The sequence below is a fragment of the Eleutherodactylus coqui genome, chromosome 7, assembly GCF_035609145.1.
Source record: "Eleutherodactylus coqui strain aEleCoq1 chromosome 7, aEleCoq1.hap1, whole genome shotgun sequence".
In the NCBI taxonomy this organism is placed as follows: domain Eukaryota; kingdom Metazoa; phylum Chordata; class Amphibia; order Anura; family Eleutherodactylidae; genus Eleutherodactylus; species Eleutherodactylus coqui.
Window position 1 is genome coordinate 142,228,680 of NC_089843.1, and position 62,155 is coordinate 142,290,834.

General features: G+C 45.9%; 2 protein-coding genes across 6 annotated transcripts; one reads left to right on the forward strand and one right to left on the reverse strand.

The window, feature by feature from the left end:
• The first annotated feature begins 3,474 nt into the window (after window positions 1-3,474).
• PGRMC2 (progesterone receptor membrane component 2) lies at window positions 3,475-14,579 on the forward strand. The gene is made up of 3 exons (XM_066573754.1): window positions 3,475-3,965; window positions 12,171-12,326; window positions 13,244-14,579. The coding sequence occupies exons 1-3, from the start codon at window positions 3,677-3,679 to the stop codon at window positions 13,339-13,341; spliced, it is 543 nt and encodes a 180-aa protein (XP_066429851.1). The 5' UTR covers window positions 3,475-3,676; the 3' UTR covers window positions 13,342-14,579.
• A 9,773-nt stretch (window positions 14,580-24,352) lies between these two features.
• Window positions 24,353-60,490, reverse strand: LARP1B (La ribonucleoprotein 1B). Of its 5 annotated transcripts, none has more exons than XM_066573759.1 (19): window positions 59,936-60,490; window positions 55,984-56,036; window positions 55,055-55,114; window positions 54,745-54,883; window positions 50,796-50,924; window positions 49,874-49,987; window positions 48,672-48,831; window positions 48,441-48,585; window positions 45,945-46,116; window positions 44,214-44,386; window positions 40,890-41,246; window positions 38,640-38,766; window positions 37,445-37,575; window positions 37,147-37,253; window positions 33,304-33,464; window positions 31,532-31,676; window positions 29,443-29,552; window positions 29,135-29,262; window positions 24,353-27,823 (listed from the first exon to the last, which is right to left on the reverse strand). In XM_066573759.1, the coding sequence occupies exons 1-19, from the start codon at window positions 60,225-60,227 to the stop codon at window positions 27,638-27,640; spliced, it is 2,889 nt and encodes a 962-aa protein (XP_066429856.1). In that variant the 5' UTR covers window positions 60,228-60,490; the 3' UTR covers window positions 24,353-27,637. The 5 variants fall into 5 exon arrangements, with proteins under 5 accessions (XP_066429856.1, XP_066429853.1, XP_066429854.1 ...); XM_066573756.1 differs by having other exon boundaries at window positions 37,445-37,581; XM_066573757.1 differs by having other exon boundaries at window positions 37,445-37,581; window positions 38,640-38,763; window positions 50,796-50,927.
• Between the last annotated feature and the right edge of the window lie 1,665 nt (window positions 60,491-62,155).

The following is a 62,155-nucleotide window of genomic DNA, read 5'->3' on the forward strand; positions in this document are numbered from 1 at the left end:
ATCCGACAGCTGTTAAAGGTGTATGGGTTTTAATTTTTTCAAACTTTAAAAGCCTGTGGTGGCAAACGATGACTATTAGCATATAACTCTCAAAAACTATTTTCATTTTGTTAAATTGTAAAAAAAAAAAAAAACGCTGCACCTAACGAGTTGTTGTTTTAGCCTGAAGCATGAAATCTGAAAATAAAATACATACCATTAGACATGAGAACTGTGAATTGACGATGCAAACAATATTTAAACCAATTTTAAATAATAAACCGAATTTAGAGCATCAATAGTATCCAGCACTTATCCATCCTCTGACATTATTTAAACTTTGCACGACCCAGTAACCTTGCTGACAGAAATTCTTGTATTCAAGCTTGCATTAACCCTTTCCTAATGGATAGGCTTATTTTCTTTATTATGTTTTACAACTTATAAACTCCTATTATTTGTTGTTATTTGCTGTATATGGCAAAAATGAAATGATATCGGGTGTGGGAGGTTTTTATATGACCAAAAGAAAATAACACTGGAAAACTAACATATAGGCAAAAGTTCATGAAAGCATCAGGAAAATTAATATTTTGAAAAAAGTTAAAAAGTCATAACCCTAAGCACCTTTAGGTCAGCAGTCCATCATCTCAAACTGAGGAGACATTTGGTAATGCAACAAGACAATGACCCAAAGCACACAAGTAAATCATCTAAAGAATGCTTGAGAAAGATGAAGATTTGTGTTTTGGCATGGCCAAGTCAGTCTCCTCTCCCACTCTTCTCACGCTGCCCCTTTGAATGACCGCCCCTCTGTTGCATGTAGTAACAGTATCTCCCATCCTTTTTTTTTTTTAAAGTCTTGATTGCATAAAAAAAATACAAATTCGGATTTGCTATAATCGTATTAACCCACAGAATAAAGTTAACATGTCAGCTATGCTGCACAATAAATACCATCAGGAGATTTGGCCTCCAATACCACCTGTATGCTGACGACACCCAGCTATACACCTCTTCCCGTGACATCTCTGCACCTTTCCTCCAAAACATCACCGACTGTCTGTCCGCTGTCTCTAACACTATGTCCTCTCTCTACCGAAAACTAATCCTCTCAAAAACTGACCTACTGGTATTTCCACCCTCCACTAAACAACATCATCCTGACATCTCCATCTCAGTGTGTGGCGCCACCATAACTCCTAGACAACATGCCCGCTGCCTTGGAGTCATATTGGACTCTGATCTATCATTTACCCCCTACATCCAATCTCTCGCCTGAACATGTCAGCTGCACCTCAAGAACATCGCCAGAATCCGCTCTTTTCTCAATGTGGACACGCTAAAAACGCTTACTGTTGCCCTCATCCACTTTGGGATCGATTATTGCAACTCGTTGCTGATCGGCCTCCCCTGCACCAGACTCTACCCTCTCCAATCCATCCTGAATGCGGCAGCCAGACTCATCTTCCTGTCCAGCCGCTACTCGGACACCTCTGCCCTGTGCCGGTCACTGCACTGGCTGCCCGTTAAATACAGAATTCAATTTAAACTCACTCCCTTCATCCACAAAGCCCTCCACAGCGCAGCGCCCCCCCTATATTGCTTCCCTCATCTCAATCCATCATCCAGCCCGGGCTCTCCGCTCTGCTAACAAAACCAGACTGCGTGCCCCTTTAATTCGAACTTCTCAATTCCACCTCCAAGACTTCTCCAGAGCAGCATCGGTCCTCTGGAACGCACTACCAGAGGCTACCCGAGCAATCCAGGACTCACAGAACTTCAGGCGTGCTCTAAAAACGCACCTCTTTAGGGAGGCATACCGCATACTCTAAACAAACCCATCTGTACGCCGCCTGATAACATGCTCCATGACCTACTGACTGCAATCCCTGCTAGCCATCATAAACCGCTCCGGCTAAATGTCTGACCATTGTCTGTGTATATCACCCCTCACTCTCCACCTCGCCATACTGTGCACATCCCCAGCCCTTTACCTTCTGAATCACCCCATTACTTGTAGAATGTAAGCTCGTTAGAGCAGGACCCTCACCCCTATTGTTTCCATCGATTGATTACTATGTAACCGTGGTTCTGTAATGTTTGTATTTTGTCTTTCTGTATTCCCCCTGTCTATGTAAGCGCTGCGGAATATGTTGGCGCTATACAAATAAAGATTATTATTATTACCATGTGAAAAAAAAAGAATAATTGCAGAATTGTTGCCGTCTGTTCATCTTGCCTCGCAAAAAATTGAACAAAAGTATTTAAATTATTGTATTACCCTGAACTAGTACCGCTGAAATCTGCGGCTCTCCGTGCAAAAAACAGGCCTCGGGAAGAGATCACAAAGTTGTTTTTTGTTTGCCATAACATGCTTTTTAAGGCTTTATTTCTGCATCCAAATATTATACCATGTTGACATTAGTACCTAAGGCTCCGCTGGAGGCCTCCGGCGCAAATATGGTATTACAACTGGCCGACATGGCAGACGGATCTCATTATAGTCATGGGGTCTGTATGGCACGTCAGATCGAGCACTTCCAGGATTTCTGTTGTTGGGCTCCAGACATAGAGCTACACTATGGAACAACTAGGCACTGGTCTGCACCCGGCTGGAACTGTGGCGCAAAAAGGAATTATGAAACGCGCTACATTCTGTTTTTTATTGTTTTTTTCTAACTTTTGTTTCTTTTTTGGGGGGTCCATTGAGATTTTTCAAAGTTGCAAATGCTCTAGCGTGGAGTTTTTTTTCCTGGCGTTTTCCCATAACCTTCTCTATGGAGGAAAAAAAAACACCCCTAAAAAAGCCTCCGTGACCAAAAAACGACGCCAAAAAAAAATCTGTAAAAAACACAAGTTGAGTGTTTTGGTTTTTTTTCAAACGGGAAAACGTTAAAAAAACAAACTACGGCTTGTTGGCATAGGCTTTACATACATCAGAGCCGCAGCATTATTTTTCAGATTTTTCCTACAGTTGTGTCCTTTAAAAACTGCTGACCTATTTTAGACCTGGGGATGCAACAAGTTTTGGGGGATTTTCAGGAACCCTTATTTTTTCCCCCCACTTTTCAATCTACATAAGGGCTTGCTCGTTACGTAGCGGGGTTCATTGGTACTTTTCTGTATTGTACAACTTTTATTCATTTTTGTGGGCAGCCGGGTGAGAAAAACATATCCGTTCTGTTATTGTTACACAGAATTGCTGCTTTTCCATTCCCTTCCAAAAAAAAAAACACTTCTTGAATGCATTATAAGTGCCTCAAAATGGTCCTTCTTAAAAATGCAATATTAAAAGTGCCCATATTGTGACAAATCTGCCTCTATAAAGAAAATGTGTTCCCTACAGAGGCGCTGGTGCTGTAAGCACAAATCACCTCACACTTGTCTCATTGTCAATTTGGTAGACAAATAAAGTTCTTGAAAAAAAAAAGTCTCTCAGCGTCCTCTCCTTGAATTCCAGCAAGCGTCCCGGGTGACGTCACTAGAGTGCGCGCTGCGTCGCCTTATTGTAAGCGTCACCTGGTGAGCGGCGAGGCGACGCTCCGCTGTCCGTCCTGTCCCGCCCCCTTCCCACAACACCGGGACCCGCGGCTCGGTTATCTCTCCCGTGGGAACACGGTCTCGGTGTGCTTCGCGTCCCCTCCTCCCGGCGGGTGTCGTCCAGTGGTGACCCGGGAGGAACCCGACACGGGTGATGTCGGAGGGGCAGCAAGACGCCTCCTCCGGGTGGGGCTGGGACTCTGTGTGGCTCGTTCTGCTGAACGCAGGGCTGGTGGCGGCGCTGCTGTACGGGGCTTGGCGGGTGTACGGGCGCTGGAGGGGCAGCGGGAGCCGGGCGGCCAGCACGTTACCCCGCATGAAGAGGAGGGACTTCAGCCTGCAGCAGCTGCGGGACTACGACGGCGCCGGCAACCCGCGCATCCTGCTGGCGGTCAACGGGAAGGTGTTCGACGTGACGGAGGGCAGCAAGTTCTACGGGCCTGGTGAGAGGGGGCGGGGCGGGAGAAGACGCCATCACTGTGTAGATGTCTAACCACGTGACCCTGCTTAAAGGGCTTGTCCACCAAATCAGCTGTCCATGGAACAGAGGTATCTGGTTGGGGGTCTGACTGCTGGGACCCCCACTGACTGAGAACAGGGGTCCTGTGCCCCCCTATGACGTGGCAGTGATGCCATGTGGGACTGCTAGGGATAGGAAGCGCCTGTACTCTGCTGACGTTGGCAGCGCCCTAAAAAAGATTGGTGTGGTGGGGAGCGAATGTCATGACTGCGGTGTGGGAGAAGCAGGGGGACGACTCGGGACCCCGGGTCTAGTGATTGCACAGTAAGGTGACCCTCCGGCTTCAGGACAGCATTCTGGGAGTTGTTGTTCGCAGCTGTCACCACTGCTGGGTCCTGTTCTTGACCGTCCAGCAATCTTCTAACTACTTAAAGGGATCTTCCAGATGAATACTACTGATGATCTAACCTCAGGATTGGTCATCAATAGCTGATCGACTGGGGTCTGTTGCTCAGGGCCTCAGCAGGGCATCTGATTGGGTGCTGGCTGTCTGCGGCAGCACACACGGAAGTCAGAGTGTAAGCCGCTGCTCCGATGCCTCTGTAGTGGCCGGCACTTGTAACTGCAGGCTGGGGTCTCATTAAAGTCAATGGGAGCTGCAGTTACGAGCACCGGCCCATACATGGGTGACGGTAGTGGCTTCCACTCTGCACCCCTCTGTATCCTGGGACAGACCACCAGCGCCTGATAAGTTTATTAGTCGGGGTCTGGAGTGGTGGGCTCAGCGCATCAACTATTCATGTCATCAGGATAGAAAAACATTCAAAGACAACATCCTGGGTGCAGTTCTAGAAGCAGCAGTGTCCATGTACCGGATCAATGTTGCCAGCCTGTCTCAGGGGTATATAATATAGTAGGCATGGGAGAAGGCGTACCTCCCTGGAAGGAAGGTATGTATGTATGTGTGTGTGTGTGTGTGTGTGTGTGTGTGTGTGTGTGTATATATATATATATATATATATATATATATATATATATAATATATAATATATAAAATCTGTAGCGTGCCTCTCTGGAAGGAAGGAATGTGTGTGTGTCTGTCTGTATATATATATCTGTAGCGTGCCTCTCTGGAAGCAGTTGTCAGAATAGAAGTATTCATTCTGTGTGATTGTAACTCTGATATAAGTGATTACAATATCAGAGCAAAAGGATAATTTATGGTCGAGAACTGACCCCCTGTAGGGAGGCGCTAGCACCCTGTTGTACCGCCTCTTGCTTGGATACAGGATGTGATATGGACAGGCATGGAGGCTCTAGTACTCTGTTGTACCGCCTCTAGCTTGGATACAGGATGTGATACGGGCGGGCATGGAGGCTCTAGTACCCTGTTGTACCGCCTCTAGCTTGGATACAAGATGTGATACAGGCAGGCATGGAGGCTCTAGCACCCTGTTGTACCGCCTCTTGCTTGGATACAGGATGTGATATGGACAGGCATGGAGGCTCTAGTACTCTGTTGTACCGCCTCTAGCTAGGATACAAGATGTGATACAGGAGGGCATGGAGGTATGAAGGTTCTGTATGGTTTCCTGCGGCATAGCGCTTCATGTTTGATGGAACTGAGCCTCCTGATCATGCAAAGTCATAGGCTATCAAAGTTGGTGTCCCAGATGGTTCCTTTCACATTTTATTGGTGATAAATCTGGCGACCGGGCAGCCAGGGAAGTGTGGCAATGTTGTGGGGACATTCCTGTGACCCCCCCCCCGTCTTGCTGTGCGAGGCCGGCCAAGCATTATCCTGCGGGAAAATGCCTCTTGCATCGGCCTGCCATGGCCAATGATCCCTATTGGGAGTGATGAGTACTGCAATGCATTATCAGAGTCATCAGAGCTTTTATGGTTAAGTCCCCTCTAGGGGCATAAACAATGTAAAAAAAATCTTTCTGTTCACTTTTCCCAATTTGTGTAAAGAAAATTTTTAAATTTTAAAAATTCCTACATTTGGTATCATCGTATCTGTAACAACCTGTACAAGAAGGTAAACGCACTTTTATCCTCACTGGCAAAAAACGTTTAAAAAAAAAAAGGAGGCCAAATGGTTATTTGTTTATTTGGCCTCCCTAAAAAAGCAAAGTGATTCAGCAAAAAAACAAAAACTGTATCGACCACAAAATGTCACCAAAACTACCGTGTAGATCTCTGTCCATGGAAAATAAAGTTAAGGGACTTTGAATGCAGCAATGTAAAAAAAATAATTTCCAAAAAAGGGTTTTTATTGTGCAAAAGTGTAAAAATCTAGGAGAAAAATAAATTGATGCTACATGATTAATGCTGTAAAAAAACTGCAGAATGTGTTTTCTTTCCCTGCTGTCCAAAAAGGGGTTAAAACATTCAGGATTTCGGACACACCTGACAACATACAGAGAGAGCCTGGGAGAGGTGAAGGAGTTGGCATCTTCTGACACTATCTAGGCATGCCCAGAATCATGCCAACAGCTCTTCTTTTGTTCCTTGTTGCACAAATCATGTGACTGCAGCTAAGTAACAGTGACTATCCACATAGAGGAGAAGAGGGAAATATTGACATTCCCTGGCTGCTGCTATATTACATAAAGGAGACACCCCAGGGTGTTCAGTCCTAGAGGTGCTGCTATACTGACTCCGGGAGACCTCCGGGGGCATTCAGTCCTAGAGCTGCTGCTATACTGACTCCAGGAGACCTCCGGGGGCATTCAGTCCTAGAGCTGCTGCTATACTGACTCCAGGAGACCTCCGGGGGCATTCAGTCCTAGAGCTGCTGCTATACTGACTCCAGGAGACCTCCGGGGGCATTCAGTCCTAGAGCTGCTGCTATACTGACTCCAGGAGACCTCCGGGGGCATTCAGTCCTAGAGCTGCTGCTATACTGACTCCAGGAGACCTCCGGGGGCATTCAGTCCTAGAGCTGCTGCTATACTGACTCCAGGAGACCTCTGGGGGGCATTCAGTCCTATGGCTGCTGCTATACTGACTCCAGGAGACCTCTGGGGGCATTCAGTCCTAGAGCTGCTGCTATACTGACTCCAGGAGACCTCTGGGGGGCATTCAGTCCTATGGCTGCTATACTGACTCCAGGAGACCTCTGGGGGCATTCAGTCCTATGGCTGCTGCTATACTGACTCCAGGAGACCTCCGGGGGCATTCAGTCCTAGAGCTGCTGCTATACTGACTCCAGGAGACCTCCGGGGGCATTCAGTCCTAGAGCTGCTGCTATACTGACTCCAGGAGACCTCTGGGGGCATTCAGTCCTATGGCTGCTGCTATACTGACTCCAGGAGACCTTTGGGGGCATTCAGTCCTAGAGCTGCTGCTATACTGACTCCGGGAGACCTCCCAGAGCATTCAGTCCTAGAGCTGCTGCTATACTGACTCCGGGGGCATTCAGTCCTAGAGCTGCTGCTATACTGACTCCGGGAGACCTCCCAGAGCATTCAGTCCTAGAGCTGCTGCTATACTGACTCCGGGGGCATTCAGTCCTAGAGCTGCTGCTATACTGACTCCGGGAGACCTCTGGGGGCATTCAGTCCTAGAGCTGCTGCTATACTGACTCTGGGACACCTCCGGGGGCATTCAGTCCTAGAGCTGCTGCTATACTGACTCTGGGACACCTCCGGGGGCATTCAGTCCTCAGGGACCACCAACAGGTCATGTTTTCAGGATATCCTATAGAGAGAACACCTGTGGCAATGTCTGAGGCACTGACAGTAATTACATCACCTGTGCAACACTGAGGAAATCCTGAAAACATGACCAGTTGGCAGACCCTGAGGACTGGAGTAGGGGAACACTGCTCTAGGAGACCTCCTGGGGCATTCAATACTAGAGGTGCTACTATACTGACTCCAGGAGACCTCTGGGGGCATTCAGTCCTATAGCTGCTGCTATACTGACTCCAGGAGACATCCCGGGGGCATTCAGTCCTATAGCTGCTGCTGTACTGACTCCAGGAGACCTCTCGGGGGCATTCAGTCCTATGGCTGCTATACTGACTCCAGGAGACCTCCTTGAGCATTCAGTCCTATAGCATACTGACTCCAGGAGACCTCTGGGGGCATTCAGTCCTATGGCTGCTATACTGACTCCAGGAGACCTCTGGGGGCATTTAGTCCTATGGCTGCTATACTGACTCCAGGAGACCTCTGGGGGCATTTAGTCCTATGGCTGCTATACTGACTCCAGGAGACCTCTGGGGGCATTTAGTCCTATGGCTGCTATACTGACTCCAGGAGACCTCTGGGGGCATTTAGTCCTATGGCTGCTATACTGACTCCAGGAGACCTCTGGGGGCATTCAGTCCTATAGCTGCTGCTATACTGACTCCAGGAGACCTCCGGGGGCATTCAGTCCTATGGCTGCTATACTGACTCCAGGAGACCTCTGGGGGCATTCAGTCCTATGGCTGCTATACTGACTCCAGGAGACCTCTGGGGGCATTCAGTCCTATGGCTGCTATACTGACTCCAGGAGACCTCTGGGGGCATTCAGTCCTATGGCTGCTATACTGACTCCAGGAGACCTCTGGGGGCATTCAGTCCTATGGCTGCTATACTGACTCCAGGAGACCTCTGGGGGCATTCAGTCCTATGGCTGCTATACTGACTCCAGGAGACCTCTGGGGGCATTCAGTCCTATGGCTGCTATACTGACTCCAGGAGACCTCTGGGGGCATTCAGTCCTATGGCTGCTATACTGACTCCAGGAGACCTCTGGGGGCATTCAGTCCTATGGCTGCCATACTGACTCCAGGAGACCTCCCTGAGCATTCAGTCCTATAGCATACTGACTCCAGGAGACCTCTGGGGGCATTTAGTCCTAGAGCTGCTGCTATACTGACTCCGGGAGACCTCCGGGGGCAATTCAGTCCTAGAGCTGCTGCTATACTGACTCCGGGAGACCTCCGGGGGCATTCAGTATGTGTGTTGGCCACACGCGTGTATCATGTGTACGGCACTGGTATGCTTGTGCCTGGTGATGGGTCTTTAGGCTCCTCCTTGCTGTTCTCCTATCAGCATGTACATGTGGATTTCCCGGTCCGGTGTGGGTATAGATGGACCTTCACGCTGGTCTCACTAGCCCTCCTCTGCCATGCCTTTAAAATACTGTTTGCTCTTGTGGCTTACTTGGTACGTGGCATTTTTCATATTGTGCCCTTCCCTTTTAATAGTTTCCTGGCTAAGTCGGAAGGACATACTTGGCAGAGCAGACTTTGCAGAATCCACAGCACATTCCAGACGTGTAAGAAAGGAGTCCTTATCACGCCGCGCAGATCTCTCCTTGTGAGCAGGTAGAGAGCGACAGCGGAGTTGGAATACTGTTAATAGAGCGCACGGACAACCTACATGGCCCTCATCCTGGAGGGGAGCTGTCAGCATGGAGGGTCACACGGCTCTGACCTTGCTGATGAACTTGACTTGTTTCAGGCCTTCTGTACTACACTACCATATAGCACCTACTACTGTAATGCTGGGTGCACAGGCTGGTGCTGCGGTCAGAGACTGAAGGCCCTTTTACACGGAATCCTTCACAAAATAGTTTAAACAAGCAAAAACTAGCGACAATCGTTTAGTGTAAACACGGCCAACGGTCGAACTGCGGGCGATAAATCTTTCGCTTTTCGTTCAACGCTCATTTTATGCAGGTATAAAAATCATCGTTGACTTGTTCACTAGTCGTTCGGTCGTTCTCCTATGCAGTATAAGTGTATGAGAACGACTGAATGACTTCTCGCTTGAGCGTGCCAATGATGTATCTGCCTGTATCTACTCCGATATCGTTCGCTTGTTCACAACGAGAAATTGGCAGGTCTAAATGGACCCTTTATACCCCATGTACATAACCTTATCCCACACTTGTCTGCCCTGGTTGTCGTGTAGTGACTATCAGTGTTAAGGGACAATTATTGCACAAAATGTGTAATAATCGTTTCCTTTTTGCTGTGAACGTTCAACCAGCATATGAACCACTGCCGACTTCTCGCTGCGTCTAAACGCATAGAAGGGGAAGCGCTGACTGAGAAGTCAGCAGTGATCTGTCCGTCTAAACGCTCTGCACAAGTGCGAACAACTAGCGGTGACGCGACTCGCTCGTTCAGCCGTTGAGCTGACTGTCGTCCGGTATAAATGTAGCATTAAAGAAGGTTGAGCTGTAGAGAACCACCCGGTATACCATAGCAGCCATTTCTAGGCTCGAGCCTGTAAAGTCACTCACTTGTCACTCGTCTACATTCTCTACCTCCTAACCGGAGCAGACCGATCACCGGAGGTGAACGGAGCCGCGTTTTGAGCGTTTCTTTATAGTCTGATCGCAGGAATTTCCATAGACAATAAAGTAGTAATCCGAAAACCTTTCTAGATATTCACTCGTTGGATTGAGAAGTTTTCCCAGCCCTGATTTAGGGTACTGACTCTTGGGGCTCGTTCACACAGGTGTATGCAGTTTTGGTCCATGAAAAATTAAAAAGTTACGGCTCTGGAAATGCGACGATGGGGGAAAAAAAGCTGAGAAATTAGTTCGTCATTAAGGCGCAAACAGGCTTCGTCACTAAAGGGTTAATTTAGTAGGCCCGTACCTCCCGTCAGTCAGTAGAAAATCTGCCTATGTGAATGGGCTCTTGCTGCAGTGTGCTTAGCAGCACTTACAGTGGCTGTTGGTATCTGCTGCTTGTGTCCCTCCTGCCCCGCTCTAGCAGTTAATGGATGTAGGAGACCTTGTGGGCCGTGGGCAACAGAATGTGTCAGTGTCTGCCTACCAGTCACATGTGGAAAGATCTCATGATCAGTGACTCCCATGTGTCTTGGTTGTAGTAACGATAGTAGTAGTAACACTTTTTGGGGGGAAATCAGTTGTAAGGCGAGTTCACACGGTGGAATTGCAGAGCTGCTCCTTCGTACTTTCCTCTGCTAAGGTCTATTTGGATAGGACGACTGTCGGGCAAACGATGCCTGACACTTGTCCCCCGCATCTACTCACTCTCGTGCTGCTGTAGGGGAGCTAGTATCACTGGCTTGCAGTGGGAAAGCTGCAGGAGATTTTCACTCCTCGTGCTCTCCTGCCCCTCTCCATTGACTTAACATAGCGGCCATTCAGTACTGAACAGTTGCTATTTACACTGAACGATCAGCTCATCGCCCAGGATGTTATGCTGCATAAACAATGGATGATGAGCTAAACGATGATCGTTCAATGTAAAGCGCGGCCACTATGTTAACTCAACGGAGAGGAACGGGTAAGCGCAAGAAGCGAAATCTCCTGCAGCCTCCCCGCTCCCCTGTGAGCTAGCCAGCATTATTAGCTCCCATTCAACAGCACAGGAGCGAGGGCATGTGGGGACGAGGGTCGGGCGCCACCTAAATGGACCTATGGACCTTTAAGATCCACTGCTGTTTTTTTTTTCCTTCCCTGAAAAAGTAAAAAAAATGCATAAAAACCTGCCCCGCTGGAAAGAGGCGATCAGCTGACCTCATTCCTGACGAGAACTTCAGTGGACTTGAATAATAGAGAGCAGAGTATTTCTTTTCCAGCTTTCCTCATAAATCGACTATTTTATTTTTTTGTATTTTTACATTGCATGAAAACCCACGTTGTTTGCAGAACGACTCTTGTTATGGGCCTCAATGTCCCCCATCTGTCTGTCTTGTTTTTGTTTTTGTTTTTTTGTACATTTTCTCAAGTGACATCAGTAGGAAAACTCGCAACATTAAAATTGTCACTCGTGGCTCCATTCACTATACAAAGCTGGACCCCTCACAGTCGCCATGTAGCTATAATAAGGGGGGGGCTATACATAGACACTTTCGAGAGTTCTTTAACATGCATTGATTTGAATGAGAAGCCACTAGAGATGAGCGAGCATACTCGCTAAGGACAATTGCTCGATCGAGCATCGTCCTTAGCCAGTGTCTTCCCGCTCGGCAGAGAAGGTTCGGCTGCCGGCACGGGTGACAGGTGAGTTGCGGCAGTCAGCAGGGGGGGGGGAGAGAGAGATCTCCCCTCTGTTCCTCCCCACTCTCCCCCGCCACTCCCCGCCCACCGCCGGCAGCCGAATCTTTGCTCCCAAGCAGGCAGGTACTCGCTAAGGGCAATGCTCGCTCGAGCCGCCCATTGAAATGTTCCACTTTCCACAAAGTGTTCTCTTTCTCCTTTGCAGATGGACCCTATGGGATATTTGCTGGTAGAGATGCCTCTAGGGGACTTGCCACTTTTTGTCTTGATAAAGAAGCACTAAGAGATGAATATGACGACTTGTCAGACCTCAACGCTGTACAAATGGAAAGTGTTCGGGAGTGGGAGATGCAATTTAAAGGTACGATATGGCAATAAGCTCCATTCTGAAAGATGTTGCCAAAGATCCTGTTGAATTTTGTGAAGATCCCTTAAATTTGTCTTTTTTTTTTTTTTAATAATTGAATTTTTTATTAAAGATTTTTTTTTTTCATACAAAGAAAAATTTGTCTTTTTTTAAGATCAAGTATATTTAAGAAATCCAGCAAACTCTACTTCACCATGACGGTGCTGCTCCACCCATTGCCAGTTCTCTGGGTAGTGAGATCACATGACAATGGTAACCAATAATAGCAGAGCATTGTGAAGCTGCAAAATCACTCATTTTTGCAATAATTGTGTCCTGCATGAGGGATGAGACAGTTAAGGCAGTAAAAATGCAGTCCTAAACTCTTGCTCACAACCTGAAGGTTGTGGGTTCAATTCCCACGTGGTTTAAGTAGCCAGCTCAAGGTTGACTCAGCCTTCCATCAATGCAATGAGTACGCAGCTGCACGGGGGTAAAAAGATGACTGGGGAAGGCAATGACAAACCACCCCACAAAAACAGTCTGCCGGGAAAACGTCACCCGGGGAGTCAGTCATGACTTGGTGCTTGCACCAGGGGACTTAACCTTTTACATAAGGGAACCCAATGCAAAAAAAAGCCTGCTCGGTAAATATGCCACTGTCTCTTCGGAGGGTGGTATATCTACAAACTTGTGATTTCTGGTAGAAGGATACATAATCTATAATTCGATGAATTTTGTAACCATGACCTGAAATGGTCCGTATGAGGCTGGCACGGTCCTCCCCAGAAGCTCAGTGAGATAGTACTGTTTGCTCTGCTCAGTAGAGCGTCTCTACTTCCTGGCACTAATGAGCCAGAAGCAATGATTTCTTGCTTATGATGTGGCACCTGCACGTTCTCTCACTAACAGGGACTTTTTCCTTTTAACAGAAAAGTATGAATACGTCGGGCGACTGTTGAAGCCGGGAGAAGAGCCATCTGAGTATACGGATGAAGAAGATGTGCGAGACCACTCAAAGCAGGAATGAACTTTCACAACCAAAGTCAGGGGCCTTTCCGAAACTGCGACCTGCAACCTCCCAAAAAAAAGAGAGCAAGCGTGGACATTTCGGGTGGATAATGATGTGTTCAACACTAGTGTCCAGATTTTGTACAAAGATGACTGCAAAGCAGATTTTTAATAATATGCATTCTCTGATCCTTACTGCCAACTCTTTCCTCCACCCTCCTGGCCACGGAGCAGTTTCTGGGCCAGGCCTACAGTTTTGTGAGAGACCTATATGTATAGATCTACATGTTTTGTCAGTAATTTCAGACTTGTATTTGAAATCTGTCAACACTAGATGATAACTCCCTGTAAGTCCAGCCGGGCAGTGGCATGCCATAGTGCTAGCAGGTACAACTAGATCCGCCTGGGAAGAAGCTATCCTGGGTTCTGTGTGATAAAGTAGAACGTTCACGTTTCTTCTCCCTCAGTCCCCTTCTTCTGGACGTCTGCACTACTTAAACCAATGTTTCGATGTTAAGTCCACAGTAATTTTGTATGTATGTTTTCACTAGCAATGCCAGGTATTAGCATCTCATTATTTTCTGGGAAAACTTCAGGTGAAAGTCACAAAAGATCAAGCAGGTTTTCTTTTCTTTTTTTTTTCCCCCCACTGTCTAGACGTCCAGCACTGCGATGGTGGGTGTTGGGGGTTTATTAAATCCACTTGTATTAAAGGCAAATAGTAGGATAGCGTTCGTCCGCACTAATGATGAAATAAAACACGAACAGCTCCGCTGCTGCAGAGGCCATTGGTACAAGGCAGTGCAGCCGTCTCCAGCAGCCCCGCTGTTCTCCATGTGCCTTACTTCTTGTAAAGACTTGAATCGCTTTAAGGGAATAAAACATAAAACCCACCATGTATTAGTTCAGAGTCACTGCAAGCAGCTTTGATACTGAAGTTGATGTTTTGTAATGACTGGAAAACTTTGATGTCATTCTGTGTCCATAGAATGGGGAAAAAGGAATCTTCAGTATTACTGCCATATATGTTGTTCTAGATAACATGGTATGGCCAAGTGCAGCCCCCCCGGCCCCCAGCACTGCTTTATTTTTGCTCAGAAGAAAAAAAAAAACAAAAAAAAAAATCAGTCTACATGTTTCTGTGGAGTAGTCGGCGTGATTGGGAGAGTGTGTGGGTGTCGTAAGAGATGCGAGTTGTGTTTTCTGAGGAAAATGTAAATATGGGTACCATTTTAATAAAGCATGTACAATAAACCAGATGTGGTCTCTTCTGTGGGGCGCGGGGGGGAAAACCACGTATCACCGGAGCTAGGCAAGCTAAACGCTGATGTTACAATAGGAAACGCACCTGTGTAAAGGAGCTCTAATTCTCCAACTCGTTAGTTCCACGCAGCCTCACCGAAGGGGCATGTAAACCGTGGCTGCGACAATACAGTACAAGCAGAAATGTGGCAGCAGCACTCGTGCACATGTAATATCTGCAGAAGGGCTCTTTCACACGAGCGTAGGCGTTTTTATGTTTTCACGTCCACTGCGTTTATTGGCATGAATGGACATTTTTCCACAATTCCGGCTAACGGTTTCTCGCCTATTCACACAACCGTGAGCGTAGTTTTTAGCAAAAAAAATACGTTGCATCCCGGAAAACCCTGGCTCTGCAAAAACCCTCGGGATGCCTTCCAAGGCCTATATAGAGGCACCTGTAAGCTTTCGCAGTTAGACACTGCAAAAATGCCTCCCCCTCACGTTTTGTCCAGCTCCCATAGGAATCTATGGTAGCCGCCGACATATATCGGGCAAAAGATAGTCCCAGAACTATCTTTTTGCCCAGCATGTATGCATCGGCACATATTTCGGCCGCGTATGTTCTATTTTTCATGGTTCAATGGTTTTACATGCCCTATAAGCGCTGCGGAATAAGTTGGCGCTATACAAATATTATTATATTCGCCCGCGTGAACAGATGCATTGGAAACCAATAGCTCAGATACTTGTGTATATCGGTCAGCTGTAAAAACATCACCGTTAATGTGCTCGTGTGAAAGAAGCCTAAAGTGGTATAACTTGCGTTTTTATGTGGTTAGTGTATACAAGGTCCTTAGTGCATATTTTGACTTTAAAAAAAAAGTACGTCCATCCACCACATCCAGGTGATCACGCACTACTGTTTTTGGCTTGAGCCTCCAATTGAGTCAGCTTAGGATACCAGGCTGTATGGTCTGAGTACAATGACTCGGGAAAGATGGGATTCCTAATAGAGATGAGCAAGCATACTCGCTAAGGGCAATTGCTCGAGCGAGCATTGCCCTTAGCGAGTACCTGCCCGCTCGAGAGAAAAGGTTCGGGTACTGGCGCGGGGGAGCAGTGAGTAGCGGCAGTCAGCAGGAGGGAGCGGGAGGAAGATAGGGAGAGAGAGATCTCCCCTCCGTTCCTCCCCGCAGCTCCCTGCCCGCTGCCGGCACCCGAACCTTTTCTCTCGAGCGGGCAGGTACTCGCTAAGGGCAATGCTCACGCGAGCAATTGCCCTTAGCGAGTATGCTCGCTCATCACTAATTCCTAACTTTTAGGCCTAAGCCTCCAAATGTATCCAGTGAAGAAAGTAGGATACCAAACCATATAGTCTGATTAAAAGAGGTGGGGTAGAAGGCGTTCTGTGGCCTCGTGTGTCTGCCTGTATAGTTCTAATGAAGATCACAGTCTGGACTACTTCCAGTCTTTTCACTACTGGTAATTTAGGAAAATAGTGTGGGAAGGATAATTTGCACAACGTTCCTCCGTTTAAAGGTTGAATTCCATTTTTATTCACTTACGATTGAACTGAAAAATTGAATTTTCGGGTTTGAACTTTAACATCTATATAAATGCCATATCCCAAGGTTTCCCAGCCAAACATCGCCCAGTGCGTTGTCTGCCAGCTCGCCGTCTTCCCATATTACATCCTAGTGCCATCTCTTTACGAGGTAAGCTGTCCACGTGATGTAGAAGAAAAACTTTATTCATCAGACCAGGCCACCTTCCATCGATTTCTAGTCCAGTTCTGATGCCCATGCACCCATTGTAGGAGCTTTTGGCATTGAGGTTCAAAAAGAGCAGTCTGACTTCTACAATTAGCATGCTGCAGTCTATTGTCTCCTGCCACATTTCTATCATACCATTGGACCAGTCGAGCTACCCTTTGCTCTCCAACCTCATCAACAAGCCTTGGGCACTTGTGGACCCTGTCTGCAGTTCATTTATCTATTTTTTTGAGCACTTTTGACAGGTACTAACCTCTGTACCCCAGGAACACCCCACAGGACCTGCTGTTCTGATCCACTCCTCTAGTTAACACAACTTGGTTCTTGTCAAAGTCCCTGAGATCCTATTTTTGGGGTCTTCAAGACATCAACAACTAACCGTTCACTTGCTGCCTAACCTATTGCACCCCTAAATATAATCAATGTTCACTTCTGAGGCTTTAATGTTATGGTTGATCGCTGTATATTTACAGGTTTTAATCTGTTTGATGTGAAGTTGCCCCTTGCGGGTATTTTTCCTATCAAAATGACAGACCCAGTTGTCAACACTTACGAGGATACCAATGGGGTCTGTCGGTTTGATTGGAAAATGAGAAGACTGCATGCACTGCTATTCTTACCGTCAAATATGACAGATGTGAATACAGCCCCTGACACCATGTGAACAGAGCCTAAGGGTTCATGCCCACGGACAGATTCTGCCGTGTTTCACGCAAATTCATGGCTCTGGAAATTTGCACGTATTTGCAAATACGCTCATCTGAAGGAGCCCCCAAAATAGCATGTTATGCCACTTTACCGGCACCCACCATTTAAGCTGGGCCAGCAGAGTTGTGAGGCTTAGGGCTGCGTCACTCGAACGTTTGGGCAAACACGCACGCCAAAGTGCAGCATATTTGGGCATTGAACAAGGTTTAAGAGGAGCATAATTAGTGTGCAAGTCTGCGCATATTACTGTAATTTTTGCTTGCACAGACCCGTTTACACGCACCCATGACACTCTCTGGGGAACTTAATGGCTATTTAAGCCTAATGAGATCCAGTGTCATCTTTATCCTGCGTTCTGCGCCGTGTTACACCTTCTCCCTTGCCTAATTTCAAACCTGCTATAGACTTCTATGACACTTTTCCTTCACAAAACGCAGGAAAATAGAGCAGGTTCTGCGCAAAATGCCCTTACAAGAACGAACCCATTGAAATCAACCTGCAAACACACTTGTATGTCTGCTCTTAAAGTTCCTGGTCTCATACAGAAGAAACAATTAGGGAAGACTACCCAGCCGGGGGTCTTATAGCAAGACACATATTAAAAGGGAGGAGGAAGGGTGACTGATGGGAGGTTTTTTTTTAATAAAAAAATCAAGGTTATTTGCAATGTGGCTCCAAGTTTTATGTTGTTTAGTGTCCTCTTAGGCCGGCTTCACACGGCAAAGGAAATTGTGTGAGATTTGTGTGTTGCGAGATGCACAAATATGAACCTCATTTTCTGGATGGGAGAAACTCTGCGATCCTCCATCACGGCAGTGACAGGAAGATTGCTTCTTCCCCGCAGCAATATTCACAATATAGGGTTAATTCTGCAGATTTTTCGCAGACTTTAGGTTATGTTCACATGGGCTGGAATCTGCTGCAGCGTGTCCGCAGCACCAAAAAACCGTACAATTTCTGGTGGATTTTGACGCGGAATTCATTCTATTTGAACAGATGAAATCCAGACTAACTAGCTGTTGTGTATTCAAATTCCGCACCTCAGATCAATGTCTGCAGCAGATTTTTTCTGCAGCGTATGGATGAGATTTTAAGCATCTTATCCCCCTTGCTGCTACTGTAAGGCCTCCTGTCCACAGGCGACATTTCACAGTGTTATCCACAGCCATCATAATAAAAATCAGTGCCGTAATGCTCCCCCGCCGCAGTATATTGCAACGCCCGTGGACAGCCAGCCTAAGTGCCATGAATTTTCCATACTGAAAATCCGAGGCAAATCTGCCCCAACTGAACATGGCCTTAGATGGTCAGAAATGCTGTGGAAAATCCTCACCGATTGCTGCGGATTTCACCGGCTGTTGGAGGTTTTAGGTGATCCCACCGGCGCAATACCAGAATATATTTGTTCTAAGCATCTACTACTCCTTCCAAACTGCCAGCAGACACATTTGAGTAATCCACAAGAGGATTCAATCATGCCTGAGATAAGCATAGATCTATCCCGAGAGGGAAGGCCGAGGCAGTTAACAGAAGACAACATGGTCCATCCAGTCTAACCTGCTGTCATTTGTTAATGCTTTTAAACTTTCATAGTTTTAGGCTATGTTCACACGTAGGAGAAAGCCGTTATGGATTTGGGTACAGATCCACATGCAACGGTTTTGGTGAGGATTTTGATGTGGATTTAATTCTCATTTGGAGATAAAATCCTGAAGAATCCACATCATAAATTAACAATGAGCAGCACAGGTCAATTTCTACCACATTTTCTGCAGCATGCGGATGGGATTTCTTAAAGTCTCATCCAAACTGTATTATAAAATGTTGTGAATTATCCCTAGCACGTCAGCTGCATGCGAGCCGGCCTCTGGGCTGCATTCACAAGAACGTATATCGGCTCGGTTTTCACGCCGAGCCGATAAACGTCGTCCTCCTCTGCAGAGGGGAGAGGATGGAAGAGCCAGGAGCAGAAACTGAGCTCCCGCCTCCTCTCCACCCCTCTGCACTATTTGCAATGAAAGGAGGCGGGATGGGGCAGGGTTAAGTGCCGAGAATTAGCCCCACCCCCGTCCCACCTCTCCCCATTGCAAATAGTGCAGAGGGGCGGAGAGGAGGCGGGAGCTCAGTTCCTGCTCCTGGCTCTTCCATCCTCCCCCCCCCCCCTGCAGATGAGGACGACGTATATTGGCTCGGCGTGAAAACCGAGCCGATATACGTTCGTGGGAATGCAGCCTTAGGGGAACCACTTTAGATTATAAAAGACAAATTACAAATGTGTACTCTGTAATATATGTACATATACACTGTAGTTCAGAAGAGCGGGTTAATGTAACTTTTACCCACATGTCCAGATAATTACAATATAGGGAAGTCATCAAGCTGTAAAAAGTACAGAAGAAATAGGGAAGTTAAAGCTGCATCCTGTTTAACTATTTAAGTCTTATACTAGCTGCTGTTGATGAAGGCTATGGTCATCAGACATCCGATAAGGTCAGGACATCTAATAACCATAAACCCCTCCTATTTGTTAGGGTATATACAACATTTCATAAATGCTCTATATTCCAATAAGGGACCCTGAGTCATAAAAGAGAGAAAAAAAACGACCATTTTTGTTTAAGCATTCTGCAAATACATAAATTAAGGGCCCCTGCCGATAACAAATTGACATCACTTGGACAACCTCAGTCCCTACTTGTACCAATAATCCAGAGCAGCATTGTTGTGTAGTTTTTTTTCTTTAGTCCAGTCTCTTTTCACTTCATTTTCCCTTCTGTTGTGGCTATTCCAGAACAAGATTTAAAGTAGGGCTATAAAGAGGTCAGGAAAGTGGCGTGACATGCGCTAAGACGGACAAGTTCCAAGGGTCGCCGTTTCTGGTCATACAATGGGGGAAGGAATTTTCTCCACCCTGCGGTCTTATTATAGTAAGAGATGCTTATAAGGGGGTGGAATGAGGTAGGGGTGATGGTAACATAGTAGGTTAGGCCACAAATATACATGTCCATGTGCATAACCTTACATTTATCAGCGATAAGCCTCTTTACACTATTCTGCCCAATGCAACGTATCCAGATCCATTTACAACCACCTACTGCCCTCTCGTGTTACTTTACATAGTTTTGCATCATCTGCAATTCTTCTACCTGGTCATAAATAGATTAAAGAGAATAGGGCCCAATACTGCCCCCTGTGGTCCCCCACTAGTAACGGTGACCCAGTCAGAGTACGTACCATTTATAACCCCCATCTGCTTTCTAGCACTGACCAGTTACATACCCATCTACACACATTCTCACCCAGACCAAGCATTCTCATGTTATATACCAAGCTTTTATGCGGCACAGTATCAAATGCTTTGGAAACATCCAGATACACAAGATCTAGTGACTCTGCCCGGTCCAGTCTAGAACTTACCTCCTCATAGAAGCTGATCGGATTGGTGTCACAGGAGAGGTTTCTCATAAACCCATGTTGAAATAGAGTTATACAGCTATTTTCCTTGAGGTCCTCCATGATTGTGTCTCTTAGAAACCCTTCAAACGTTTTACCCGCAATAGAGGACAGACTTATTGGCCTGCAGTTTCCAAGTTCCCTTTTTGACCTCTTTTTATATATTGGCACCACATTGGCTATATGCAAATCTGGCAGAACCACCCCATTATTATTGGCTCCTTAAAGGGGTTGTCCCGCGCCGAAACGTTTTTTTTTTTTTCCCAATAGCCCCCCCGTTCGGCACGAGACAAACCCGATGCAGGGGTTAAAAAAGAAAACCGGATAGTGCTTACCTGAATCCCCGCGCTCCGGTGACTTCTTACTTACCTGGTGAAGATGGCCGCCGGGATCTTCACCCTCGGTGGACCGCAGGTCTTCTGTGCGGTCCATTGCCGATTCCAGCCTCCTGATTGGCTGGAATCGGCACGTGACGGGGCGGAGCTACGAGGAGCCGCTCTCCGGCACGAGCGGCCCCCATTCAGAAAAGAAGAAGACCGGACTGCGCAAGCGCGTCTAATCCGGCGATTAGACGCTGAAAATTAGACGGCACCATGGAGACGGGGACGCCAGCAACGGAACAGGTAAGTGAATAACTTCTGATAACTTCTGTATGGCTCATAATTAATGCACAATGTACATTACAAAGTGCATTAATATGGCCATACAGAAGTGTATAGACCCACTTTGTTTCGCGGGACAACCCCTTTAAATATAAGAAACACAGTCTATCTAGGACATTGTTCAATTCCCTTAGGGCTCATGTCCACGGGCAAAATAAGAATTAAAATCCGCAGCAGGTTTTAACTCTTCTCCTGCCCGCGGATCCGCACCCCATAGGGATGCATTGACCACCCGCGGGGTAGATAAATACCCGCGGATGGTCAATAAAAGGGATTTTAAAAAAAATGGAGCATGAAAAAATCTGGACCATGCTCCATTTTCATGCGGGTCTCCCGCGGGCTTCTATTGAAGCCTATGGAAGCCGTCCGGATCCGCGGGAGACCTAAAATAGGAATTTAAAAGAATTTACCCATCCAGAGCGGACCGGGAAGGTCTTCTCTTCCTCACGGCCGCATCTTTCTTGCTTCGGCTCGGCGGATGTGCCCGGTGCATGCGCGCGGCACGTCGGCGACGTGCCGCAGCCGTGACGAGTTCATCCGCCGGCCGAAAAAGAAGATCCGGCCGTGAGGAAGAGAAAACTTTCCCCGCCCGCTACGGATGGGTAAATTCTTTTAAATTTCTATTTTCAGCGCTCATGTCCGCGGGGCAGGAGGGACCCGCTGCAGATTCTCCATGTAGAATCTGTAGCGGGCCTGATTTTCCCCGTGGACATGAGGCCTTAGAACCCGGGGGTGTATGCCATCATCGAGACCCAGCCATTTGTCTATTTTAAGCTTTTTAGGACGGCTCTGCACTTCTTCCTAAGGCCTCATGCATGCACGCACGGATTCCATGTGGGAAATCCCACATGGAATCCTCCCGTGCCCACTGCCTGAGTACCTGTCAGAAGTAGTCTTCTCTCTGTATGCGAATGTGCCGCTGGCGCACATGCGCAGTACAGAGGATGCCGTGCCATCGCCTAGGCGATGACACAGATCCACGACACTTCTGAAATGGTCATTGCAGAAGTGCCGCAGCAGGGACAGCTTCCATTGACTTCAATGGAAGCCGTCCCTGCATATCGACTAAAAAAACATGCTGCGATTTTATTTCGGCACGTAGCAGACGCAAATAAAATCCGCTGGTGTGCGTGGAGAGAGGATTCTCCACCCACAATCAATGGGCACATTGAGCAGCGGATCACCCACGCCTGTTAACAGGTGCGGAATCTGTGGCTCAAATTTGCCCCGTGTGCATGAGCCCCCGTGTGCTTGGTGACATTAAGTGAAGAATTTACATTAGCACTCGGTTTAGTTTTTTCTCTCCAGTGTATTCACAGAAGAAAATAAAATGTCAGACGAGATGCAAACCCGTGAAATAGATTTGCCTTCTCCGCACCACCCTCTAGTTTTCCTTATTATTTATTTAAGCATTAACACTTTCAATATTTATATAACTGAAGAACAGTTTAAGGTTACTTTTACTCTCCTTGGCAAGAAGTCTGTCTCCACCTTCGCTGCCTTTATCAGATTTTTACATAATTTACTTTACTTATAGGTTTTTAGTGCCTCTTCGCTGCCTTCTTGTTTTAGTAGTTCAAATGCATTATTTCTGCTGTTTATTGCCCCCTTTATATCATTATTGAGCCTCATTGGTTTTCTCCTATTCCTAACCACTTTAGTCCTGTAAAAAGGTACGAACCTCTCACAATAAGTTTGTAAAATATTTTTAAACATTCCATTTATTGTCTGTACCATTATTTTTGAAGGACATTGCCCCAGTCAATAAGGTTAACTTTGCCTTCCTAAATTCTAGTATTTCTATAGCTTCCCTATAAAAACCCTCTTGAAAGACAAGTAGAAATCTATTATAACTGGTCACTATTTCCCAGGTGCCCCCCAACATGCATGCCTTTTATTCTGTCTGTTCATTAAGTCCAAAATGGCTGTCCCTCTAGTTGGGTCCTGTACAAGTTGTGTAAGGTAATTATTTTTAGTTATTGGCAGAAACTAGTTACCTTTATGAGTTTCGCAGGTTTCAGCTTCTCAGTTTATATCCGAAAGTTAAAGTTAAATAAGTCATAATAATTACCTTATTGTGATTTGCTGCTTTATCCATTTGCTTCAATAATATATTTTCCTTGGCTTAAGTTTTCTATGGACCATCAAATATAACATGAGGATTCGTATTCATGTTCCCCCGCCCCTCATGTATCTCTACCAATAGACACTCTATATGTTCATCTCCCTCACATATCTTCGTGTAACTTGGGATTTATCTTTATGTAAAATCCTGTTTAACACCCCTCCCCCCTTCTTTATGGTTTTTACAATCTCTTCTTAACAGACTGTAACCCTGTAAGTTCACCGCTCAGTCACAGCTTTCATCCAACCAGGTCTCAGTTATTCCCACTATGTCATAGTTTTCCTCAGACATTACCACTTCTAGTTTGTCTACTTTATTGGTCAGACTTCTAGCATTAGTCACCATACAGTTTAGAAAGTCTTGGTTATTTTTTGTTGTAAGTGTATCCCCTTTTTTTTTTTAACGGTTCTGCTAGTTCTAACGGTACTAACCCCTCCCACCGCATTTCCATTATTTAGTCCCAGATCGGTCTAAACTAGGGGCTTTGGGGGACAGCACTAAGAAAGAATGGGGGAAAACCGTGTAAACACTCCAACCTTCTGGCCATCTTCTTCCCCAGCACAGCTGTACCCTCCCCATTGAGATGCAGCCCGTCCCTACAGTAGAACCTGTAGCCGACAGCAAAGTTGTCCCATTTCTGCAGGAATTCAAAACCCTTTTCCCTACAGCAACTCTGGAGCCACTTGTTCACCTTCCTTTATCTCCCGCTGCCTTTCTAGTGTGGCACGTAGTACAGGTAGTATTTCAGAAAATTCTATTTTGGAGGTCCTTGCCTTAAGCTTACATCCTAGTTCCCTGATTTGTTTTCCTTTTAAAAGGACCTTCCACCTACCTCTGACTGTCATTTGTGGCAATGTGTACCATGACTGCTGGATCAACGGCATTTGGAAAGCCGCTCAAGTTTTCATATGGTTTAGTGCGCCTTTAACATTCGCTTGCTGCTTAATATTGTTTTGTCCTTGTTTAAAAGACAGACAAAGATACAGTATGTGTCCATAAAAGCACAATAAACACATTTAGAGAAAGTTATCAGTGCAAGTGAAACAGAAACCAGTACAAACCAACTGCAGAAAAATATATATTTTTTTTATTTATATAAAAATGCCACAATTTCACACATTTCTATACATTTAATTGCAAACCAAACTCCTCTACACTTCAGTCATCTCCATATACAATTAATTCAGAAATACATTCTCTGTTATATGGAATATAAAGCAAGAGTATAAAATGTAAAGAAACACTCTGTGGACCAACTGTATTTACTCATTTAAGACCATGAGGGCTTAGTCACATGGGCGCATCGGCGCCCGTGTGACTGAGCCCTTACTGCAGGAAGAAGACGGCCGCACTTCAGGACGGACGACTCCCTGCAGCAATGAAGCCGGTCACATGTTCTGTCTTCCGGCGCTGCAGAGAGACGTCCGTCCTGAAGTGCGGCTGTCTTCTTCCTGCAGTAACACGGGCGCCGATGCGCCTGTGTGACTAAGCCCTGAAAGTTTAAAATGTTTCTGTAAAAACTCCAGAAGGATAAGACAGCAGAAACCAACATTTTTTGCCCATTGTGGTCTATGTGCTTCGCTTTTAAAACAAATGTCCATTTTTTAATACAATGTTACTACTAGGTCCAATATTCTGGGCCGAATAATTTCTTATATTGGTCAAAGCCGTTTTTCTCCATATTCCAGGCATAGACTTAAAGGGGTTGTACCAAGATTGCAAGTTTACCCTTACCCATAAGATAGGGAATAAGTTGCTGATTGGTGGGGGTCTCTCCAATCTCAAAATCAGGGGTTTCATGTCCCTCGTCCTCATTGCAGATAGGGAATAACTTTCAATCTTGTTACAACCCCTTTAGAGAGGATTGTCATGTCAGCATGGCTGGCTGCATAGCTTTGCAGTCATAGCCTAGCTGACAATATCGCTACTTAGCTTTTCTCCCTGCTCACCTCCATTATCCAGTATGAATCAGGGGGCTAATCAAGTGGGGTGTCCCATGACTGGCAATCAAAATCAATCAATCATCAATTGCAGTGGGAACTGTCCACTTGACACGTCTAGTGCCACGAGCAGAATCTAATGATAGCCTGTATGGGACAATAGAGCGATTGTAGTATCAGTGGATCTGCAATGGCAACGTTATGCAGCGGCCCTGCTGAAATCAGCACAAGACAGGTCCTTTTTAGAAAAAATTGAAATGGTTAAGACCATCACTTGTACCTACCACTAGGTGGAGCTTTGTGTTATGCATATGGTTCATCATTGGGGTCAATGTATAAACAGTATGCCTGAGGATCTCATGTTCCCCACTGGTGGCTGCAAGCAGCCAGAATTATACTGTGACTCATTTTGTATGCAGAGCAATCTGGGCCCGTATCTGCTCTGAGCACTAGAATATAAGAAAAAAATGATCTTCACACAATTTTGCATTTATTTATAATAAGGGGCAACTGCACTTTTTTCCTTTATAACTAAAGTATAGACGACTCAGCATTTTTGCAAAAAGGTTTTATTAGTGTGATCTGTACATTTTTCTTACAAAACCCTGCAGCTAGGTGAAGCCGGGAACGAGAAATCAGTCATCACTTAACTGCACAGCAAGAGGGGGAGCTCCGGCTGTGCCTGCACTGCTCTCTGTAGTGCAGACAAGAGGGGGAGCTCCGGCTGTGCCTGCACTGCTCTCTGTAGTGCAGACAAGAGGGGGAGCTCCGGCTGTGCCTGCACTGCTCTCTGTAGTGCAGACAAGAGGGGGAGCTCCGGCTGTGCCTGCACTGCTCTCTGTAGTGCAGACAAGAGGGGGAGCTCCGGCTGTGCCTGCACTGCTCTCTGTAGTGCAGACACTGCTGTTCCCATATAACAGGGTATTAATAAAAGGTCTCCATTATATTTTACTTTCAATCGTCTCATGCTCCATATCTGTGTGTTCCACCACTGCGGCTGTTTCATTAAAGTCATGTTTCAGTCTTGCCAGCATCCCCAGGCGCTGTGTCAGGAGAAGCCGGTTCTGTGCTGCAGATGGTTCCCCTCTGGACCCGATGCACTGTCAGGGACGCAGTACATCAGGTTGTGACATACAGTACTATACACCCGATGCACAGAGACCCTGACAGTGCACCGGATCCAGTGGGGGAACGGGCGCAGCGGAGGAGACAAGCCGTCTGCAATACAGAACAGTTTCTCATGACACGTCGTCTGGGGACGGCGTCAGGAACGGGAACGGACATTAATAAAATTAGTCTGGGGGACAGACAGATCCTAGTGGTGGGGCACATAGATTGGGGGCAGAGGACAAATGAAAAGGAAAAAGAATGTAGACCTTTCTTAGTACGCAGTTATATGGGAACGGCAGTGCCTGCACTACAGAGAACAGTGCAGCCACAGCTAGGGCTCCCTCTCCTGCTATGCAGTTAGGTGAAGACAGATTTCCCATTCCTATCTTCACCTAGCTGCATAGCTGAAGAGGGCTTTTGTAAGAAAAATGTACAGTATAGGCTTAAAAAAAAAAAAACACTTACAAAAATGCTTATTTTCACCTATTCTATACATTTTAAAAAAGTGCAGCTACTCTGAGAAAAAATACTTTCTAGGGCAGACATTCACTTATTCAATAATTAAGTAAAAAGAAACATAAAAACTCTTAAAATCATAGATTTTATTTAAAAAAAAAGGAACATCCCAATCAACGCGAACCAGGTCGAGTCTGCATTTTAAAAAAAAATACGCCCCATGATTAGACATTACAGAAAAAGAAGCTCAAGCAATATGCTGCACATGAGATTAGCGGAGAAAAAAAATATATTGTGAGAATACGCGATTGCCATTACGTCTGATTACATTGTAATGCCATTCCATGTTCTCTTATCTTACATTATGTAAAGCATCTTTGCTGAAAACTGCATCATCTCCCCAATGTATTGCTGTAATAATCAAGTCTATGGAAAATTGGTTGTCCCATTGTTCTTTCCCATATCCAAAGCAACTATATTTCCAAATGTAACTCCAACTGGGGGTTTTAGGATGGAAAAGGAAGTTCTGGCCAATGGAGGCAACACTGTATTGCATAAGAGGGTTACATTCCTTATTTAGTTCCTATACAGAGAGGCCATTGCTAGATGTGAGGGCAGCACCAATATGGCTTCTTGAACACATTCCTAAGCACTTGTTAGAAACAGAAGGCATCCTGTAACTTGCATATGCACAAAGAATGCAAAATCTAAATTTGTGCCTTTTCATGTATAAAACACTTTTTCACCTTGCAAAGCAAACACTCCACACTTACTGGAACTCGTCATTGCTGCCCTGGTAAATGCTGGTCAAGTTCAATACAACTTTTTTTTTGGAGCGCAGACCTTACCCCAACTGCTGAGTGGTAATTTTGTGGTGGAAATATCTGGGACCCTGAGAGTGGACAGCGGTTGAGTGTTTTGTGGCAGCACCCGCTCTCGAAGACCCTGAACGGCGCCTGCGACGGCCAGTATCTTCATTTGCAGAATTTGATGGATGTCTGCATCGTCCAGATTCTTCAGCTATTGGAGGCTGGAGAATAGAAAATGATATGATAATGTCTATTGGCATTTCTTGACATTTTCAGACAAAGGACTACTTCTTTATAGGACTTTGCATATAGACCACTAGTTCCTGCAGTGCCTTCATGCTTTGCAACATCATTACCTCCAACTTTCTGTACTGCCAATCACTGCAATACTACATTACATGCAAGACTAAAAGCCATCAGGGGACCAAGAAAAGAAAGAGGTCACCAGGGATTACCGGACCAGGCTCAGTTATAAGACCAGCCTTTAAAATTTAGAAAGGTAGCGAGTTCTGCAACTTTTTTTCTGCAGACATTTCTGCAGATAACCACTGTACAGACACTTGGGTAAAACACACTCACAGCAAAAGGATATCCAGAATTTACATTTATCACCTGTCTTGTGCATAGGTAATAAATGTCTCATCGCCAGGGGCTCCCACCACTGATACCTCCACCAATGACAAGACAGTTGTCGTCATGTCCAACTTTCCTACTCACCCCCCACAATGAGGCACAGCAGCTTGAATGGTGCAGCAGCCAACTGTGTGCTTTGCCACTTCATATAACACTATGGAACTGCCAAACAGAAGCAGCGCTCAATTTCTGGCATTCTCACAGAGGTGAATGCGGCAGCAGCACACACTCAGTTGCCACAACTTTTCAGCTTTCCTCACTCTTCCCCTGTGCAGTGAAGAGGCGAGGGGCACATTGGGACCCCCATTCCTGTAATTGGTGGGAGTTCCAGTGATCAGACATTCCTCACTAACCCAAAGAATCAGTGACCAATGTCAATTCTGGAAATGCCCCTCTGATGAGTACCAGTCTCTGCAGGCTGTTTCTGAATAAGCGGCGCACATAAGTAGGACCACCATTTCTGACTCCCTAGTTTCCCCCCCTGCACGCACCATCACTATGATCAAATGATCGGTCATCCCCGTGGTCATTGTTAACAACATATCTTGTTTCTATGTGATTTTAATGTCCTCATAGAAGAGGTCATCAGATGACAAATGAGCATTCGTTAGCGGCGTCACTGGAAGGTTTACATAGGACAATGATTGGCTAATTGTTCCATGTACAAGCGCCTTTATTGTCAGGTTTCCCTGAGCTCAGCTTCAGAGCATCAGGAGACTAGCTACCATGTCGCCTCATTAGACTGCACATCTCTGCTTCGCCAGCTCTGTAGCACCCCCCTCAGAAGCAGGACACACAGGGCATTACATATCAGTACTAAGCAGTATGAATACACCTGCAATTAAAAGCCAGTCCTCCCCCCTCATGACTGTTCATAAGCTTTGATGTCAGTCACTTACATCCACTCTGAAGTCTTCCAGTCTCTTAAACTTGCTCAGATGGTTCTGCAATTCAGGGTTTATAGATAAATTTTTGACTCGAGCATATTTAAGGAAAGCCCAAAATTTCTCTAATCCATACAGTTGGCCTATAGAGGGGAAAGAGAACAAGTAATATTGTTTCAATCTGTTTTGCATTAACATGTATTGGCCATGGACTGCTAATCCAAAGAGTTCACTGGATTCACACCGTTCCTTTAAATGTCCGGTATATATAACATTTATATGGCATTTTTGGTCTTGAGATGGGACGCCCTGATTTAGATTACCTGTTTCATAATCCTTCAGTGTCTCTTCTTGAAAATCCTTGAATATTTCTGGTCTGAATTTCTTTTCCAGTCCATAGCTATAAAATCTGAATAGGCACTCCAGCCCGTACCTGCAAGAGGAGAAAACCACTACGTTCATATAAAGTGCTGAAAAACTCTATTTTCCTAAAACTAAAAGAAAAGTTCTAGAAGTGTACGTCCCGGGTCACCGACTCAACCCAGAAGTACTATTCATCAGGACTGCGCTATAACGATGAATGCTAATCCCATAGGGGATAAGACAGCCACCAGGATCCAACACCCAGCACAAACCATTATCTATCATCATCGATGGTGGAGGGTCTCATGTCATCTCCTGCGTGTACCAGGTCGAGGTTGGGTGCAGGGACTAGTAGTATGATACAGGTTAATTTTTAATATTAACGACTTATCCTTAGGCCTTCAATATTATATTAGCTGACTGGCTGTTCGTAGGGCCCACAGCACTCCAATAGTCCACCTTTATTGCAATACCAGGTACGACCACTACTAAAACTACAGAGCTATACTTGGTAGACCGTATTACTACACCTTCACCTGTTCAAGTGAACGAGACTAAGGGCTCCCTCACAAATGAGTGCGGCAGAATGCAGCGATTTAAACTGCAGCGCTTTTACTTTCACCCTCAGCGGCTTTAGCATACCCTCATTGATGAGGCGTGCTAAACGCACAAAATAGAACAGTGCTTAAAAATTGCAGCACTGCAAAGCACTGCGATCAAGCGCATGTCTGAGAGGCTCTATTGAAAACAATGGGAACCTTTGACAGTTTAGCGTTAAACGTAGAAAAAAATAGCTGTGTGAGAGGGGCCTCAGTGACTATACCAAGCACAGCCACTACTATCAGTACGGCACTGTGTCTGGTAAACAACGAATCGGGGTGCGATATCTGACAGAACGTCCAGACTCCTTCATAGAGCTTTATTCGCAAGGACGCCAAAAGTCACGGACAGAGCTTCAATTTTCAAGTCCCAAATAAACCCTTTAATTAAATGAACAAAATTAACAGAAATGCTGGGATTTTTACAAAAAATTCAGATGCATAAATAGATCACCAGGTTTACATAGGGGGATCTGCTTTTCATCCCAGAAACAGTATGACCATTTCATAGTGTAGTTCATTCCCATTGAAATAAATGGTGTGTCAGATACAACGCCCGACAGCACATGGCGAGCATGGAATCGTTTCTGGCGAGGGGGGCTGGTTTTTATTTTTGTAAATCTGGACAACCCCTTTAAACAGGAACAAGGCATGTCACAGAAGCTCTAAACAAATCAACTATTGGGCTCCATTAGCTAAAGGCGATGACCACTTTATGGTTCTTTTCACAAACGTGCTGAAGACCCCATTATAAGCCACTTACTAATATATTATCCTCAGCAGGCCAGCGCCGATGTCCTCCATTGTAATACACTGATGGAGGCGCATGTGACCCTCCATGTCCATCGGCAACCTCAACAACAAAAAAAATAGTGCGCAGGAAACAAGCCCACACACAGAAGTACATGTGCAGTGTATTTCATAGCACCAGCTGATGAAGGCTTCAGGTCACATGACCATCAGCGGCCATGTTTAGGACCGGAGAACCATGCAATCTACGAAGGAAGCGGTAGTAAACAAGGGGACGGCATATTACACTGGAGGGCATCGGTGCTGATCTGCTAATAATGCATCAGTAACCGGCTGTTTATAGCAGGATTTGGAAATAACCAGAAAGCAGCGAAAACCTTTAACGCCCTAAAAAACAAACTCTCCAAAAAATGTCATTTTATTGTAGATATTTGGCACATAACTCAGGCTTTAGTTTGCCTCTCAAAGCGATCATTTCCCATCAGCGTGTCAACCGCACAAGTGACTGGGATGTGCAGTATAATTATACATGTGTGTACGGCGCTTGCAATGTTATACATTCTGTAGGCGGCACTCCAATATTCAGGTACGGCCATTTACGGCCATGGGTTTCATCACGTTACCAAGTAGTAAAGTGGAGGCAGTGTAAAGACAGCAGGTTATCGCCCGAGTGGAGTCCAAGATACGTTGCGTCGCTCACCTGTAGCCGTCTCTGGCTTCTTCCACGGCAAGTTGTTTAAACTCCTCATACATTTTTTTGTTGAAATGATCTCGGAGAAAGAAGGACCAGAAGCGGAACAGAGTGTTCATCTCCGGCGACTGCCCAACGCCCAGTCTCTTCCTCTCTGATAAAGGAGTATACAATATATTTTAGTGGTCTGTAAATATATAAACAGTCTTAAATTCATGCGGTTAAGAATGTGACGATTTGGGTTCTCTGGCTGGACATCTTTGAGTGCCATATAACTGCAAGAATACGGAAATACAAATTGGGGAGAATTTCAAATTAATTGGGAAAAAAAAGGTAATTGATTGTTAAAGATTACATGTTTTAACCTGCAAAGTCCTCCAAGATAAAGTAAAATAATGACAGGGTGGTAAAAGGTGTACAAACGAAACAAAAGTCATACTCACCTTTACAATGGCCTCCCTGGTCCAATCATGGAAGTGACTACAGCGGTCATATGCCATTCATGCACAAATGTCTGCCGAGGCCAGAGACTGGCAAGCAGTCATACAATTTATGAATGGCACATGGTCGCAATAGTCCCTTCCAAAATCAGACTGGCGCTCATGAGGAAAGGCGAACATAGCTTTTTTTTATTTTTATATTTTACATTCTACCATTATCCACCCATTTTTTTTTTTTTTTTTAAATCTCAAAAACCCCTTTAACAATCCTCCACATCAGTGCAGTTTCCTGTCACTATATGGGACTATACTTTTAGGCAGATTGAAATTTTTGCTGCATCACTAGTAATTGTCAGACACCCCAAAAACTAAATTCTTAGGTCTGCTCCTTTCATTCTTAGTCAGTGTTAAATCAACAAGAGAATTTTCAATATTGAGCAATAAAAGCAAAAAATTGTTGCCGACTTAAAAAGAGCTGCGCAGCATCTGTGCTTGTAGAGATAGGAGCCTTTATTGGCTCGTTAGTTTCATCAGGGAAACCTTCAGCACCCATGTAGCACTGCTTTCATACCATCGCTGGATTAGCCTTTGATGTGGCTGAACGGCATACGTTTATAGGCTGCTTGATGTCTGCACATTCATTTGGGTAGACTGATAACGCAGAGCTCACAGCATTAGAGAATATATTTTTTTTTAGGCCGTGCAAATACCTTCATTTGGTCACTAGAGGGAGATAGAGTCCTAAAATCATAAAGCTGCAAGGAAAAATTACTATCACTGACAATCCAACCGCTCTGAGAATGCTGCATGCGGGAAATACAAGGAAGACCATACATGCAGATCGCATCAAGAATCATAGAATGGTCGAGTTGGAAGGGACCTCCAGGGTCATCGGATCCAACCCCCTGCTCAATGCAGGATTCACTAAATCATCCCACACAGATATTGGTCCAGCATTTGTTTGAACACTTCCATTGAAGAACTCACCACCTCCCGTGGTAACCTGTTCCACTCATAGATCACCCTCACTGTCATGTGCAGCGGGACTAGTTGTTTTTTTCAATTTTCCACTCTCATAGTGTAGTTGCATACGCAACACCACACATACGCAATGCACAGTGTTGAATACGCAACCCATAGAGAATACGGCTGTATGCACGTAAAATGCGGCAACACACGCAATGTATATACGCACATGTGAATGGATCTATGAAAATCAATGTACTTTCATAATACGCAAAGAAAATATGTTATTCCATGATTTGGATGAACATTTGACGAAATATCTGCCTGTAACCTCCTAAATCAAGAAACTGCTGTAAGAGAATATTGGATGCTCACCATTCAAGCATTTTCGCCGATACTTATGGTAGACTTGCTGTGTGAATCCGTTTTCTTTTAAGAGTTCATGAGATGGGTGCTGGAACTTGGGTAGAGAGTGAGGGGTACACCCATAGCTTCCTACCAGCGGGGTCCCATCTGAGGGAGAAGCATTCGAACTGCTATAAAAAGAATTAGACGTCATTATGTAACGCCTCGGTTCAGAACTTTGCATCTTAAGAAACACACAAGATACTAGGTCTGCCCAACACAACTGTAGCCAAGATGACGGTTCCTGCTGTGATCCCTGTAAACAAGCCTCATCAATGCCAAGATGTACACCCGTAGTTTTCAGGGTTACAGTGTGGGAAGCAGATTTTATATTAATCCACTTTATAATACTAGCCAATTACCCGGCGTTACCCGCGTATTTTATTTTTGGACACACACAAAAAAATTTAAATAGGTGTGTGTGTAGTAGTAATAAAAATTACTATATCTCACACACACACAAAATTTAATATATTAGCGCACGAGGAGGAGGAGGAGGAGGAGGAGGTGGGGGAGGAGGCCGTCGTCGCCTGTGTATTACATGAGCGCACGAGGGGGCGGAGGCCGCCGTCGCCTCTGTACTACATGAGCGCACGAGGGGGCGGAGGCCGCCGTCGCCTCTGTACTACATGAGCGCACGAGGGGGCGGAGGCCGCCGTCGCCTCTGTACTACATGAGCGCACGAGGGGGCGGAGGCCGCCGTCGCCTCTGTACTACATGAGCGCACGAGGGGGCGGAGGCCGCCGTCGCCTCTGTACTACATGAGCGCACGAGGGGGCGGAGGCCGCCGTCGCCTCTGTACTACATGAGCGCACGAGGGGGCGGAGGCCGCCGTCGCCTCTGTACTACATGAGCGCACGAGGGGGCGGAGGCCGCCGTCGCCTCTGTACTACATGAGCGCACGAGGGGGCGGAGGCCGCCGTCGCCTCTGTACTACATGAGCGCACGAGGGGGCGGAGGCCGCCGTCGCCTCTGTACTACATGAGCGCACGAGGGGGCGGAGGCCGCCGTCGCCTCTGTACTACATGAGCGCACGAGGGGGCGGAGGCCGCCGTCGCCTCTGTACTACATGAGCGCACGAGGGGGCGGAGGCCGCCGTCTGGGTACTACATGAGCGCACGAGGAGGTAGTCTGTGTACTACATGAGCGCACGAGGCGGAGGAGGTCGTCGTCTGTGTACTACATGAGCGCACGAGGCGGAGGAGGTCGTCGTCCGTGTACTACATGAGCGCACGAGGCGGAGGAGGTCGTCGTCCGTGTACTACATGAGCGCACGAGGCGGAGGAGGTCGTCGTCCGTGTACTACATGAGCGCACGAGGCGGAGGAGGTCGTCGTCCGTGTACTACATGAGCGCACGAGGCGGAGGAGGTCGTCGTCTGTGTACTACATGAGCGCACGAGGCGGAGGTCGTCTGTGTACTACATGAGCGCACGAGGCGGAGGTCGTCTGTGTACTACATGAGCGCACGAGGTGGAGGTCGTCTGTGTACTACATGAGCGCACGAGGTGGAGGTCGTCTGTGTACTACATGAGCGCACGAGGTGGAGGTCGTCTGTGTACTACATGAGCGCACGAGGTGGAGGTCGTCTGTGTACTACATGAGCGCACGAGGTGGAGGTCGTCTGTGTACTACATGAGCGCACGAGGTGGAGGTCGTCTGTGTACTACATGAGCGCACGAGGTGGAGGTCGTCTGTGTACTACATGAGCGCACGAGGTGGAGGTCGTCTGTGTACTACATGAGCGCACGAGGTGGAGGTCGTCTGTGTACTACATGAGCGCACGAGGTGGAGGTCGTCTGTGTACTACATGAGCGCACAAGGTGGAGGTCGTCTGTGTACTACATGAGCGCACGAGGTGGAGGTCGTCTGTGTACTACATGAGCGCACGAGGTGGAGGTCGTCTGTGTACTACATGAGCGCACGAGGTGGAGGTCGTCTGTGTACTACATGAGCGCACGAGGTGGAGGTCGTCTGTGTACTACATGAGCGCACGAGGTGGAGGTCGTCTGTGTAATATATTACTGCATGAGGAGGAGGTAGTCTGTGTAATATATTACTGCATGAGGAGGTCGTCATCTGTTTAATATCTTACTGCATGAGGAGGAGGTCGTTTGTGTAATATATTAGTGCATGAAGAGGAGGTGGTCGTCTGTGTACTATATTAGTGCATGAGGAGGAGGTAGTCTGTTTAATATCTTACTGCATGAGGAGGTGGTCGTCTGTGTACTATATTGGTATATGAGGAGGAGGTCATCTGTGTAAGATATTATCTGAGGAGCAGGTGGTCTGTAATACTGGCGTAATTAAAAATCAAAAACTCACCAACTTCCTCTGTAATTTTTGTTGCCAATAGCAACCAATCACAGCTCAGCTTTCACTTGTTATACTGCTAAGGTAAAATGAAAACATGCGCTGTGATTGGTTGCTATGGGCAACACAGATTTCCTTGTAGACAGCTTTTATAAGAGTGGGTACTGGGCTCATTTCTGTGTGGTACATAGTGGCTTAGTGCTAGTGGGAAGCTGTGTGGAAGTTAGAGCAGAGGAGGTCGTCTGCGTAATAAATTAGTGTATGATGAGGAGGCGGTCGTCTGCGAAATAGATTAGTGTAGGATGAGGAGGAGATCGTCTGTGTAATAGATTAGTGTATGATGAGGAGGAGGTAGTCTGTGTTAGATAAGACTAAAAAAAAACCCATCTGCTCAAGTGCAGTTCCGGCATGACCCCTCTCTCACCCAGGGGGAGTGGGGCTGTCTTATGCACCCATGGGATGAGTTATACATGTACCAGGTTTGGTTGAAATTGCTTCAGGCGGTATGGTGGCACATACATCCATACATACAATTTTATTTGTACAGTATATAGATTTTTGCCAGCATAGCATTACCAAGGCTAATTGAATATAATTGAGTGCCAATACAAAAAAAAATTCCAGATACCTTGGTTAATGCAAATATGCTTGTTTTCTGTAGGGGGCACAAATACTGAGAAAAAAATGTCTGCTATTACACAATTGCTTGTCCTAGTATTTAGACTACTCTGGAGGATAAGACTCTCCTATCCTTGGCGGAGTGGGCATGTGCCCTCAGCTCAGACAGGCACCTAACTGTATAATCTGTCCCTAAGTACTTAAAATAAATAAAGCTAGAATACAGCCCATAGCACTCTCTAATTATACATGTAATTGTACATACATACACACACGTGGTGGCTGCTAAAATGCAAAGTAAATAGGTGGCCACGCTTTACACCATCAACGTTGCAGAGTCACCCATTTACTTTGTATTGTAGTGACTGCGTTACACAAGATATAGAACACAAAGAGTTTGGTACGGTGTTACCAGTAGAGCAAAGTGTGATTGTTCTCAGTAAGAGAAACCAAGTAACCTTGTAGATATGATAGCTTTTAATGGTTAACAAAAAATACATGATGTTACAGCGAGCTTAGGGTTCTTCCTCAGGCATAATGGAATAGATCTGAAGACTCATTAAATGCGTCATTAGATCTGTTCCATTAAGCCTGAAGAAGAACCCCGAGTAGGGTTGAAAGCTTGCTAGATCATGTATTTTTGTTAGCCATTAAAAGGTATCATATCTACAAGATTACTTGGTTTCTCTTACTGAGAACAATCACAAGACCTATACAAACACTTGGTGTGCCAAACGTGCCAACCTCCAGGTCATGAGTGAGAGCTTAGGACTGCATTCTGCTGCTTTAAGACTCTGCGCCACACAAGGCAAAACAATTTTAGCTTCTTAACAGAAATCAGGACTCCTAAACACAAGCCCTTATCAATTCCACTAATACGTTACCTGACAGAAGAGGTTCTTGGTCTGTGTTCCCTGGAATCCATTACCCAACCAACATGAGATTCAAGAGGTGGATTTGTACTGTGCCGGGTCTTTTTCTTTCTTGGGGTCTACAATAATAAATTGAATGCAAGATGTGAAACAGTAATACTTGTTTAGGAAAGACCTACCTTCATATAAACCATGCAAATTGTCCAAGTCACAAGGTCCTAATATAACCGTGTAATGCCGAATTGTTAAAAGGAAAAACGTGTGGTGGAGTAATGCTGTAATGGTAAAAAGGAGGTTTAATGCTTTTTACCTGGACATCAATAGATTTGGCTTCTTTCACCACCGGGTAGAATCTTGGTATTTTAGTAGGATCTTGCAGCCGTGGTGTCCGTGGCGTCTTGGGTGTTCTGGCAGGGTGGGACACCGGTGATTCTGGTACTGCTGTAGTTATGAAAGTACAGCATAAATAACATTTCTCATCCAAACTACTAAATGGTAGAGATATTTGTACACTTTATATGCATTTTTCCTGGAAGAAGATACCAACCGTCAAGAATGCACAAATTGTTCACTGGCGAGTATCAAGCAAACATTTTTTTTTTTTTTTTTAAATAAAGCCTAGAGTCGGGTGCCCACTAATCACATATTAATTACCTATCCCAAGGATAGGCCATGACTGTAAAAGTTCTGGAAAACACCTTTTATGAAATAAAGGGATAGAAGAAAATACAAACATGAAATGCGGTGCAACGCATCTTTTACTGTAGCAATTCCTACTGTCTGAGCCCTAAAATAACCCCTAGCCACTAAAATAAAAAAAAAAAAAAAAAAAACACACACCCACACACACAGTCTTCCAGGAAGCATTGACTAATTGGTTCTTGAGCGCCGTGGCTCAGCCAATCAGAGCCAGCACTTCCTGGAGGTGGGGTTTTTGAAATCCCTGACAAGGAAGCGCTGGCTGAAGGCTAGAAACAAGTGTGCCGGAGCTGCGGAGAAGTGTGGAGGAGCGGACAGCGCGTGTTAGGTGGTGTGTGTGTGTGGTTTTTTTATTTTATTTTTTATTTTAGCGGCTAGGGGTTATTTTAGGGCTCAGACAGTAGGAATTGCTACAGTAAAAGATGCGTTGCACCGCATTTCATGTTTGTATTTTCTTCTATCCCTTTATTTCATAAAAGGTGTTTTCCAGAACTTTTACAGTCATGGCCTAGGTGAGGGATTTAAAAAAATTTTTTTTATGCAACTAGGGTTTTGTTTTTGGGGGTAGGCTTAATATCAAGCCTCCCCCCCAAAAAAATACCATCAAAAGAGCGCTACAAAGTCACGCACGTCTGTAGCGACACAAAAATCACGATATCACCGCAAGAAAACGCAGCAATATTGCACAGAACAGAGCTGCGATTCCCTCATGGCGATATCGCCGTCACTCGTGTCAGAGGCCTTCTAGTGATGTGCTGAAATCCAAAAACTGATTATGAAGCAAAGCAGGCACAATTATGCAATACCTTCAGGAAAAATAGGTATATTTGGAGGAGACTGCTCAACCTCTGGATCTTTTAAGGATTCTGGTGCAAGACTCTCAAATTCTTCTTTACTGATGAAGTTTAGTTTCCTGAAATTTTCTAATTCCTGCTGAAATTTTGAGGAAAAAAAAAAATGAATATGAGATGTAAGTAGTACAAGCTACTACAATAAAAGGGCTACATTTTTGCAGGTACCTTTTTTTCAATTAGCAACTGAAAAGGCTGTCAGCAACACATTTATTGCTTTCCAAACTTATAATGTAGAACAGTGCCTTCAGCACAGCCCGGATGACCGTAAAACCAAGGGGCCTCAGGATCGAAGCTTCAACTGCCACGTCGTTAAACGAAGAATGGCTAAACCCAGGTGGAAGAGGGGTCCCCTGTAAGAGAAGATCATCTCAAAGGGAAAGGAGCCACAGATGGTCAAGTAAGTCGACCAGATCCGTCTACCAGGTGTGGCGAGGCCGGTCTGTAGCCAGCAGGACCACTGGAAGACCTTCCAGATTTATCATTTTGAGGAGTCGAGAAATGAATGTGAATGGGGTAAATATGTACGGCTGCTTAAAGCATGTCCTCGGAATTATGAGGGTCTCCACTACTCGATCCTGGGTGGTTCGGGTCTTGCGACCTGGACACAAAGGTTGGAAACCTGAGATTGATTCTGGACACCATGTCGCCTTCTGGGCAACTTAGTCTGTGGCATGGGTGTTCAACATGTCGGGATGGAGTTTCCCTTCTTCCAGGTCTGCTTTCTCTGTGCTCAGGAAATCTGCTTTCCAGTTATCAACACCTAGGATATGGACTGCCAAGACCACTGGGATCCTAGCTTCCGCCCATGCTAGGATTGGTGGTCTGTTTCCTCCATAACTGCTGTCCTGCGGGTCCAGCCCTGAGGATTTATGTACGTAACACATTGTCCATGTGGACACAGGCTGAAAAACCCAACGAATTGAGGTGCAAAATGAGGTCACTGGTGGAGAAGTCATCTCAGTCAGACATGTGGAAGAAGCTGACGGAAAGGCTTGTTTAACATATCAAATGATTGTTTAGAAAGGTCCAGGACAGCTTGTGATAGAGTAGGTGGTGGGGGGTGGACCAGTAGACTGATCGCTAGTAACCTGTCTCAATGGAAGGCAATTAGTGCAGAACAGTTCAGACTGCACACATAAAAATTTGTTCCAGCAAGAGCACGCAAAGCGCGTGGCTCCGGTTTGTCTGGAGCCTTCTGACCCAGGACCAGACATGGGATGACTGTGATAGGCCTCCTGCTAGAGGTGCTGCAGAGGAGACAGAAATAAGAGGGGGCATTTGCCAGGTAGAGCTTATTCCGTCCAGAGCAGATGGCCCAATAAGGCTGAGTGAAGACCACATCTACGATGCCACAGGTCACAGCTGTGAACAGGGATGGAGACTGGGGCTGTGAAGGAAAAGGGATCTGGAGCTGGGCACTGCACAAGGGGTGCGTGAGAACAAATAAGAATGCAGAGAAATGGCACCCAAGGCCCTGATTGGAGGGGAGGAAGGAAAGTATTTTCCCAGTCCCTGGGCCTCAGACCACGGCCTGGATTAATACATGGGCCAACAAGGCATTCTCACCTTCTCCACCCCCAGCTTCTCTTAAGTGCTGCCTGTGGAGAAGCCACAGACTTACAGCATAGAACAGGGTTCCCCAACTCCAGCCCTCAGGGCCCGCCAACAGGTCATGTTTTCAGGATTTTCTCAGTGTTGCACAGGTGTTGTAATTATTGTCAGTGCCTCAGACATTGCCACAGGTGTTCTTACTATAGGAAATCCTGAAAACATGACCTGTTGGTGGTCCCTGAGGACTGGGGTTGGGGACCCCTGGCATAAAAGACCCAATTGGTGCCATGAGCAGGAGCCTTAAGGCTAATGCCCATGGACGGATTTATGCCGCGTTCCCCGCGGTGTAAATCTGCGGCGGAATTGTGCAGCTGTTAGGTTGAATCTAATAGCTCAGTCCTCAGATGCAGATTTGCGCAGCGGAAAAAAAAAAAAAAATCACGGCATGTTCTATTTTACCACAGCGGGAAGGGTCTATTATAGTATTAATGGAGACCGCAGGAAAACGCACGTTTTTCTGCGATCACCAACGGGGACTTTGTTTAAAACCGCAGGCGTATCTCACATGAGCCCTAAAGCACAGTACACAAATGTTCCAGACAAGAAACCTGTTTTTCAATGCTCTAATTAACCTAAAATATTTCTAAATACCTTTGTTACTTGGTGATCTCTTTCATCAGCTACCGTCCATAGGTCCTGCTCGTAGTAATATAGACCATCATTTATAGCTTTGGCTAGTTCAGAGGTCAGCTTGGCTCGAGACACATGGTTTCCAGTACGATCTCCTCCCGGATGTTTTCGGAGATGAGGAGGGGTCTGTGTTACAATGAGGATTTTATTAACGTCTTGATCGTCAATTTCATAATCTGAATCATCATCAGACCAATCTGTAAAGTTGTTTTTGCGACCCTGCAGATGCTCAATCTCCTCGTCAAACATAAAATCAAGTTCTTCTTGCTCAATTTCTTTAGTGGCTTGAGGGGTGTGTGTCACTTGAGAACCTTCAACCTGTATATAAAAAGGCACAAAGAGCATAAGAGGACAGGAGTTTTTTGTTACTTACCAAAAAAACCAATTTCTCGTCTTGTTTATTGGGGACCACAACTTTGACAGTGGTATAGCTACGGCCACTAGGAGGCGTACACTAATCAAAAGGAAAAAAAAAAAAGTGTTGGCTCCTCGTACCAGCTATACCCATCCTGCAAGAACGGAGCCAAATCAGTTTGTACAATAGCAGTAGGAGAAACACAAAATAACACACAATGTCAATAATACAGACTACTATAAGTCAGAAAATAATTGAGGATCTCTTTGAGGAGACAAGCAGAGCCATAAAAAAGTAGACTACTGGGTGGGTACTGTGTTCCCTAAATGAATGAGACGAAAAATGGATTTTTTTTTGGCAAGTAACAAAAATCCTGTTTACTCGTCCGTGTCATTGACCATGGGACGTTCCAGAGCAATTTCCAACGGTAAGGGTAAGAAGACGAAAAACTTGGGGTTTCTCCGGTTGTACAGGCATACAATGTAAAATGTGGTAGTAACACTATAATTTGCCCTATGGAAGATGGTACTGTATATTACATAGATACCTTGATCACTTAGGCTGAATCCACACAGGCAGATCGGATTCCGCATGCAGAATCTCGCAGTGGAATCCGACCCTCTGCACGGCCGGTGACCCCTGCGTACCTGTCCACAGTCATCTCTTCAGTATTGAGGATGTGCCGGTCGTTGCACATGCACAGTAAAGAAAATGCTACGCCGTAACTAGGCGATGACACGGAATCTGCAACCCTTTCACAATGTCACTGCGGAAGGGCCGTGGATCAGACGGTCTTCACTGCGATTTTCCCTCCGAGAGTAGACAATCGTAATTGATTTCCACTTGTGGACATGGAAAAGCGATTTGCAGAGGCAGAGCCACGCTCTGGATTCCACAATGCAAATATGCCCGTGTGCATGGAGAAGATAAATATAGAAATTTAAATATATATTAATTAGCTACTGAATGCAATTGTTAGACAACTATGTCAGATACAGAGTTTAGTAAAAAATACGGCACTCCAACTGTGGCAAAGAGGCAGCCTGATACTTGTAGTGACTGGGTTATAATAGATCTATAGTCTGGCAGCATTCTATGGCTGCCTAACATTACTATACACTGCATTAAATACAAAGTGTAGCTATTCGGAGTACTTTTCTAAGAGGCAATAATATGGTGGCCAAAGTTGCTGCCTTGCATTATAGCCATAAATGACCAGCTGTGATACAATTACTCCACCCCAGTAAACAACTAATGAGGGGGCTGAGACGTGCGCCTGGTTTTGAAGGGGGTAAATGAGATGTATGCTGCTTGGCCTAACTGCATAGACATGAGCGGGAAGGAGTCCTGTAGCACTATGATGACCTCTGTCATGAAAAGAGGCAATGGAGAAGATGATGGTTGTCATCAAGCAGGCATTAGAGATACGGAGAGTCCTTGTACCACAACTGCCTAACCCATGAAAGGGGGATTATGGCGGTTGATTCTTGACACAACAGTACAAGTATGAGCAATACCAAGGGTTGCTGCATAGAATTACTCTTCTTATGGAGGGAGGCAACAAGCTGAATGAGGGTTGTCATACTTGACTAATCAAGGGAGACACCTAGTTATGAGAAAGAGACTCGCCGTAGTACTATTACTCCTCCATGGAAGGGGGTAATCAGGTAGATGATAGGCGTTTGATGGGCGCTATCCTTTAGTATCCCCTAGAGATACAATTCTCACCACAATGCCATTACTATTCTTATGGAAGAGAGTAGAGACAGCATGATACTTGCCCTATTTTCATGGCAGGCCACGTTAAAGTTAATCCTCGGACATGCCTCGTTTTCTTCTGAGGTCGAGGCCAATGACAGAATGCTTAGCTCCGTTCTGTTCGCACTCCTCAGTGGGGTAACAAGGAGAGGCCAGTCTCCCTGTATTCCCTGAATTCAAGTGGCGATGAAGAGGTCTGCCTACTACGGACACCAAGCTAAAACGGATTTGGCTCAGTGCTTTCAGAAGGGTTACAGCTGGTAGGAGGAGCCAATACTTTTCTTTGCTTCGTGTACGCTTCCCAAAGGCAGCAGCTATATCACGGTCAAAGCTTTGCCCCCCAGTGAGAAATGACTGTTAACAGAACAATACTTTACAAGCCTCACCAACAGAAACAGCAATTCTAAAATACTGCAACAAGTGCAGAAAGTGCAATGCATCACACAATCCAATTACTCATCAGTACTAAAGAAGGCAACAGCAGTAAATAGTAGTGATAAAAGCATATGCAAACACAATAACCGAATGCCGATTTAAGAGTCACTGGGGGTACTCCTACTTCTATATCCATATATCAGGTATTGAACATACTCTTGTCATGTATTTGATTCGTAGAGCTAATTGGGGAACAGCGACAATAGGATTTTAATTTAATTTTTTATTGCTGCACAGAATTTCTTCAGTATTCGTTTAGTCATTATATAAACAATCTTAGGAATGGAGGTCCCATTGTCTTCCTCTCTGCCTGTCACTGCAGGGTCACTTTTGTCAAGTGTCACAGCTCCAAGTCTCTCCTGTGAGGTCATTCCTACAGGCTGCAGAAGCCGGTTTATGGGATGCCACAGGCCACTGCCATCAATGACAGAGCTCAGTGTTCAATCACTGAGCTGTCTCATTGGCTGCAGCCGCCTTTGACATCCTATACATAGGCTGACTGCAGCCTGTAAGCAAACACCTTGCATGGAGGAACAAGCAGTGGTTTAGAAGATGCAGGGAGAGGCAAGTATATGACTATTTTGTTGCTTAGGGAACACAAGGGAAAAAGAAAAAAAAAAGACAAACCACAGGCCTATAGCTACATTCCACAACCCAATGTGAACTTAGCCTTTATGACAAGGTCACCTAAAAACCTTTCTTGATCATAATGCCCCGTCAGTGTTTTTGTACCATACCTTTGGTTTTACTAGAGATGTTCTGTGTCTTCTCTTCACCTCAATCCACGGCTCAGAATCCAACTCTGGTAAACTTGCAGACAAACCTTTTGACATGGTCTGTAAATTGCTCGGCTCATTTCTTGCCTTCTGAAATATAGGGCTTCCATTCCTTGGGGAATTAGGAGCAGATCCTGAAATGAATTAGAGAATGTAACAATCAGCCTAAAGTGACTTCTATAAACCTGAACTCCTAACACATTGTTTATAGCATGCAGATGCAGGGATTTGTGCAGTTTATAAAAATGGGGAGGATTGAACATAAAATGTAAGAAATGTTTTTAATACGTTTACTTTATAAATTCTGCTCCCATGGCCTCAGTTTACAGAGTGTAGATTATTATGGAACTGGCAAGTAAACCCAGGATGAAAGTGCGCAGAATCAAGAAGTAGAATAGAAACTTTATTTTTCTATTTTAGGCATACTTTTTTGCAATATGGATCTTTTGAAATAACATTTTTTCTGCTATCATAATGTAAATTCTGCTTGAAGAGCAGGAAGAATATGCAGACGTTTGTTGCCGTGCTCGCAAACCTTCCATAGAGCAACGTCCTGCAGTTTATAAGGATACCGTTACACCGAGCAACTATTGCTAAAGTGTATGAATAGCAGTAGTTCATTGGCTTTTTACAGAGGAGGATTGTTCATTAGTTTGCTGACATATCATTCAGGGGGCTCCATGCTAATTTGTTCACAAGTTGTTCAAAAACAAATGACTGACTTTACACCGGACAACTTTTGCTAAACTAGTGACTATTTTCTTTTTAGGTGAGCTGAAACAAAACTAGCAAGAAAATTATCGCTTATCACCCTGTTGGTGGATGTGTTTACATGGAAAGACTATAATGTGCATTCGCTCTTTCGAACAATTACTCGGACAACAGTTGTTCTGTGTAAAGATACCTAACAGTCCCATATTAAAAACTGCAATATGTTTGGTGCCAATTTCTATTTTATAAACTGGATACTTGGAGAGAAGCATTGAGACCTGTACTGTTTGGTAAACAAGGGCAGCAGTATGAGAAGCAGCAATGCTCTTCCTGAAGTATCCATTTTAATAATGCACTATAAACTAATAGTGTGATTGTTCTCAGGAAGAGAAACCAAGTCATCTGGTAGATAGGATACCTTATAATGGTAAACAAAAGTACATGATGTTACAGCAAGTTTACAGGGTCCTTCATCAAGGCATAATGAAATAGATCCGAAGAGGCGTGCATGTTCGTGTGTACACATACACATATATACATACACTTATGACAAGTCACAGACATGGTGGGATTAATTTGCACTTAAAAGAATACTACAACAGAAATACAAACATAGATGGGAAGGTTTTATGGTCCCTTCACATCTAGGTTTGTATTTCTGTTGTAGTATTCTTTAAAGTGCAAATTAATCACACAATGTCTGTGCCTCGTCGCAAGTATGTGTATAATGTGTGTGTGTATGTATATATATTTATGTATTATATATGCATGCCTCTTCAGATCAGTTTGATTATGCCTTGATGAAGTACCCCGTGAGGTCTGAAAGCTCGCTCTAACATCATGTATTTTGTTAGCCATTAAAAGGTATATCTACAAGATTACTTGGTTTCTCTTACTGAGAACACTCAAACTTTGCTCTACTGGTAACACCGTACCAACCCTTTTTTTCCCTCGTTTTAACTAAGTAATAAATATGCATACCAGTGTGATACACATTCAGCTTGCCAGGTATAAATTCTGGACAGTTGAGGAATCTAGAAAAATCCGTCTTATGTTCTAGAGCTGGAGAAGCAGGAATTGGCCATTTTTCAGGATCCACTTTTCTCCGTACTTTCTGGTCTACGATCTCTACTTCCGTGCTGTTCTTTAAAGCCTGAAACAAATGAGGATAGCCAAGTTTCCTGAGAAATCTGGCAGTCAAAGACATTAAGATTTGATCTATAGAGGTCTTATGTATGCTCAATTTTCATGGAAACCAGCCATGGCGCCTCAGCACACTTTCTTGTATGTGCAAATCCAAGCTTCAGACATCCTAGAGAACAAAACTGCCTTTTGAGGTGGACACACTCCGAGCACACTGCTAATGATCGAAAAGAGATTGAAAAACAGACGCAAAGAAGATTTAGGAATGGACCATCAGTCATACAATAAATAGATTAGCTTAAAAGGGATATTCCGGCCAATATCTATTGACATATACTCCAAATTGTATTGAAAATCCACACCAAAATTTGCATCAAAATCCACATTGGTGTGGATTATGAAGCAGAGCTGCAGTAGTCTTCACGCCTCAAGTGAAATCAGCTGCAGAATGATATCAAAAACTATGCCAAAATCCAAACCAAAATGCGCTACGGAGTCTTGTGCAGATCTGCACCAAAATGTGCTATAAGTGAACGTACCGTACAGCGATCCATAGGCAGGAACCCACACAGATCACTACAGTTGAGAGGTTTAAATGAACTGGTGATCAAGCATGTGAGCGGACACTCTACATCAGAGCCATAAACTTTGAATAAATAGCGGACCGCTTCAAGAAGAAGAAGAAAAAAAAGCAAGCTACATGTGCCCTGCGGATAAGACACCAGTTTTACTATGTGTACATGAGGGTGTCCCAATTCTCCTCCAATGACACATTAGGAGAAATAAGGATCTTGCGTTTTGGTTACACAATAAACTGTGAATAAGCCACTATAAGGAGTCTACAGTTAAAGTCATCTTCAGGAAAGAAAGTGAAGTTCTGCCATGCCTCCAGAGTGGCACCTAAGTGGTATCCCGGGTTTTTATTATTGATGACCTCTCCTCAAGACCGGTAATCAATAGTGGATTGGCAAGATTTTACCACTCCGTATTGCCGCCAATCAGCTGATCCTCCAGCATGCTGTCAGCACAGAGGGGCCGGAAGTAGTCATCAGTGGTCTGGGCCGGAAGTGTAATAGACTGCTTCACTCCCATTGAAAGTAATGGAAGCAGTTCCTTCTTTTACACTTCCAGCTCCTCCCTGCGGTCAGAGACAGAAGTATAATAGGAGGCATCGTTCTCACTTATTTCAATGAAATTTAATCCATCCATTACACTTCCAGCCTTGACCACCTATGGCAACATCCAATCCCACTGCACTGACAGCGTGCTGGAGGATCAGCTGATCGGCAGGGATCTTGAGCCGCGATCCTCCCCTCTCCAACGATCAAATATTAATGACTTATTCAGGAATACCCCTTTAAGTGTCTTGCATTCCCCAGATAGTCATTGCATTTCTTCCCCAGTAATGACAATGTGCTGACTCTGCTGCAATCTAAAACAGCAAAAATTAGGTGATCTGCATAAAGTTGGAAAGGTCAGGCTAAAAAAAAAAAAGTTGTGTTTAGAATAAAAACTTGCGGTAAGGAAAATGTCATTTTCTGATCATGCAGGAAACAAGCCTGCCAGATGCAATCTAGCATAGTTCTAAAAAGATGTATCTGGGATACAATGAATATGAAACTCTTCAGCATCACTTAAAAAAAAAATGGAAAACCATTTTTATCTATATGTAAATCTGGGGTTGCAGACAATTCCTGCACCATCCATTTCCATTCTAGACTTGAAGAATAGTATTTTGTCATGACAAGCTTCCAGCTGTCTCCTTTGCCTTCAAGGAAGAAATGCAAATTTTTTTGTTTAGGTTACACTGCTTGTATTACCTTACAACTAATTATGCAAATTTCTGACCAAAATATGCAATTGTGAATGAGGCCTTAGGCAATTTGTCTGCTTCGGAAAATCCATTTTTGTTTCAAGTTTCCCCAATTTGGAAGGCCATGAGGTGTAATTTGCAGGCAAATCTGGCTGCAAATGTTTGATTACCATGTAGAACCAATACTTGAGAAATAGGGCATTACATGGTGCTTATTAAATTGAATGGGCAGTCTGTAATACATGGGCAGAACGGGTACTTCAGCACAAAAAAAAAAAAAAAAAAAACGTAATGTTTACAAAAAATGCATTTCTGAAGCCAGAATAGAACAGTGTGATGGAGCCCTAGATTCAGTCACCATTCCATTGTAAATGATACAAAGAAAGGCAATTATGCGGTTTTAGCAGTGCTAGCGGAGGAACATAAAGAGAACAGAAAAAGGGGACTAAAAACTATATATTAATGAAATACACCAAACCTCTAACATAAAAAAACAAGATGTTTACTGGTGTCGACAATACCTCACAGATAAGACTGATATCTGTAGTCAAAGACTGCACTCGGTGAAAACCCGCGATCAGCGGAAGTGGCAAAAACCCCTGCGCGTCCATCTTCCTTCTGAGAAAGAAGTCTCTTTCCAGATTTTCCAAACTGAAGTAGTACTCACTGAAAAGAAATACAAAAGAATACACAGGATAAAAAATATGAAGTTACGGTAATTTAGCCATCGTTTACACAAATATTCTACTTACATCTGACGTTTCAGATACCCCTTCAATAACTTTTCATCCACTTGATATACCTGCACTCCAGACCCATCATCATAACAATACATCATACTGGTAACATTTTCCGAAAACTGAGCCTGAAAGGGCGCCGCACCTGTGGAGGAGTTGCGTATGCCATGGTGACCTACACATAGGACAAAAAATAAAAATAAATTTGAATATTGTGCACTTTCAAGTTACACGTAAGGGCTTGATTAGGCTTTGGGTCAGTTTAGACCAAACGATTTTTATCTGAACGAGCGAATGAGGTCATTGCTGGCTCGTTCTAACGAGAAATCGTTATGTCGTTAACATTCGCTGTATAAGTGAATGAGAACAAGTGAATGAGTGCCGTTTAAACTGAGTGATAAGTGAAAGAGCCAATGAGGATTTTTATGTATAAAATGGACGAATGAAAAGTGAACAACTGTTGGCGTGCGTTTAGGCTGAACGATAATCCTTCACTTTTGCTCGTTTGAACTATTCTTTGACTGACGATCGTTCAATCTAAAAGGGCCTTTAGGGCTCATGTCCACGGGCAAAATATGATTTAAGATCCGCAGCGGATCTCCCGCATGCGGATCCGCATCCCATAGGGATGCATTGACCACCCGCGGGTAGATAAATACCCGCGGATCGTCAATAAAAGGGATTTAAAAAAAAAATGGAGCATGGAAAAATCCGGACCATGCTCCATTTTCGTGCGGGTCTCCCGCGGGGACGGCTCCCGCGGGCTTCTATTGAAGCCTATGGAAGCCGTCCGGATCCGCGGGAGACCTAAAATAGGAATTTAAAGTATTTACCATCCGGCGCGGGCGGGGAAGGTCAGCTGTTCCTCACGGCCGCATCTTCCTTGCTTCGGCTCGGCGGATGTGCCCGGCGCATGCGCGCGGCACGTCGACGACGTGCCGGCGACGTGCCGGCGGCGTCAGGAATTCATCCGCCGGCCGAAAATGAAGATCCGGCCGTGAGGAATAGCTGATCTTCTCCGCCCGCGCCGGATGGTAAATACTTTTAAATTCTTATTTTCGGCGCTCATGTCCGCGGGGCAGGAGGGACCCGCTGCAGATTCTACATGTAGAATCTGCAGCGGATCTGATTTTCCCCGTGGACATGAGGCCTTAGAGTCTGATAGTTGTGTGTCTTAATGCAAATAACTATGTGCACAACCTAATTGAAAGGCTCACCCCTTCCTCGGCCTCTTCCTCTCCCTCTGAATCGGCCTCTAAAGGTCTCCCTGCTGGATTCACTTTTGGTGCTCAGCACTTCATCCTGGTCACTTTTTCTCTCTCGTTGCCAACCTGTACACATAGAAGACCGAAAGTGAAAAGATTATTATGCTATAATGCTATCACAAGGGATCAGCCGCCCCAAAGCAAGTACAGTTCAAATGAAGTCATTTTCCAAAGATCTGCTCAGCTTGTACATTGATGCGTACCTTGATGACTAGTCCATTATAGTGCTATTCTAATATATTCCAGGATCTATATACTAAAAATACGATAAATCTACTACTATCTGTACACCCATAAACAGAAAACACGAAGGGCAGTTAGAAGGGAAATATTCTGACTGTACCGTAAACGCCAGGTAATGGCCGGCTGCTAGCTAAAAGTTTAATAAAAGTCCAATACAGCATAAAATCTGACAGCTCGTTAGCCAGTTAACCATCGTATGCACAGAAGAACTACAGCAACTAGCAGCGACAATCTGGAAATCAGGATGTGATTGCTGATGTCAGGAGGCCAGAGCGGTCAGGTGACATCAGTGACAAACCCCGGAGCCACGGTGGGACTGTGGCGCTGGAATGCAGCAGAGGATGGGCAAGTACTGCTCCATTTATGATTGTAGCACAGTGGGCCTTATAGGGCGAATGTAACCAGACTATACCTTTAATTTAGAGGGCTGAAATCCACAGCAAAATCCATGTTACACATTCAGAATTTCCTGTGGATTTTCCCAGAGTGAGTGGATCCAGCCTTAAACTTCACATAGATATAACTAACCGCAGCTGCCTCTTGCCAAAGGGAATAGCCAGTGCACCTCAATAACGAATCCTACGCGCAGGTTGTACACACGAGTTACACGTAGGAACGGCACGCTGCTCACCGTGAATGTAATGTCCTCGTTTTGGTTTTTTGCTTGATTCAAGTTGCATTTGTGATTCTGACTGCGAGTTCTGATTTTCTGCATCATCAGCTTTCTCAAGGCACAGCGGTACCCATTTTTGCTTGGCAACTGCTGGAAAAGCAAAAAGAAATTAGGACAACCAACTTTGAATTGATTTGGCCGTAGATGACCAAGGTCAAGTTATATTTCAGAATGCCGATCAGTAGAAAGTGGCATCTATGCAGAGGATTGGAATGATTTTCCTTGTTGTTCAGGAAGCAAACATGGCATTTAAATCAACTACCAAGAAAATGAGATTTTTGTACTTACCGTAAAATCTCTCTAGTTTCGTTTATGGATCAGAGAAGACATTTGGGGAATGTTTTTGGGTGCCTAAAAGAAAAGGCTTCTGAGGATAAAGTTGGCGGCCTATCCTTTACCTGAAGGGTCTCCTTCCCCGCCACTATTAGGCCACCAACCAGAAAGGAGAGCTTAGAAGCTCCTCATCCAGGTCAGACTCCGAATGGGACTTTAGTCTCTGCAAAAGAGCTCTAAACGTGCACTCGCAGGAACTGGAGAGGGGAAGATGCCGATGCCAGGGACCTGAAAGAGTGCCTTTAGCGAGGGGGCCTAAAGTCATGGCGGTCAGAAGATGGTGGAAGAAAATTTTATTTTTTTCCAAAGATTTTTTAAAAGCAATACAGCAAAAAAAAAGTTCGGCATCCTAATCACAATGACCCACAGTTTTCATGTCATTTTGCTGTGGTGTGTAGTCTGTAAGAACAAGACCCGCCAAAGATGGCGGAATTGCAGATTATCTCTTTTTGACTCCACTTAGAAAGGTTTTAACGCTTTTCAGTACATTAAATAGTATCATTGAAAAATACAACTTGTCCTGCAAAAACAAGCTCAGACAGCTCTGTCCATGGAGAAGTGTGTAATAAAAAAAGTTCTGTTTTTTTGAAAGGGGAGAAAAAAGATGAAAAAAAAAGTAAGGCCTCGCCTCACACAGGCGTTTTCGTACAGTGTTTAGCGCTACGTTTTCAGCGCTGCACTAAACTCTGTATAACACTCCCATTCATTTCAATGAGGCTGCTCACACAAGGCTGAGAACGCAGTTTTTCCAACACTGCGTTTTGAAAGCACGGCATGTCCTATTCTTGGCCGTCTTCAGTTGTGTGGGCTGCGTTTTGAGCACTGCTGAAAATGTGTAACAACTTTGTACTGTTTTTATAGCGTTAAACACAGGATGCTATGCCAGCAAGTCTGAAAAAAAACGCTGTCAAAACGCATGCCAGCACTGCTGAAAACGCAGTAAACGCAGTGTTTTTGCAAACGCCTGTGTGAGGGAGGCCTAAAGTGTTAAGAGGGTTGAACAGGATCAGTAAAGCATGGCTGCTCTCTTGCACACGTCTCCATGTGTTGTATCTAGTACTCCAGCTCAGCTCCACTGAGGTGAATGGGAACAAGTTGCAATATGACAACCTGTAGACGTGTGTGATGCCGTTTTTTTTTTATACTCGTTTTATTGAGCAGTATATATTTTGTACATTGCATGAATAAACAACTTTTTAAAACAGTGCATTACATACACTAACAAATAATTCAACTTTGCATACATCAGAGAGCTCTTTGATATCGGTGTTCGGTACTCAAATAGGTTACATTTTTTCTATATTTACCCAGCATATCTTAATACATACATCTGTAATGTTCGTAGCATTATTACTCATTTTACCTGCCGAGCCTGGGTGTGGTTTGTCTTAATAAATTTTGAAACATTTCTTGTGTGAAGTTTGTGTTTGTCGTCCTGCACCAAATCCCCCATACCCTGTCGAATTTTTCAGGATATTTCCTGTTTTTGTAGACTATTTTCTCGTATGGTAGGATGGTATTGATAATACTCTGCCATTTTGTAATTGTCGGAGGGCGCCTATCCATCCATCGTAGCGCTATAACCTTGCGGGCATAGAATAATACTTTAGTAAGGAATATTTTATCATAGTGTTGCCACTGTTCCTCATCTATGATCCCTAGCAGACACGTCGCTGGATCCAGCGGTACTGGTATTCCCATCAGTTGGGTTAGGAACTCTGTGACCTCTTCCCAATACGTGTATACCATCGGACATCCCCATATTAGGTGGGTCAAGTTTGCGTTTGTTGCGCGACATCAGTGACACTGACTGGTAACTGATCTGTTCATTTTATGGAGTCTAGTTGGTGTCAGATAGCATTGGTGCAGGATATATAATTGGGTTAGTTTGTAGTTCGCGGCTGGTGAGACCCCGGTGTACGTTGCCATTGCAGTCTCCCAGTCCTCATTAGTCAGTGTTGGGATAAGTTCTCTCCATCTTTCCAATACCACCATTTGTGTATTGGGGATCTTAGAGTATAGCAGATGGGTATATAACGTCGAGATTAGGCCCCTAGGGCCCTGTGTGCGCAGTATACCTATTAGTGGGTATGTGGAGAAGGGTCTTCTGGGTTCTGGGAATTGAGCTGTCAATGCGTGTCTGAGTTGTAGGTATCTAAAAAATCCCATTCTAGGTACCGGATATATTTGCTGTAATTGCTCAAAGGAGACTAGTGTCCCATCAATATATAGGTGTTCCAATGTGGTAATTCCCAGATTTAACCAAAATTGTCTGTCTGGTAGATTCAATAAATGCGGTAGCGCTCTGTTATTCCATAAAGGGGTTTCCAGGGGGGTGTCTTCTCGCCCCGTCAGTTTCTTACATGCCCTCCAGACACTTGTTGCGAGTCTGTGAATGGGCAGCATTTGTTTCGTCAACAGTCCTGGTTTTTCCAGGATGATCCAGAGGGATGCCTCCGAGAGGAAGTACATCAGATGGTGCTCGGAGTTCGGGAGAGAGGCGCCGACAGCCAATAGCGTATATATATCTGACTTGTCCTGCCAGGTAATATATCTTGAAGTCCGGTAGTGCCATTCCTGCTAGCTCTTTGGGTTTTTGTAGGGTTTCCATACGGAGTTTGGCTCTAGCTTTCCCCCAAACAAACGATGTTATTAATGAGTTAGTTGTTTTGAAGAATTTTTGTGTTATAGTTATCTCTGCATGTTCTAGCCGGTATAGATATTTGGGGAGAATTATCATTTTAATAAGATTTATTCTACCTGCTACAGATAATGGCAGGGGGCTCCAGGCTTTCAGTTTTAATTGCAGGGTTGTTATTAGGGGTGCGATGTTTAGATCAAAGCTCTGGGTGTGGTCTCTAGTAATGTAGATCCCCAAGTATTTAAATTGAGGGACAATTCGCAGGTTGTGGTATACCTCCCCCGTCCTCCCCTCCTCCTCTCTCAGCGGCATAAGGGTAGACTTCTGCCAGTTGATACGTAGGCCTGAGAAATTCCCGAGTTTGTCTATCTGGGAGATGGCCAAGGGCAGGGTGCTTTGGGGTTCTGACATGTAGAGTATTATGTCATCCGCATACAATCGTATCTTGCCTTCTCTGGGTCCAATCTGGATCCCCCTATATAGTGTGTGTTGTCGAATTTTTAGGGCCAGGGGTTCTATGGCAATTGCGAATAGGAGGGGGGAAAGTGGGCAGCCTTGTCGGGTCCCCCTGTGGAGTGGGAAGGAGGCGGAGATCAGGCCATTTGCCACTACTCTCGCCGTCGGTGCACTATATAGGATAGAGACCCACCTGATGAACGGCTCCCCAAACCCAAATTTTGTGATGCCGTTTTTAGATGAGAACAGCCATGTTTTTCTCTTTATGTGAAACTGCTCTATTTTTAAAGCTATCAACATTAGCTTGTTTTCAGCAAATCCCAAGATTTTCACAAGGATCTAACAATCTAATTAAATATAGAATCGGGAGATTGTATTTTAGACTGGTCAGTGGATTCCCTTTTCCGGCTCCCATAACGAAGAAGGAAAAATGGAAACCATAAAGCTGCCAAGTTTCTAATCAGGACCGTGCCGTACCTTTTTTCTTAGATGCCGCAGTTTGGACGTCCACCTCACAGTTCTCTTTGCTTTCATGGTCTTCAGGCCCCTCACTGTTATCATCCCCCTTCACCTTTTTAGGAGATACATTTCGCTGGTTGGATGGCAGACGTTGACACTAACGGTAAGATTTAAAAAATGATTAAGATTAAGGTCAAGAACGTTGCATTTTCAGAAGAGGAAGCCGTACTGAATGCCAATATGTTGACTTTCTTACTCCCCATACCACCCCAAGAAGGTCACCAGGACTGCTAGCCATAAACTTTACAGATCATCATTTATTACTTACTCCGTGGGTAGCTGTTTCGCTTGGCGTTGGCCAGTTTGTGATATCACTGAAGTCACTGGCCTACAAGACAAAAAACAATATAGGCTGACATACATTGTGGTGGACACTGCATGAGTCCTTATCTAGCATTCATTCAATGATATGAGATGAACAGAACACCGCAGGCTGCTGCAAGCCAATCGTAGACCACCGAGACATGTGATTGGCTACAGCAGTCTGCAAACACAGATCCGGCGGAGAGAAGGGACCGGCAGCGCTGGAGCGAGACGGTGAACATAGGCTAGGTTATTGTTTTTGCCTGTGTACTATTTACCCACAAGCTAATGTACTAGCATATAGCTAAACCCCACTGCCCCTGAGCCCCAGCAGGAGCAAGAGGCCACATAGTCGACTGCCACCCTCCATTTAAACTCCTCTTTCCTCAGCCAATCACAGATCGGATTCTTGTTTGCAGCCTGTTGACTGGATGTCATAGGTTGCTGCAGCCAATCACAGGCCTCGGTGGTCTATGATTGGCTCGCAGCAGCCTGTGGTGTTCTATAGTCATAAGGTGAGTAGAAGCCTGAAGACCAAGGACCCAGCAACCAATGAGGGTCCCAGGGGTGGTCCACCGATTTATTATACATCCATGCTGTGGATACATTCATGCTGTGCAGATTTATACAGTGCATTACAAAATACAGTACCAATAAAAACTACAGCATGTCCTAAAAAACACAAGCTCTCATAACCACGTCAATGGAAAAAAAAATTGTTTCGCCCTTAAGCCAAAAATAGGCCATGATCTTAAGGGGTTAAACAGGTGGAGCTTTTTTCCCTCATCTAGAAGCAGCTATTTAAGCCTAATTCCTGCTTCCCGAACGCCAGCGTGTTTTATATTGGTTTATTCTATAATGTTCCCCACCCAGACTCCACTATGTAACAATTACCTTCTTACAAGCAGGTTTTCCGGCTCGGACAATTTTTGCTGAACACTGTGAACCTGAAACATGAGAGGAGGTTAGACTTGTGACCCGGAGAGAACACAACCTGTCGCTTGTTACATGCAAAGAAACACACTAAATTGACCATTTTTTCAGAAATTAATAAAAACAGCTAGTTTGTAATGAATCTGGACTGATGTAGGTGAAGAGATCGTGTGATCGCCGTCGCTAAAGAGTGAAGAATGGAAGGAACTCAAGGCTCCAGTCATTGGCCTCATTTGTGGTGTATTGAAATGAATGAGCGGTTGTAGATTTTTCCGCTAGCCCGACTACAAAGTAGATCCGTATCAGTGAAATGGGCCTAAAACTGCAGTACTTCACCATGGAAAGCGCGTCTGGTCGCGAACCACTGGTGACCGTGTGAAGTAGAGTAGGACATGCAATGTGTCCCTCAGAGTCCTTCCAGAAGCCGCTTCAGCGTCGCAGCGCTAGAATCTTCGTGACGTTCCATCTACTCTCACACGGAACTGAAAGCTCCGCCCACCTTGCTCTTCTGACAGCAGCTTAGATGACGGACATTAAAGAGTCCTTTTACACGGCGTTAAAATGAGCAAATGAGTTGTTTGCCTTCCAACTCTTCAGTTTACACACGCAGATATCAGCATTTACATTCCCTCGTCATGCCTCCTTCAGTCCATCGATTGTCAGGGGAGTCTGGAAATAGTTTGTGAACAAGTAAATGATGACTTTTTACGGGAAAATTCGGGCAAATGACAATTTTTATACTTCCACAAATGACCAAACAAATGAATTCTTGTTCCTCATTCCATCGTTGGCCGGTTTACATGAAAGTTTATGTTTCATTCTCTTACGACTCAACGATATGTGAACATTAATCGTTGCGTGTAAAGGGGCCCTTAAGGAGGTGGTGACAAGGTGCAATGTTATCCCAGGACTTTGGTAGATAAATAAAACTAGATGGTTCCTTTTATAAGTCGAGACTATGTTAGCAGCTGCCGTGGGTCCGACACGAAGTGGGGAGTCTCTGCCGGACCCCGTATCTACTGTAGGGCACTTTTCTTTTACTCTATATTTGCAGTCTCTTTGGCATGAGCTCCCGCTCCCCCGGAGATTATCCGCATCACTCTAAGCAGTGTGGAGGAATAATGTCTGTAAAGATCTGCAAGGACATGGGTGTACCAAGATGACAGGTTACCCCCGATCTATAGGGACCACTGCTGAGACCTCGTCGCTCTTGAGGACAAGGGGTCCCGTGTCCCCTCCTGCCTGTCACTGCGGGGGTCGCTTCTCAACCTGCAGTGACGTCACAAGGAATGGAACGCTGGCCGAGTATGCAGGGCAATCACTCCATTCATTTCAATGGGGTTGACGGAAATTCCCCGAGTGTGTGCCACTGCTATCTAGGCAGTCCCGGTGAAAGTTAAAGGGGTTTTGTCCTTAGAACTAAATATCATCAATCCTTACCTGTTCCTCCCCAGGCCGTCTTCTTACCACATCTTCTCCTCACTGATCTTCTCCTGTCCCCCGGGTCACCCCACAGCAAGCCGCCCAGATCCTCCTCTTGTTATGAAGCGTCCATTCTCGGCATTCTCCTTCCGGCAGGTCAGTGTCCCCGTCACTAGTGACATAGCTTTCACTGCCTTACATGTAATGCCGAGCTATTGCCGAGACTGTGTATGCCCGCTGTCATTCCGTGAGTGTTCACATACTATTGCAGAGAGACAGCGTGCATGCGCAGTCTCTGTGGTAGCTCAGCACTCCCTGCGAGGCAGTGAACACTACATCACTAGTAAGGTAGCGTACATCGCTCTGCCGGAAAGAGAAGGCTGACAATGGACGCTTTGTCACAGAGAAAGAAGAATCGGCTGGCTTGTGATGAGGTGACCAGGGGGGACTGCAGGAGCCAGGAGAACATCAGCGGGGAGAAGATGCGGTAAGAAGACTGACGGGGGAGGAATAGGGGAGTATAGAATTATTTTTTTTTCTAATGACAGAACCCCTTTAATGCATCATAAATAATAATCATCTTTACTTATATAGCGCCAACATAATCCGCAGCGTTTATAAAGCAGGGGGAAACAAACAAAACCACTGTTACATGTAGCAATCAGTGGATGGAGACAGTAGGGGTGAGGGTCCTGCTCCAACGAGCTTACATACTACAGATAATGGGGTGATACAGAAGGTAAAGGGGCTGGAGATGTGCATGGTATGGCGAGGTGGAGAGTGAGGGGTGATATACACACAGACAATAGTCAGACTTAAGCCGTATAGCGGCCGAATCGGTATGACTGCTGGGGGCGGTTGGTGGCAGCTAGCCGGGATTGCAGTCAGTAGGTCAGGAAGCATGTTATCAGGTGGAGTACAGAGGGGTTTGGTTTAGGGAATGTGGTATGCCTCCCTGAAGAGGTGCAGTTTTAGAGCACGCCTGAAGTTGTGTGTCAGTGATTGCCCGGATAGATTTTGGGTAGCACGTTCCAGAGGACAGGAGCTACTCTGGAGAAGTCTTGGAGGCGGAAGTGAGAGGTTTGAGTTAAAGGGGTGCTCAGTCTTATTTAGTTAGCAGAAAGGATGGTACGGGCTGGGTGGTGGATTGAGATGAGAGAAGCAAGGGGTGCAGTAAGCCCACAGTGAGGATGGTGGGGGCAGAAGACCCCAATTCTCAGGATTGGTGGGGGGGGGTCACACTGACCAGCAAGTTATCCCCCATCAGGTGGTAGAACCCCTTCGATATGCTTTGCCTTCATATTTAATTGAATGCGTCTCATGAGGTACAGAACGTTGGGAGCCCTAATGTAGAGTGACCACATGTGCCGCCCCATTACTGGGAAAAGGGCTGACCTGTCCGGGCATCACGGGGGTCCCAGAAGTTTAACTTCACACAGGGTTGTCTTGTTTATGACACATGAAAGGAACCAGTCATTATCAGCAAGTACTAGAATCTAAGTTACAGTGCCTAAAGGTTAGGGGGCGTGGAGTCGGGGCCTTCTGCTAATGTCCCCATCCCCGCAGTGTCCCCTTCTAACGTCCCCCCGGTGTCCCCTTCTAACGTCCCCCGTCCCCACGGTGTCCCCTTCTAACGTCCCCCGTCCCCACGGTGTCCCCTTCTAACGTCCCCCGTCCCCACGGTGTCCCCTTCTAACGTCCCCCGTCCCCACGGTGTCACCTGTTCCCGCTGTATCCCCTTCTAACGTCCCCCCACCTTAAAGGAACGAGGTACTTGGTCAGTATAAGCGCCGGCTCCCTGGACTCCATGTCACCTCGACTATTAGCAACAGAAACTAAGTTTACAGCGTCTGTAGTTGATAATTCCCTCTAAGCCAGGGGTGCACAATATGCACCCCTACACCCCAGAGGGAGGGGACAGGAGGTGAGTCACCGTCATGTCCCGGTGGGGAGGGGGGGGGCAACCACCGTCACTCCCTGGAGGAGAAGCAGCGGCGGCCGCCATCAAGCCCCGGAGGGGAGGGGAATGGGGCAGCCGCTGTCAAGCCACGAAGAGGGGGTGGCCGCCGTCACGCCCAAGAGGGGAGGGTAAGGGAAGGGGACGGTAAGGGAAGGGGAGGCCGCCGTCACGCCCCAGAGGGGAGGGTAAGGGAAGGGGACGGTAAGGGAAAGGGAGGCCGCCGTCAAGCCCCAGAGGGGAGGGTAAGAGAAGGGGAGGGTAAGGGAAGGGGAGGGTAAGGGAAGGGGAGGGTAAGGGAAGGGGAGGCCGCCGTCACGCCCTAGAGGGGAGGGGAAGGGACGAAGAGGGGGTGGCCACCATCAAGCCCCAGAGGGGAGGGAAAGGGAAGGGGAGGCTGCCGTCACGCCCCTGAGGGGAGAGAAAGGGAAGGGGTGGCCGCCGTCACGCCCCTGAGGGGAGGGGAGGCGAGGCTGCCGTCACGCCCCCTACATGACGGGGAGTTTTGTAAAGCATTCCCCACACATCTCTTACCCGCTGAGGGGAGGGCAGGGTTCGCGGAGGCCACGTTTGCCCTCTTGGTCCAGGGATTGGTGCTGGGGGCCGGGGCCCGGCCAGGACATTCGGGGGGCTGCTGCAGGTCGTTCTCCTTGTTGCTGCACCGCTCCCCCTGTCTTTGAGGCTTGTAGCCCGACGGTAAGGGATCAGGACGCTCAGCGCCTCCGTCTTCTTCGCGGTCACGGCCTGGCATCACCATTGGCTGCTTGTGCACCTCTGCCGCCATTCTCAGGGGTCTTCCGGGGACACCTAGATGTATACAACTCATGCAGCTACCAGACTGCGGTGGGAGCTGGGGGGAGGGGCGCACTCCGGACAGCAGGTATACAGAGCAGCTGCTAGCACATACACAGGACCGACCCCTCCACACCGTGCACACGGCCCGAGTGCCTGCAGACAGGGAACAGGGCGTGGAGACAAACGCAGCACTCACGGCGCCCGCGGGGAGCTGCAGCGCGTTCACGGCGCGTTTATTTACTTCCACACACCGGGCACGCTCGTGCACCCCGCCCCCCGGAAAGTGCGCAGGCGCAATGAGAAGTGCGAGCGGCGCGGCTGTCAGTGCAGCTGCTGTCAGATGACGGGGACGTGCGGGGGGTGGGGGTGGGGGTGGGGGGGAGGAGTCACAGGCTAACGGCCGCCTGCTATTGGCTGCACGGAGTGACGGACACCGTCAGTGATTCCCTGCCAGTCCTCATTTGGTGCTGCTGTAGTGTGCGGTCTACTATCACGTAACGGCTCAGCCAATCAGGAGGACAGGGCGGGGCTACTAGAGCGAGCGTGGTGGGGATGGACTTCGCACTCTGCGAGCCAGTAAGGCGGAGACCCCACGGCCCCCTCACCACAAATAGCTGGCGGGGGGGCTATTAAACATAAATGGTGACCCCAACACAAATATTTCCCGTTGTCTTGCTTAGTCCGCTCCCGCCTCGGGGTAACCGCACGTTATATGCTGGTGGATTACAATGAAAGAAATCCGCCATGAAAAAATGTCACTTTTCCGCCATTGAGCAGAATTGGCGCTGCAGAATCTTTTTGCTGTAAGGATATGGCCACGCAAAAAAGCTGCACCGCGTCCAATTCATGTCAAAACCCGCAAGCAGATCCGCCGCAGACCGCACCGCTGCTGCAGGAAAGGCAGAATCAGCAGCAGATTCATGTAGACGTCTGCGCCAATGCTGCGCTTTATGACGTGGCTTTCGGTACAGATTTTCCGCAGTGGGAAATCTTTACTGTTTGCACTACATGTGAACGTACGCTTAGGGTGTATTCACACAAACACATTTTTGCAGCACTTTGCACGTGCGACCAACCATGCGAGCATGCGCCGATTGATTTTAATGGACAATTAAGTTTAATATGAGCTAATTGGGGTTTTGACCAAAATACTTAAATACGAAAAACGTGAGATTTGTGCGTCTCGGCCGTGTGAAAGCAGCCTAAGGCCTCATGTCCACGGGCAAAATAGGATTTAAAATCCGCAGCGGATCACCCGCATGCGGATCCGCATCCCATAGGGATGCATTGACCACCCGCGGGTAGATAAATACCTGCGGAAGGTCAATAAAAGGGAATTTTTAAAAAATGGAGCATGAAAAAAACCGTGACATGCTCCATTTTCGTGCGGGTCTCCTGCAGGCTTCTATTGAAGCCTATGGAAGCCGTCCGGATCCGCGGGAGACCTAAAATAAGAATAACTTACCCGCAGCGGACCAGGCAGGTCTTCTCTTCTTCACAGCCGGATATTCTTTCTTCGGCCGGGCGGATGTGCACGGCGCATGCGCACGGCACGCTGCCGGCGTGCTGAGCACATCCGCCAGCCGAAGAAAGAAGATCCGGCCGTGAAGAAGAGAAGACCTGCATGGTCCGCTGCGGGTAAGTTAATTCTTATTTTAAGCGCTCATGTCCGCGGGGCAGGAGGGACCCGCTATGGATTCTACATGGAGAATCCGTAGCGGGCCTGATTTTCCCTGTGAACATGAGGCCTTAGGGTTTTCCACAGCTGAAAAAAATCCGCAGTAAGGCCTAATTCCCACATGCGTATCACACGGCAGAAATCCGCGGTGTTGCCCCGCAGCTATTAGGTTCTTTTGAACCTAATAGCGCAATGCTCACGGTACGTAATTTCTCAGTGGAATTCCGCCCCGTGAAATCACCGCATGTTTTATTTGCCGCGGGCGTACTCGCGGACGGCTT

Coding starts and splice junctions, on each gene's coding strand:
- LARP1B (XM_066573755.1), bottom strand. CDS start 60,227: ATGAGTTGTATACATCTAGGTGTCCCCGGAAGACCCCTGAGAATGGCG. Junction 56,037..59,935: donor CCCTGCCCTCCCCTCAGCGG/GTAAGAGATGTG, acceptor CTCATGTTTCAG/GTTCACAGTGTTCAGCAAAA. Junction 54,884..55,054: donor GCGAAACAGCTACCCACGGA/GTAAGTAATAAA, acceptor TCTTACCGTTAG/TGTCAACGTCTGCCATCCAA.
- PGRMC2 (XM_066573754.1), top strand. CDS start 3,677: ATGTCGGAGGGGCAGCAAGACGCCTCCTCCGGGTGGGGCTGGGACTCT. Junction 3,966..12,170: donor CAGCAAGTTCTACGGGCCTG/GTGAGAGGGGGC, acceptor TCTCCTTTGCAG/ATGGACCCTATGGGATATTT. Junction 12,327..13,243: donor GTGGGAGATGCAATTTAAAG/GTACGATATGGC, acceptor TCCTTTTAACAG/AAAAGTATGAATACGTCGGG.